A 72089-nucleotide genomic window follows, 5' to 3' on the forward strand; every position below is an offset into this window, starting at 1 on the left:
ATTGTTTTCTATTCTACATACCCTAGACACATGGAAGCACTACTTATTGGGGACTCATTTATTATAAAAACCGACCACCAAAGTCTCAAGTACTTCCTAACGCAAACCAAGCTTTCTAACAAACAAATGAGGTGGGAAAATTTTCTTTTGCAATTTAATTTCGATAATGCTTACATTGCTGGTAAGCACAATCAAGTGGCCGATGCACTTTCACGATGACCAAAAGTTAATGCGGGGTCTATAGCTACTCACAATGATCTATCTTCTATGATAGATGAGTATAGTATTGACCCTGACTTTTGGGACATAATGTCAGCCCTTGCTTTGGGGAACAAGGAGGAACCATTCACCTTGCTGGATGGTTATCTTCTCCATAGGAATAGGCTATGTGTTACCCAATTCCTTCGTGAGAAAGTTATGTATGAATCCCATGCTCCTACTTATGCGGGGCATAGAGGCATTCAACCTAGTCTTCGAGGAGTAGAGACTTATTCTCTTGGCCTACCATGAAAGTGGAAATACAAGAGTATGTTTCAAAATGTATACTATGTCAAAAGACCAAATATGATAGAGAGCAGCAACCTGGATTACTCCAGCCATTGCCTATCCCAACTTCACCATGGGAGAGTATATCCATTAATTTCATCTTTGGATTACCCAAGTCTATCCATGGGAATACGGGAATATGGACAACAGTCAACAGGTTTAGCAATCAAGCATACTTTATTCTTGTCAAAAGGACTATTAAGGCACACCAAATGGAAACTCTCTTCATATCTCAGATTTTCAAACACCATGGATTTACCAACATCCATCCTGTCAGATAGAGATCCTAGAATGACTAGTAATTTTTGGAAAGGTCTCTTTGAAAATATAGGAACAAGACTGAATTTCTCTTCGGCCTAGCACCCAAAAAAACGGATGGCCAAACTGAGATAGCCAACCTTACATTACTCGATCTACTCAAGACTTATGTTACCGAAGTAGATCAACGCTCACAATGGGAAAAGTACTTACCTCTTGTAGAGTATTCTTACAATAATATTGTACATAATTCTACGGGAAAAGCACCTTTTAAGATTATTGAGGGAAGACCTAAAAGTCCGTTGCTACTCAAAGTACATGGGAAGATCTTTGTTGTTGCCGATGAGTATAGCTGTGACCTACAAGAATCTTTTCAAAAGATTAAGGAGGCTATATCCATCTCTCAACAAAGGCAAAAAGTTGTTGCTGACAAGCACAGAAGGGCCTTAACATTCAAAGAAAATGATTGGATCTTACTTAAGTTTCTTAAGGCTCGATTAAGTCAAATGACGGGAAAAAATCCTATGGGCCATCAAAAGTATTATGCTAAGCTAGCAAAAAGTTCCTTTCCAAATCTTGAAGCCCATCAATGAGTGCCTTACCAACTCAAGTTTCCCAACCATTGGCTCATACACAATGATTTTCATGTGAGCCTACTCAAGCCCTACCAATTATTGAACGACCTCCCAAAGTGGAAGACTAAGAGAGGTGCTACAACCCAAAGCTATTCTTCGGCATCAAGACAAGGTACTATGACATGGTAAGATTATCTGACGGTATCTTATTAAGTTCAAAATTATATTCTTTTGAAGATGCTAGATGGATGCAAGGAATGTAGCTTAAGGATAGTATGAACCTTGTCAATGCTTACAATGCTATATTAGAGTAAGAAAATGTACAAATTTCTTTTAAATGACCCATGTTTCTGTCTTATAAGACTAGTTCTCTTTATAATTGTGCACAAATTTAAATAGTATGCATGCTTAGAACCATGTTTGTGATGATGTCATCTCTCAAACGCCAAATAGAATTTGTCACTCTACTTTAGGAGACTGAAGTGGGCTAAGGAGCAGACATGCTTGTGGCAGTGAAGTCTCCGAAGCATCAAATGGATTAGTCATCCATCTTGGAAAGATGTCGTAGGGTAAAAAGGGATCCTCTACCCGCTAAGTAAGATTGATGAATGACTCAGGTTTTATCTCTTCTACCTATAGTCAAGGACGACTATGATTTCAAGAGAGAGCTAATGTCATAAAATCTAATATCTAACCAACCCAAATGATTTTCTCATATTAAATTAATCATTTAATGTGGGAGAATAAACGAGAATCACTACAACAAAAAAAGGTGTCATCGACGTATATATTGATACTTAACGTCACTATCTGCGTCTCTTTAACACTGTCGAAATCTGCGTCGATATATGCGTGGAAATTCTTTATTTGTGACGCAGATATAGACGCAGTTATAGACGTAGATAGCGACGCAGATATAGACGCAGATTCTGACGGAAATATAAACGCATATATCGACGACCATAACAGAAAAAAAAATTATTGGGCAGAGGACAGGTAGCCTGGCCTGTGCTTAGTGAAAAGATGGGCACAACCACCACAGCCAGACTTTCTGCCCTCTGCCCAAGAAAGCGAGCAGCACCAAAATCAACCGTGCTCCCGCAAAAATTTCGACAGATTTTCCTTCGTTTTTACATAAACTTTTCAAAAAAAACCATATCATGTATACGCCTCCTACATGCTATCCATGTAGGATCTCACATGAGATTTAAGGGCAATAAAAGAAATGAAATGAACTTTGTGCAAAACCATAACTGTACCAACTTAAAACCATAACCATAATGAACTTAATTTGTGCAAAACCATAACCAAATTAAAACCATAACCGGCCATAACCATATTGATCAAAACCATAATGCAGATAACCATAACCATAAACAAAACAATAACCATAAGCATAACCCAAAAGTTAATCATAACCATAAACAAAACAATAACCATAACCATGTCTATACAAGAATAGGAGAAATAACCATGTCTATACAATGACAATGACAATAACCATAACCAATAAATGTCTGAACAATAACCATAACCATATATGTCTATACAAAAAAGAGACACAGAAGCGTGTCTGTGTCTCACAAAGCATATATATGAAATCCACTGATGACATTGCCTAAAGACTACCTAATCGACTACGGAAGGTTTCGGTAACCGTAGAATCAATTTCCGAAGTCCATTTGCGTTTTTTCGTAGAAAAACGTAATTGGATCTCACCTACGGCTTATGTATTTGGCGTTTCTTCTGTCCGTTTGACCGGCTCTGATTGTGCTTGCCCCAGCCCCAATTGAGCAGCACGGGAGCCTCCAAGGGTGTTTAGAGGTAGCTCTTTAAATTTCTTTAAGACTACCTAATGAACTACGGATGGTTTCAGTAGGCATAGAAGTCATTTCGGAAATCCGTTTGCGTTTTTCCGTTGAAAAACGCAACCGGATTTGACGTACGGCTTGTGTATTTGGTGTTAATTGACCTACGGCTTGCCATACACGCTCTTGATATTGCTTTAAGACTGCTTAATGGACTACGGATAGTTTCGGTAGGCATAGATGCCATTTTCGAAGTCCCTTTGCATTTTTCCGTAGAAAAACGCACGCAACTGGATTTGACCTACAACTTGTGTATTTGGCGTTTCTTCTATCCGTTTGACCTACGGCTTGCCATATGCGCTTTTGACATTGCTTAAAGACTACCTAATGGACTACGGATGGTTTTGATAACCGTAGGATCAGTTTCCGAAGTCCGTTTGTGTTTTATCGTAAAAAAATGCCGCATTTGGCGTTTCTTCTGTCCGTTTGATCTACAACTTACCATATACGCTCTTGATATTTCTTTAAAACTACTTAATGGACTACATATGGTTTCGGTAGGCGTAGAATTAGTTTCCGAAGTCCATTTGCGTTTTTCCAGTGAAAAACGCAACTGGATTTGACCTACGGCTTGTGTATTTGGCGTTTCTTCTGCTCGTTTGACCTACGGCTTGCCATACACGCTCTTGACATTGACTAAAGCCTACCTAATCATCTACGGATGGTTTCAGTAGGCATAGAATCCATTTCCGAAGTCCGTTTGCGTTTTTTCGTAGAAAACCGCAACCGGATTTGACCTACGGCTTGTGTATTTGACGTTTCTTCTGTCCGTTTAACCTACGGCTTGCCATACACGATCTTGACATTGCATTAAGACTATCTAATGGAGTACGGATGGTTTTGGTAGGCGTAGAATCAGTTTCCGAAGTCCGTCTACGTTTTTCCGTAGAAAAACGCAATCGGATTTGACCTACGGCTTGTGTATTTGGCGTTTCTTCTATACGTTTGACCTACGGCTTGACATACACGCTCTTGACATTTTCTAAAGACTATCTAATGGACTACGGATGGTTTTGGTAGGCATAGAATCAGTTTCCGAAGGCCGTCTGCGTTTTTCCATAGAAAAACGCAACCGGATTTGACCTATGGCTTGTGTATTTGATGTTTCTTCTATCCGTTTGACCTACGGCTTGCCATACACGCTCTTGAGATTAACTTAAGACTACCTAATGGACTACAGATGGTTTCCGTAGGCATAGAAACCATTTCCGAAGTCCATTTGCGTTTTTTCGTAGAAAAACACAACTGGATTTGACCTACGGCGTAGAAGCCGTTTATGAAGTCCGTTTGCGTTTTTTCGTAGAAAAACCCAACCGGTCTTTAAAAATGGCTTGTATTTTGGGCGTTTCTTCTATCTGTTTGACCTACAGCTTGTTATATGCCCCCGCCCAACCTTTTTTGAGTAGGAAGCTTGTCTCTAAGAGCAACGACGGCGCTGTTGTTGCTCCCTAGAGGACTTTCATGTGTAAAGGTGAGAGTTGAGCTTCGAATGTATTTTGAGCTGGTCAAATGAAGTCAAAGAAGCTCATGAGGAGTGCCACATGTCGGCCAGTAATTAAAAATGCTAGAGGAGAGTGAGAGAGAAGCTCTGTGGAGCGCTGTGATGGTTTTTTGAGTAAGCAATGAGCCACCATCTTTGCCTTTTGTGTTTTGTCGCTCCTCCCTTCCCTTTTTCTTCTTCTATTCTGCTCTCGTACTAGCCACGGTGCCGACGGAGCGTGTGTACGCCCGGGCCACTAGTTCTTTGTACACACACACACACACACACACACACACACACACACACACACAGAAGAGAGAGAGAGAGAGAGAGAGAGAGAGAGAGAGAGAGAGAGAGAGAGAGAGATTGTGTGTGCTTTACATGTTGTCACTAAGAATGCTGAATGATGACAGTAAGATGTAAACGTTTCTGTTGGTAATGCAGGGCAAGGCCAAAGTGTGGTTCGAAGCACTGGAAGGTGAGCCAAAGTAAATGTGGCGGGCATTACGCATGAGGTTTCTGCATGACTTTCGCAAGGAAGTGTCCCCGCTCGACATGGACACCAAGCTGAAGGCTTTGAAGCAGGATGTGGGCGAAGATTTCAATGTGTTCTTGGATCATTTCGAAGCTTGTCTTCCTTCTCTCTATTTCTCTTTCTTTCTCTCTTTTATCCTCACCCTTTTTTTATGTTTAATTTTGTTTCTACTCTATTTTTTTTACTACTTTTTGTTAATGTATTTAAAGCTTTTTTATTTTATTTTTGGATGTACAAAACCCTAAAACTAATTAACTTTAACCCTAAAATTAATTTCAAGAAACCCTAAAATACAATTAACAATAACAAATCTGAATATAAAATTAAATAACAATAACAAATTAAAATTAAACAGCAATAACAATTTGAATTTTAAAATTAAATAACAAATTTAAATATAAAATTAAACCAAAATTAAAATTAATTTGTGTGTGTGTGTGTGTGTGTGTGAGAGCAATGAGATTGTGTACTCACATACACTCGTATGTGTGCACAAAGCTTCCGGAGTAGCTTCCACATCTGCACAACACACACACACATTGCGTTGTACACAAACACACACACACACACAAATAACCAAAAAACAAGGACAATAGGCTTACCTGCAGCAAGTAGAGAAGATGTGATGGTGTTTGCCCAAGCCCGTAGTAGTCCAAAGGTGCAGATCTGGCCGCGAGTTGAGCAAAGAGAGAGAGAGAATTAGTTTCTGGAAATGCGCACAAAATAAGCTCGCGGTTTTGTTTTTACCAATCGACGTCGGTACACGCTGCTGGATACGCGTCAGTTTACACTGCTGGATACGCGTCGGTATCTGCGTCGGTATACACACTTCTCTCTCTCTATCTCTTTCCTACACACACACCGCTCTCTCTCTCTCTCTCTCTCTCTCTCTTTCCTACACACACGCACACCGCTCTCTCTCTCTCTCTCTATCTCTTTCCTACACACACACACACACACACGATGTAGAGAGAGAGAGAGAGAGGGGGGGGGGGGGGGGGAGAGAGTGACATAATACCTGCGCAGCAGGTTTCCGCCAAGATCTGAGCTCACGCGTTGCAGGCGAAAATGGCCCCTGCGCGCAGGTTTCCCCTTTCTTCCCCCAAATTTTTTTGCGTCGCAATGTGCGTCGATATACCCGTGGGAATTTCCGTCGATATACGTGTGGCAAACCATACCTTTCCACGCGTATATCGATGCACATTGCGACGCGTATATCCACGGATATATGGACGGGCTGCAATTACGTCGATATACACGTGGAAAGACATGGACGTCGATATATGATGCATCAATATCTTCATGTTATGTTGTAGTGAACAAGGGTTAAGATATAGACATGTGCTTATAGATCTATCTCAACACAGAGCCAATGGTAAAGGGGCCCAAATGAGAGATGGTATGTCAAAGAGCAAGGCTAACCAATGGAGCATAAGACCTTAGGGTTAGCTTCATTGAAGACCTCCAATAGTTAGTGTTAAAGTCCTTTGACCTTAGGTAAGCTAGGTATGTGTTTGAGGTGGGAGCCCGCGGCCCAAGCTTAAGGTGCTTGAGGTGCTCTTCGTGATTGCCAGCTAGGGGGCTTGAGGTGCTTGTGGGAACACACCCGAGATTGAGGTGCTTTGTCATGCTTGCTGACTAAGGTGCTTGAGATGAGGTGTGTCAAAAAGTCAAGATACAATCCCTACAAGGAGGGGGGGATCCGTACAAGAGGGGGGGTGAGAGAGAACACACACACATTCACACAAGGCATGCTTGGTACAAAGAAAGCAAAAGGGACACTTGTCAAGTTCCTCCTCAGGTTGCCCTCATGGTGTGCCTAAAGCCTATTGGTTGACCACCCACGGGGTCCAATGATAATGTAGGAGATTCAATTAATTGGATTTGCATTTATCAATTCCTCTCTCTCAAAGGGGAAAGGGGGACACTTGTTCCAAGCCTAGTATGACTGCTTGATATGACTCTTGCTTATTATTGGCTAGGCTTGAGGGGTCTATTGAGCTTTAAGCATGAGCTACAAGGGGGGGGTCGACCAAAGCAACTAGGGGGCATGCTTGAGGGGTAAACTCTCCCACACACATACACACACACACCCTCATTGTGTGAAGTGAAAAATGCAAGAGATACCTCTCCTTCTCCAAGCAAGTAGAGAGGTTGAGAGCCCACACAAATACTCTTGGCTATGGAGTGCAAATCCTACCAAGAGCGATGCTTCAATGCTTAAGCTTTCCATCTTCATTACTATGCGCTATTATGTATGATAGCAAAAAGAGTTATGATAAGTGAGGCACTAGTTCTTTCTCCTATGAAATGTTTCTTCTTCCTCTTCCCTACCCTCATTCCCTGCTAGCTCGCTCCACCTTCGAAGGTGTTTGAGGTCTTGGGACTGAGGCTTGGGATTGTTAATGCTTTCCAAAAAGTTTATGTTATGCTCGTGATGCATGAAGCTTTCTATCTTCATAGCATCACCTAGGTCACAAGGAACACAAAGATTTTAGTGTAACAAGTCTCTCTTGATGGGAGAAATCATAATACAAATGCCTATTGGAGGGGGGACGGGCTTCGCATAAATCCATTCCTCAACTCTTGTCATGTGCTCTAAATTCTCTCTCTTGCAAAAAGTATTGTTCATGCCAAGTTAACTAAATGTTATGTTTATGTTGCTACCATCAATTATGTTCATCCGTTATGCTCACAAAGTAATTTCACAAAATTACTCTCTTTAATTTCCACTACTCTCAAGTTAATAGACCAATTCCATTACATTCTCTTATAAAGAGAGACTTGGTACAATACAATCTTTGTGTTCCTTGTGACCTAGGTGATGCAATGAAGATGGAAATCTTCATGCTTCACAAGCATAACATAAATGTTTTTAAAAGCATTAACTATCCACGGCCTCAGTCCCAAAGCCTCAAACACCTTTTAAGGTGGAGAGAGCTAGCGGGAAATGAGGGTAGGGAAGAGGAAGAAGAAGTAACATACGAGAAAGGATAGTTCCTCACTTATTATCACTCTTTTTTCATAGCATAGCATAATAGCATAATAATGATGATGAAGAATATGGAAAGTTTAAGCATTGAAGCATGCCTCTTGGTTGTATTTGCATTCCATAGCCAAGAGTGTTGGTGTAGGCTCTAAAATTCTCAACAAGCTTGGAGAAGGAGATGGAGCTATTGCATTTTGCCAAGCTAGAATGAGAATGTCAGTGTGTCATGTGTGTGTGTGTGTGTGTGTGACACAAAGCTCGTGCATACCCCCCAAGCACACCCCCAGCTTGCTTTGGTTGACCCCCCCTTGTAGCTCATGCTAGAAGTGATTGGACCCCGACAAGCCTAGCCAATCACATACATAGTGTATATCAAGCAACCATGCTAGCCTTGGGACAAGTGTCCCCCTTTTTCCTTTGAGAGAGAGGACTTGATAAATGAATAAACAATCAATTCAATTAGCTAAACTATCATTGGACCCCTTGAGAGGCCAATGGCCAGATAGGCTTTAGGCACCTTATGAGGGTAACATGGAGAGACTCTTGACATGTGTCCTTGTTGCTTCTTTAGACAAGGCTTGACTTGTGTGAGGGTGTGTATGTTCTCTCTTATGCCCCGACTCACCCCCCCATAAGTAAGGATTGTGGTTGACTTTGGGAACACCTTAAGCCCCTCAAGCACCTTAATCATTAAGAACCTCAAGCACCTTAGTTCGCAAGCAAGACAAGCACCTCAAGCTTGGGACGGGTTTCCACCTCAAGCATAGCCCTATCTTGCCTACGGTCGAAGGACTTTGAAAACTAATATTTGGAGGTTGTTAATGAATCTAACCCTAAGGGATTTTATCTCCATTAGCTAGCATTGCTCTTTGACAAACCATCTCTCATTTGGACCCTTTAACCTTGGCCTCGTGTTGAGATCAATCCATAAGAACTTGTTTATATCCTAACCCTTGTTCCCGTTTATTCTCCCACATTAAATGATCAGTTTAATATGCAAAAATCATTTGGGTTGGTTAGATATTATATTTTATGACATTACCTTTCTCTTGAAATCATAGTCGTCCTCGACTATGAGGTGTAGAGGAGATAAAGTCTTAGTCATTAGTCAATATTTCTTATCGGGTAGAGGATCTCTTTTTACCCTACGACATCATTCCAAGATGCATGACTAATCCATTTGGGAGTTGGGAGACTTAGCTGCAGCAAGCATATTTGCTCTTGAGTCCATTTCATTCTCCCAAAGTAGAGTGACAAATTCTACTTGGTGTTTGAGAGACATCGTCATCACAAACATGATTCTAAGCATGTGTACTACTTAAATTTGTGCACGATAAAAAGAGAATTAGTCTTATAATACAAAACATTGATCATTTAAAAGAAATATTTACATTTTCTTACTCTAATGTACCATTGTAAGCATTGACAAGGTTCATACTATCCGTAAGCTGTATTCCTTGCATCCATCTAGCATCTTCAAAAGGATAATATTTGAACTTAATAAGATATAGTTGAATAATATTACCATGCCATAGCACCTTGTCCTCATGCCAAAGGATAGCTTTGGGTTGTAGCACCTCTTCTTGAGCTTCAATTTCGGGGGGGGGGGGGGGGGGGGGGGGGGGGTCTTCAATGATTGATTCACTTGGTGGCTCTCCTTTGTAAAGCTTAAGTAGGCTCATATGAAAAGCATTGTGTATGAGCCAATGGTTGCGCAACTTGAGTTGATAATCCATGTCATTGATTGGATTCAAGATTTGAAAAGGGACATAGTATCTTTTTGCTAGTTTTGTATAATACTTTAATGGCCTGTAGGATTTTTTCCCGTCGTTTGTCTTAATCGAGCCTTGGGAAATTTGAGTAAGACCCAATTATTTTCTTTGGAAATTAAGGCCCTTCTGTGATTATCGGATAGTAGCCTTTTGAGTTTGTTGAGAGATGGATATAGCCTCCTTAATCTTTTGGAAAGATTCTTGTAGGTAACGGCTATACTCATCAGCAGTGAAGATCTTCCCATGTACTTTAAGTAGCAAGAGACTTTTAATCCTTCCCTCTATGATCTCAAAAGCTGCCTTTCCCATAGTAGTATGGACAGTATTATTGTATGCATACTCTATAAGAGGTAAGTACTTCACCCATTGTGAGCGTTGATCTACTTCTATGACATAAAGTCTCTAGTAGATCGAGAATCGTAAGATTGGCTATCTCACTTTGGCCATCCATTTGTGGGTGATAGGCAAAAGAGAAATTCAATCTTGTACTGGTCATTCTAGCATCTCTATCTGAGACAATGGATGTTGGTAATCCATGGTGTTTGAAAATTTGTGATATGAAGAGAGTTGCCATTGGTGTGCCTTAATAGTCTTTTTGACATGAAAAAGTGTGCTTGTTTGCTAAACCTGTTGAAGATTGTCTTTATTCCTGTATTCCCATGGATAGACTTAGGTAATCCAAAGATAAAATCCATGGATATACTCTCCCATGGTGAACTAGAGATTGGCAAGGGTTGGAGTAGCCCAGGTTGCTTCCCTTTATCATATGTGGTCTTTTTGCATACCACACATTCTGAAACATACTCTTGTATGTCTAATTTCATGGTAGGCCAATGCAAGTATGTTTCTACCCCTCAAAGAGTAGGTTAAATTCCTCTATGCCCCGCATAGGGAGGAGCACGTGATTCATACATAACTTTCTCACGAAGGGAGTGAGTAGCACAAACCATGTTGCCATGGAGGAGATAACCATCTTGCAAGGTAAATGGTTCTATTTTCTTCCCTACGTAAAGGACTCACATTATGTCTTGAAATTCATGGTCAATAGCATACTTATCTATCATAGAAGATTGATCATTGTGAGTTGGTATAGACACCGCATTGACTCTCTTGGTTATCGTGAAAGTGTATCAGCCACTTGATTATGCTTACCAACAATGTGAGCAATATGAAAATTACAAAAGAAAATTTGCCCACCTCATTTGTTTGTCAGACCAAGGGAGGTGACCTAAGAAAAATGTAACCTATCACGTGAGTCAACGGAAGGGTATTTAAAGTTCTTGAAACTTACAGAAATATATATACAGAAGAACATTATTTCTTCAAATTTGAAAAAAACTTGCATATTTAAAAGAAAAGGGTACATTATATTCCTAACAAAATTGACAGATAAGGGGTTTTAGAAACATGTCTTGAATGCACGTGATATGGTAGTTTTACACATAGTGAACCCCCAAGTTGTCGGAAAGCTTGGTTTGCATCATGAAGTACTTGAGACTTTGGTGGTCTATTTGCGAAATAAATGGATGTTCGGGTAAATGCAGTGTGCCTCTTACCTTTGTCGGACAGGTCAGAGATGTCCAACTGCCCATTACTTGTACACACCTTATTCTTTATTAGATAGAAGAATAAGGGGATCTCTCACACACATTTTTTTGAGCTGCTCCACCCATATCCTGTGTACTCTCTCTCTCCCCCATTCTCACTCTCCACACACGCATTGCATTCGCACTCACATGTTGGTATCAGAGCTACGGCTTGGCGATGGTGGGGAGCACTACAGCTTTGACAGCTTCGAGGTGATAGCTTGTCCGTTCTCGATGGTGGAGAGATCAATGGGAGCTTATGAGGTCAGTTGAGAGTGATGTATGCTCTTGTGAAAGCTAAAAAAAAAGTATGGAAGATTGTGTGTAAGTGAAGGTGCTGTCCTAAAAACTGTGTGCGTAATAGCATTGTTTTCATATATAGTTTCTTCTTATAGAATGCAGATCTGAGAACTAAACCCATTTTTCCCATCCGTTTCAACATAATCTACAATTTTGCCAAAGAAACTTTTTGCAAATTTCTCACAGTTTTGTTGATATTCAGCTTAGACTCACTATATATAGAAATTACATGTTTTCTATTTTTGCATAGTGTGTGAGTTTGATGCACTTTTGGAAGAACGGTAAGTGCTCAAAGTTAGGTGCATAAATTTTGAGTTGAAGATGCAATTTCAACTTGTGTAGAGCTTGTGGTTTGAGGGTTTTTGGTAGATTTGGGCAAAGAGTCACGGAGATGTTTACACACCATCGAAGCAGTCTCTTGAGAGACACGATTTTTGAAGCACACAGGTGGGGCTTCTTTCACAGCTTTTTACAGGATACATAGGCAGTGATTTTGTGCTTGGATCCGTGGTCTTTGTGGATGGTTTGCATATGGTGATGGAACATGGTTGATGCCCATTGTACATGCATTTTGGCGAGCACTTTCAAGTTCTGGTGAGCTCTCTTGAGAGCATTGTTTTCGTATTGATTAAGTTTTTGGATTGCAACTCTTTTGGCGCTTGCTTATGTGTGGTCACTCCGTTGATGTACGCTGAGTCGGATTGCCATCGTATGTGAAAATGTGGAGCCATTTTGGCATTGCATATAGATAATTTGTGGATCTGTTTACTGAGACACTGAGTGTCTGTTCTTTAGGGTTATACAAATTGGCGAGCGCATATTTTCAAGCAAAAAAAATAATCGAAAAAGTCCCTTTAGACATTCTTTATTACTTAGAGCAAATTGCAAAAGTGCAAGCAAGTTTTCAAATGTTTTGCTCTCCCTCTCATCACCACAAAGATCATTGTCATCAAAGTCCTCTTGATGACTAACACAGAGCACACTTGATCTCACTTAGTAGAGTATCATCACTCGTCTTATTAACATTAATACTGGTTTCAAAAAAACTGATCTTCAATTGTATCTTCAAAGTAGCTTTGACTCATGTGCATATGACACCGGACCCTCTATTTTTGCAATCAGTCCCTTGCCCTGCATCTGCATTTTTTATAATTGAACACATTCATTCAAATATTGTTGCTTCAAATTTTTGGCACATTGACATGGGTCTTGCTTCTATTCGAGTAGTAGTTCTCAACTCCATTTCCTTCTAGATGTTTTGGATTCTATTAGTTTTTCTCGCATTCACGCTTTTCCCCATTGGGAGGAGTGCAGGTGCCCTTACTGAGGCTATTCTCACAGTTGTGTTTAAAGTGGAGACAATGAAAGAAGCATATGGGACCATTAAATACCTTGCCATATTGGACCTCCTCTTTGGCACCGTGATAGGGAGAGTATACGTATATTCAGTAAAAGTAGACATATTCACATTTTTGGCTCATGTTGTATCATAAGGTGGAAAGCACCTTCCCTGTAGAGTGTGCACAAACAACACATGCTGTTAATTAGTGTTAGTGTTTTTGTTGAAGCTTTGCATGCAGAAAAACTTACAGTCCAAGCCTCTTCTATTGACAACCAATGCAATATAGGTTCGAACTATTGTTGAAGCCCTTAAGTTTCTGCTCGCATTGGCAACTAGTGCAAGAAGTTTATGTTGCCGAAGCCGTTTCTTCTCGTAATGGCAACCACTACAGCAAGGTTATGTTGCCAAAGCCTTTTTTGCTCACTATCTTCCAGCCAGCTCCATTTCATTAGCTAGTCAAATACGCCATGCTGGCTGGAGTTCATTGGACGGATAGGCGGGCGAACAGGTTGCATGCTACTGTTTGGGGTTCATTGGGCGGACAGGTTGCGTGCCACTATCAACTCGAAGGGTGGCAAGGGCCACGCACCAGAGGGAGGGGAAGGGGATCAGCGTCTCTATGAGCTGATGCACGACCGTTGCGTCTCCAGGTCCATGCATCCTGCAAGATGCACCAAGAGTTGAAGGAGGAGCTAGAGGTCACCTGCATCAAAAGCTGGTTACAAACGAAGAGCCCGCTTATGTGAGGGCTGCCTCGCCTGGCTGTCTCCAGCATTTGCACGCAGGTCCCAAAGCTTAATGCCCTCCTCGGACTCTTTGCAAATCCGATGTTGTTGCTAATTCTCCCTCTTGCTCTTTCTCTTTGATCTTGCTCCCCTTCAACGACTCTACCTTTGTTGCCCTTGTCATAACTATACTCCTCCGTCTCTGACGCTGCCTTCAACCACTCCCTCTGCTTGCTGCCTTGCTTCGTGCATCCCTTCTTCTCTGTCTCTTGCTCCCCCTTTGACAGGCGACATATTTTCTTTGAAATAAGAGTACTGCTTGCCCAGCCTCATGCTGCCTCTGCCTCCTCGCGCTGCATGCTATTCATTATATAAGCACTGTGAATACAAGCCATACACTTGCTCTTCATCCTCAAAGTTAACGCAAGTGAGAAAAACCCTCTGTCCGGATACACAACACAGCTGCAGGTCTCTCTCTCTCTCTCTCTCTCTCTCTCACACACACACACACACACACGTGCACGCACACACACACAAACACTCGCATGTGTGCTGTCTGAGCTGCTAGTGACCCTACTGTCTTGGTGTAAATGTGTAGTGCTCGATCTGCCTCATGTAGAACGTAAGCTGAGGCATGGATTTCACAAACCCTAGTGCCGCTGCCATGAAAATCAAAGTAACACGTAAGAAATCACCCTACCCTCCCCCTCCTTGGTCTATTGCTGCAACCAGTCCGTGCCGGTGCGGACTGGTTACAGCAACAGGGGACGTAGGGTCGTCACTTTCTTCTTTAACGATTTCAACAAAAGAGTAGGGTCACGCAGACAGGCTCGAATTTGTGGAATTTCCCAAAATACCCTTCAAATTTCAAGAATTCCCAAAACACCCCCAATATTTTGTCATAAATTCCCAAATTGCCCTTCAAATTTTCCAAAATTCGTAAAAAACCCGTGTTTGCGAGAAAAGTTTTCCAAAGATAAAAACATTTGTAGCTTTTAATAAGAAGATTGATTTTCTATCAACACAAGATGCGAAAAACTAGAATTTGAGTTGGTTATGTAGGCCTTGGAGATGTATTGCTTCGTTGTTTTTAGACATAACTGCCTTTTTATACAAGGTAATTTGTGACAATGTACATGCTAACCAGCCAATTAAAACGGATCTCAATTGTCAAAACGGAATAAAGAGTAGAAAATTTGAAACAATCCAACCAAAATAGATATAATGGTATTTTGGGAAATTTTGAAATTTGAGGGGTATTTTGGGAATTTCCACAAATTAGACTCGGGGTCTTTTGAAAAAATTCCCTTAAAAAAATGTCAAGCACACCATGGATCTGTTGTAGCATCCAGTGCCACAACCCAAGAAAGTGGCACCACATGCATATAATTCAATTGTGCACCTCTTGGGCGAGGTGGCATGATGTTGAGGTGTTTACAGCAGATGACAGTACAATGACACCTGCAATGTGATGGCGAGCAATGGGAGTTTTTTTTTCTTCTATGGTTGAAGGGACTGAGGCATTGGATTTCCGCCACAGAAGCCAATGTCTAGGAGAAACAACTATGCTCATGTGTTGGTTGCTCTTGTCTACATACTGGTGCAAAGTTCTTGGCAAGCTTTGGAAGCTTTGAATTTCCATTATGTGAGTGAGGCAAGCCTCGATATCCTATGACCTTGGGTGTTTTCAGTAGTGAGAGCACGCACAATATAGGAGCTTTTACGAAATTTTTGCTTCATGACTTTACCTCTGCATCGTGCAGGCAAATGCACTCGAGACTTGGGCGTTTTCTGTGCAAAAGAACTTGCAATCGTCTCTAGGTCGTATCGCTTTTGTTTAATGATCACGATAGACTCATTAGGCAAAAATTTGTCGTCACGAAAAGTGGTTCTAGAAGCAAAATGATTAGATCAAGCAGTCTTATGGAGGTCCTTGCAAGGCACCTCTTCAAGCGTTATTTTATCCTTAGACTTGCAATTAGAAGGTCTCAAAGAATTAAGACACAAGTTATCAGGGAACTTAAGCGAATTGAGAACTTTTGGTAGCTAGTAAAAGTGGAGCTTTCCACAACTACCTGTTGTCAAAATACCTACCGCTTTTCTTTTATCTTGGACTCCTCCCTTAAAATACTCTCTAAGACCTCATGTATGTCAGCACCTATGTTCACAAATCCAAAAGACATTCATCAGATCCATGATAGCTAGACATGTTAACCTCTCAATTAGTTTAAATTGCTTGTACAAGCACCTGCTAAATTCTATGAAATGGTTTTCCGTTTTACTCAGATTTTTCAATATAACTATGACTCTATCAACTTCTCTCTCAAGCATAGAAACCCAGTTTTCTCAACAAGTATTAACTTCTAAAGGAGCACTCTCAATGTGATGCAACCATTTTGAAAAGAGCTAACAACCTTCTATGATTCCTTGGTTGATTTTTCCCCTTGCATGGTCTTGTCTATCTAGACAAGCCCCAATTTCCACTTGCAAGCTTCCATTAAAGAATGTCGTTGTTTGTAAATTTGTTTGAGTAAAGAAGACGTTTGAACTCAAATTTTATCACAAACTTAGCATTTAGAAACAACTAAACATCTATCTGTTTCACATGAACCTCATAGAATGGGCCCTTCTCTCATGTTCTTAGCAGATCTTAACATGGATTAACTGTTAGTCAAGTCTAGTAAAAAGCATTGGGCACATCACTTCATCATTGCCACTACATATGTCATCAATGTAGTTGCAATGGGTGCATCCACAACTTATTGCTCTCATTTCCTACACCATTTTAGTGTCAAGCTGGCAAGAGGAAAGGGGGGGCCACTCAAGGGTGCTGCACTACAAATCTATGTGTGTGTGTGTGTGTGTGTGTGTGTGTGTGTGTGTGTGTGTGTGTGTGTGTGTGTGTGTGTGTGTGTGTGTGTGTGTGTGAGAGAGAGAGAGAGAGAGTACACTTGTTATCACTTGCTTTAGCCACTGCTTAAAAAAGTGGAGTTGTTTCATGCTTTAGGAAGATCTTGGATGGCATTGTAGTCTTACAAGGTAGTGTACTGACTTTATTGCAAAATCTAAGTGCCAAATTTTTGGTGGGCTATTTTTGAGAGGAGGCTAGGTATGCCACATGGAATTGAATTATATATGTTTCGAGTATGAAGACATTGCTTGCTTGCCTTTCGAGTATTCAATTTTCATAATGGTTCTAAAATTTCATTTTTTGTCAATTAAGTGTGAGATTTGTGGTAGTGAAATTAATGTGCATGGCATAATTTTTTTATTTCACGATTATTGATCTTGTATCAATTTGCTCGAATTTATCTTTTCTCGGTGATTAGGAACCCCCAATCTTTATGCGATTTGGTGAGACTTTTTTTTTTCTTTTGCTCAGTTTTTAGGGGAAACTCTTTCAGATTTTTCCCAAATTCTCTCCATGGTTTATGCGTATTTGCAGTTTACTCTTTGATGATTTAGTGGTCGAGCTAGACTCCCATTTTGACAGTAATTGAGTGTTCACTCTCACTTTAGAGAGGTTTTGTTGGTTTGGACATAGCTTGGCGTTCTTGTACCCACTCTCGCAGGAGTGAGGAATACGGATGCTTGTGTGGCTACAGAATTTTCTAGTCACAGGTTTTTTGCAGATATTTGCAAGTAATTTCTCTTGTGGGATGCGTTTTAAGCTAGTTTTCTCTCTACTTGTATATGGTTATGCGCTTTACACTTAGTTGAACAATTTGTCCCAGATTGTTTTCTTGCAAAGTTTGCAGATTGTGGAGTTGCTTTTGGTATATGTCAGCATTAGTTTTGATGCATTTGATCATGATTTTTGATGATTGTGTAGTGGTCCAGTTACCTCCCACTTTGTTGTCATTTTTGCATGGTTTATGGTTGAGATTGTACTTGAGGTTTTTGTCAGTTTACAAGGAAGATTTTACCAAATTTTTCCTCGATTTCTCGCCATACATTGGTTCTTAGTCATTCACTTATGGTTGTAGATATGTGTGACAGTGTAGAGTCCATTACGGTGACTTTTGAGGGACAGCGGTCTCATTCTTGCTAATACTTGCGTTGTTGGCATTGCGGTCACACACGACACATTAGACGTCATTGTTTCATACGTATGAGATAGCAGTGGAGATCTATGCATGGTGCACATGAGGTTTTGACACATGCTAGAGCAGTGGATTCATATTCCAGTGATGGTGATGTCACTTTTGTCTTTAGCGTTTCTCTTGATTACATGTCTTTGAGCACTGACACTTCTCCATGTTGGTTGCTAGATGAGGATGCAATTCTCCATGTCACACTGCATCATGACTGGTTTAGCACCTCCTCTAGTGGGATTTTTGGTTGTCTACACTTGGCCGATGGTTCGGCATTCGCCATAGAGGGTGCATGAGACGTTTATTTGTCTTTCCCTAGTGGTGTATCATACACGCTATTTGATGTGCACTATGTTCCTCAGTTGAGATAGAGCATGACAGGGGAGGTGAGTACAACCAAGTTGCACAAATTTCGTTAGAGTTCAAGCGTTTCATGTTCGACTTGTTAGTATCGAGGCCCGATCTAGTAGCTGCACTGTGATCATTTACAGCAGGGGTTGTCAATTTTGCGATGAATGACACTAGCATGATGCATAATGGAGTTTTGTATACCATATAGAGTTACTACGGGATTTACATGCAGGCCTAGCATGGGTGTGCACTCTCGTCTACCACCAGAGCCGATACAACTGCATGTAAATTAACTGAGTGAGCCAATGGGTGTAGGTTGAGAGAGTCTCTCACCTAGTTTCTTGTACATACTAGTAGGTCTCACTTATCGGTAAATTGCCTTTAAGTGGGAGTTTGTTCGGGTAAAGGCGGTGTACCTCTTAAATCTCTCAAACACGTCAGAGACGTCTTTATTAGATAGAAGAATAAGGGGATCTCTCACACATATTGTGTTGAGCTACTCCACCCACATCCTATGTACTCTCTCTCTCTCTCCCCTTCTCACTCTCCGCACACGCACCGCATTTGCAAACTCATAATGGAGTCCCCATGATAGATAGTGCATCCATCTGTCTAGGGCATGAAGAATAGCTAAAGCACTTTTTTGTATATTCCCAAGACTCGTTCATCAGCATTGAGTCTTTGGCTCTCATATGATATGGCATGCCCTTCTTGAAGCAAGACTGCTCCAAGGCAATCACCACAAGCATCACATTGGACCTCACATGGATTTTAGAGATATGAAAGCATAAGTACTATGAAAAATTGTTTTGACTTTGTGAGGTGATGAGATTTCAGGGAGAGTTAGTTGTTGTGCCAAGTGTGTAGAATTGAAATGGTGGCTAGTACCATCATCTAACAGAATGGTGACACTTTCACCCTTAACAGGGCCTTGCACTTTAAACAAAGTGTGAGGAGATATAAGAGTACCTGAAGATGGATTGTCATTGTTATCATAATCAGGATCATATCCCTCACCATAATAGCTCCACTTCATTGTGTTCGGGAGAAGCATCTTTGATGAGGTTAAGAGTAGCTCCATTGGGGTGGTTGTTGTTGAAGGGTTTTTTACTTGAATTTTTGTTGACTCAATTGGAGTGTCCATTGGATTGACCATTGCCTTTAGCAAGACCATTTGGGCACTTATCTGCATAGTGACCATATCGAAAACATTTAAAACACTTCACCTTTTTGTCACCATTTTTGGAATAGGACGTTGGTTGAAAGAATTTTGGTTGCCTCATTGTTACGTGTTGTTGTTGTTGTTGTTGCTTGTATGAGGTTGAGGAGTTGTAGGAGAATTTTCAAATCTGCATCTCTTGAAAAAGGTACGGTTAATGTTAGCAGTTTGATCACTGTGTGAAGGTTGTCAACCTTTCTTCTTTTTTGCATTGAGAGCCAAATTCATAGGTTTTGACAGAGAATCTGGTTTGAACATAACTACCTCAACACCAATTTGTAGTGCCAAGCCTGATATGTATCTATGCTTCAATTTCCTGCGACTAACATGTTCAATAGCTTGTAATTGAATTAAACAGTTCCAAAAGCGATCAATGTAACCCTGTACATCTTCATTTCAACCATGTCGAATTAAATCCCATTGACATCGTTCTTTAGCTTTGTACTGTGTGGGAAAAAATTGAGGTAAAACACTTTTTTAAATGCATGCCAAGTATGTGGTCTTTTCCCATGTTGTTTGGTGGCGTTCCACCACAATGCAGCGCTGCAAGTGAGATGATTTGATGCACATTTTACCATTTCACGCTCGGAGAAGTCTTCATCATGAAAGTAGTCATCTAGCTGACTAACCCATGCTAGAACCATGCTAGCATCTTTAGTGCCATCAAAATCCTTGAAAGTGGAGGCTATTCTGCTAATTTTGTTTTTCTTGGGTGCAGGTGCAGATTCGATGCATACAGAATGCAATAATTTATCTTCAAGTTCTTGCCTTCGCATGCGTTCATATGTGAGTGATTGTTACAGATTTAGAAGTTGTTCAGCAATCGTGGGTGCCTGAGGAAGATGTACCATGATTGCGTGCCTTTTATATTTATTTATTTTTTCTCTTTTTTTTCTTTTTTTTTGCTTTTTAAATTTTTTTTTATAGATAATAATGTTTAAAAGGGCTATTTGATGATATTTATAGATGCATTATGCGGAATAAGTAAAAGATAGTAAAACAAATAACGGAAATGAAATGTACTTAGCTGAGAATTTGCGGCGGTGTCCAGTCTGGAATGGCGATTCCCTAGAAAATTGCCAAAAAAGTGAGCGGTCCGACAGTGCATCTTCAAGTCGGTCGAGGTTTGTGGCGTCCGATCTCCCGTATCCTCAAAAATAATGGTAATACAATTGGTAATTTTATGTTATGGTCATCGTCCAATTAAATTGAATGTTATTTCCAAGTTTTTTGTACCGCTAGGCCAATGGAGCAGGTTTTGTTCGTTTGTTTTTGATGCTCGGTTGCCCGCTTAGGGCGGAGTGACCACTTTTTTATTGTACTTCAACCCTTGAGGCTAGCTTAATAGCCAAACTTTTTAAAGACAACTTTTTAGGCTTAATGGCTACACCTTTTAATAGAAGGTGTGAATTGTTGAGAGAGAAGGAGAGAGCACAGAAGTAGAACCCCAAAGTATGTAGAATACACACATGAGATGATGTATATATAGAGGGGACCTGGGTGCCATATATAGAGAAGCCATATATTGAGTAGCTTCACATATAAGCTCAACACCCCCGCTCAAATAAGGGTCCCTAACTGTGGATGAAAAAACCCTTGGGGGATCAAGGGAAAAACCCACAGCTCTATATACACCCACCGTTATATTATAAAAATCATTGAATATACAAATGTTTACAAGGAGCTACATCACTCCTTTTACAATGAATGTTTTATGAGGAGTTACATTACTCCTATCCTATCAAATACAATAATGAATACAAAGGTTCAATAAAGAGGTGTAAAAGCTATCGATTAGCTTGTAATCAAAAGTCTCTCCGTGAATCTGCTGTGTAGCTTGTCATCAATATCGCATCACCAAACATGTCTTCATGTTGTCATCAATATGGCATCACCAAACATATCTTCATAAATCTTTTATTGTCACCAAGTTTGTCTTCATAAAATCAATTCTTTGATCAATCCTACATAGATCATAGACTCCAAAAAAAACATGTCATGAAAATTATTAGCATCGTTAATGAAATAATTACGTTCACAATGCCATAAGAGATGGTTCGCGATGCCACTCTTTTGACGACATATATACGCACGACAACATATAGTACATAAAGTATAAACGTAAAAGTACAAAATGTGTGATTACGTGATATAAATGATATGTGTATATACTACATAAAACAACATTTATCAATGTAGTGATCAATGAATACCATCAAAGTATTAACAAAATATCATCATTATATCAATAAAAATGAATAAATGATCATGGTATCAACGAAAAGCATCATGATATCAACGAGAATAATCATTGTATCAACGAAACAACATCATGGCATCACCGAGAATAGCCATGGTATCAACGAAACATCATCATGGCATCACCGAGAATAACCATGGTATCAACAAAACAACATCATGGTATCACCGAGAATAACCATGATATCAACAAAACATCATCATGGTATCAACAAAAATCACCATGGAATCAACGAAATATCATCATGGAATCACCGAGAATAACCATGGTATCAACGAAATATCATCATGGCACCACCGAGAATAACCATGGTATCAATGACATATCATCATGGTATCAACGAAAATCACCATGACCAAAGTATTAACAAAACATCATCATGGTACCATCAAAATCACTATGGTATCAATGAGAAATTATCAATAAAACGACGTAAACTATATCTCTAAAAGAATAATTATATGAGAATCAATGAACGAGTATATCATATAACAAAAGATCATGTACCAACAGTAGCTCGATAGAATTTGGACGATCATCAACGGCTCGACTGAATCGGAACGATGTGTAACTGGCTTCTGCAGCAAAGTTATGTCAGTAACAAATATATGATTGATGAAGAAAAATATAATTGAGAAGTTTTCAATTTATGAGAAAAATCAAAAGCAAAAAGTAAAATTTTGATTTTCAAACATATTCGCAGTCCGAGACGATAACCCAAAATTGGTGCAGAATTTAGAGAAACTTTCTTCTGCAAAGTTATAGACCACATCGATTCCAATCCCCATCGCGGGTAGTTTCTTCTGCAAATTTGTAGAACACATCGATTCCGGTCTCTCACGCGGGTAGTTTCTACAAAATCTTTTTCAATAAGCAAAAAAATAAAAAACAAAAAACGGAAATTGCTTTTTAGGTATGTACGCAGTCCGCGAACGATAACTCAAAATCGGTGAAGAATTTGAAAACACTTTCTTCTGCAAAGTTGTAGACCACATCGATTCCAGTCTTTTGCTTAGGTAGTTTCTGCAAAATCATTTTCTAATTAGCAGAAAAATCAAAAACAAAAAGCGGAAGTTGCTTTTCAAGTATGTACGCAGTCCGCGAACGATAACTCAAAATTGGTGCAGAATTTGAAAACACTTCCTTCTGCAAAGTTGTAGACCACATCGATTCCGGTCTGTCAAGTGCGTAGTTTCTGCAAAATCGTTTCTAATTAGCAGAAAAATCAAAAACAAAAAGCGGAAGTTGCTTTTCAGGTATGTACGCAGGCCGCGAACGATAATTCAAAATCGGTGCAGAATTTGAAAAAACTTCCTTTTGCAAAGTTGTAGACCACATCGATTCCGTTCCCCTTTCGACGGGTAGTTTCTGCAAAATCGATTTTGATCAGGAGAAAAATCGAAAACAAAAACGTACTTCTCTGATACCATGTTGAGAGAGAAGGAGAGAGCACAGAAGTAGAACCCCAAAGTAATGTAACTCCTCATAAAACATTCATTGTAAAAGGAGTGATGTAGCTCCTTGTAAACATTTGTATATTCAATGATTTTTATAATATAACGGTGGGTGTATATAGAGGGGACTTGGGTGCCATATATAGAGAAGCCATATATTGAGTAGCTTCACATATAAGCTCAACATGAATTGCAAATTGCATGGTAGAAAGATGGAGACAGCGAGCTTGCAGGCTAAGAATGACACCGCCAGGGAAAAAGTGAACATGGTGAGTTCAACGGGGAGTTTTGATCCGAGTGGAAGAAGGTTAAAGTACTCCCAACGCTAGGGCGAATCTTTCTGGCTTGACTGACCTCGGTTCTATAGTAGTCGGGGACATACATTTTTGTGTGTAAGGAAGGGTTCCCACAGCGTGTCAAGGAATTCAATCTGATGCATGAATTAAATTCTTATGAGCGACGGTGAAGCACCAAGTTCAGAAACGCATACCGTGTCAATCGTATCACCTCTTCGGCGATTGATTTTGACAATTTACTTCTTTATATTCATAACCAGATCAAGCTTTACCATTTTTTCCCGAAAGCCTATTTTCTTTTGCTCATTCAGAAATTCTTTATATCCTTATTATTAATCACCAACAAGATACTGTACATCTCTGTTCTTGACCATCCTGAAGCTGAAATTGAGATTCGATTGCTAATTAGTTGTTGATTAGGCTCTAATTAACGACCAAACAGAATTTGTTTCACAGTCTCAATCGATGAAACTTTGAATTTCCACGAATCCTTGAATCTTTGAATTGAAAAGTCAATGAATTCCAATTCCTTCTTGAGATTGAAATCTGGTGCCAATTTTTCGCGAACCTGAAGCTCTCATACCACTGTTGGGAAAAGAGATGGGGAGACCGATTGCTTAAATTATTCAACACATGCTCACAAACATCACTGTCAACCTGTCCACCTCTTTTCCCAATTTTCGAGCACACACACACACCTAGACTATGACACACACACACAGAGCGAGAACATAGAATTGACATTCACAAGCTTGCAAGAGTGTGTAAGAGAATTGTAAGAGATCGTGACTTGATTAGAGAGTACACAACAAATAGAACATAGCATAAGAGAGTAGAGAAGAGAATTTGTGAGAGAAAATCCTAAATCTGGCCCCAAACTCCACGGCACCTCTCTTGTGGAGTTCGTATTTAATATATTATTTGTGAGTTTAAGGTGCCAAAAATTGAGGCCCCTCTTTTTACAACCACTCCAGTTTTGTAAATGAGTGAAGCTCATTAGTTCTTGCATGACCCATAGGGGGAGCTCCCACTACAATTATTTATAGAGCCATATTGGCTTATTGGAATGTACATCCAAAATAATGTGCAAGTATAAAATGGCCAAGAGTAATTGTCGGCACCTCCTCATCAACTCCCCGCATTCCACTCTACAAAATCATCATCATCAACCAATTAGAAAAATAAATAGACAACACATAATTAACCATTACGCCAGCTATCCCAATTGCAGCTAACCACTACAACAAGAGGGTGTCCAGTCTGTTACACATGAAAATCATTGTGTACGAGCTAATGGTTGGGCAGCTTGAGTTGATAAGCCATCTCATTGATTGGATTCAATATTTGAAAAGGACCATAGTATCTTTTTGATAATTTAGCATAATACTTTTGATGGCCCGTAGGGATTTTGCCCATCGTTTGCCTCAATCAAGCACTGGGAAACTTAAGTAAAACCCAATAATTTTCTTTAAATCTTCAGGCCCTTTGTTGAGATATGGGTATAGCCTCCTTAATATTTTGGAAAGATTCTTGTAGGTCATGGCTATACTCATCGGTGGTGAGGATCTTCCCATGTACTTTAACTAGCAAGGGTGTTAACCCTCACGGCACACGGACACCCTATCACCTACGATGGACGCGTATTATGTATTTGGTAGAGTCAGGTACCGGGCTTGTCGGACCAATAGGGAAAGGTAGAGTGATCGCCGATGAGAGGCGCACTTTAACTTGGACATTCAAGGGATTAGTTGGTTAAGCATGGGCGCCCAAGTGTGAATGGGGTGAGCTCCTATAAAAGCCAACTAAACCTAATTTTTACTCATTCTCTCATTTGTGCAATTGAAGAGTGCTCTTGCTCCATCTCCATCTTCTTCTTCTTCTTCACCTCCTTGTGTGTGTGTGTGTGAGAGAGAGAGAGAGGGAGAGTGTGTGTGCGATCGAGCATTGCGAAGGCACGACGGCGGCGAAGCGGTTGAGCGCGGCACGACTGCAGCTTCTTCTTCATCGCGGCGAGGAATCCACCACGAAGGCGAGTGTAGAGCGGTGAGTGACACACCCTTTGTTTTCTTGAGCTTGCTAGTTTAGGCTTGTTGTGTGCTTGGAGCCGTTTGTGGCTCGCATACGGTGTATTGGCAAGTCCCTTGCTTCGACAGTGCGGCAAGGAGCGCACATTTTTGGCGCCGTTGCCGGGGATATGCCCTACACTAAGCTCGGTTAGCACTTTACGCTTCCTTGTGGTGCAATTTCTATCATAGGAAAGGCAGGGAAGGAGTGTGTGGAGATTTCTGTTTTTTGCGTTTTCTGCAATTGCTGTCAAGTTCCAATTTCTGCTATTGTCTGCGTTTTTCAATTTCCGCAATTTCTGCATTTTCAAGTTCGGCGTTTTCAAATTCTGCAATTTTCTGCAATTTCTGCGTTTTTGTTGCATTTTCTGCAATTTCTGCGTTTTTTCTGCATTTTCTGTCAATTTCTGTAGTTTTCTGCATTTCTGTCAATTTGCTGCAGTTTCTGCGTTTTTTCTGCATTTTCTGCGTTTTTTTCAATTTCTGCGTTTTTCTGCAGTTAAAAAAAAAATAAATATAATATAAAAAATTTTTGAACAAAAAGTTTTTTGAGAAAAAAAAAAATAATAATAATATTTTTGGGAAAAAAAAAAATTTTTTATTCGGGAAAAAAATCGGAAATTAAAAACGCGAGCGAGTGGGTGGCGAAATTTTTCGAAAATAAAAAACGTGACTCTTAAAACGGACGGGTTGGTTTGTATAAAAGATAGATCGGGATCGGGATCATTTTCCCAAGCCCAAGCCCAAGCCCAAGCCCAGGCCCAGGCCTCAGTCCTATGATATATACTAGACTCACTCTTATATATATACCCTACTCCCTCAAGAGAGAATGAGAGCATGTGGGACAAGTCCTCCACTCTCCTCCTTTCTCTTCCCACTTGCACCCTTAGACTTTCTAGTTTGGGCCTAGTTCCCTACTGGAAATTGACAGTTTTAGGGATTCCGAGGGCATAGAGTGACCAAACGGAGGGCTGTAAAGCACGGCACGACCCTCTGACCGATACGCTCGTTTTGAGCTATCACACGGCCCATTCCACGACACGCTCTAAAAAATCTAGCAAAAAAACAAACAAAAAACACGCTAAAAACTAGTCACAAGGCCTCCTAAAGCAGCTTTTTGACACCTTAGGGTATCAAAAGCACATGCACTTACGCTCTGGGCGGGTGCTAGAACACGAGCATATTGAGGGTGCCTCTGTTCATACGGACACCCATTACCCATCCACGATAAGCTCTAGACCCTCAGCGGGGACACAAGGTAGCACCACCCAAGACCCTAAAATAGCCGCTAGTGATTCCTCCTCCGACTCAGAAATCATGGAAGCATACCCTACCCAAAACACTGAGAGAGAAGGCCATGCACCTCCCGAAGCTCCACAGCCTAGTACTAGTATGTTTAGCCGTTTCATGGAAACATTAGGTAGAGCTACTCGCTCGGAACCTGATGCAAATGAAGCACACGAAGGGGGTGGGGAAGTGGACTCTCCTTTCACATCGCACGTGGACCCCACACCCCCAAAGAGTGTCCATGTGGATATCCTACCAACTTCTTACCAAGAAGGCCCTGTTGAGCTGCCTCCTTCAGAAGTTCCCTCTAGAGTACCGTTGGTGACAAGTAAAACCACGGGGAGCAACATTGCTTCTACCTCACAAGAAACCGTTAACACGTCGACTCTAGAAGGATTGTTCATTAATGATCATTGGACATACGACCTCCACACTGAGGTGTTGACGGATCTACACTCTGGCCACGCCTACCATGTAGGATGGATAGAGATTGTACAATCCACCTCTAGTGCCACGAGCATCGAAGATCAACAGAAAATGATCTGTAATGTTATCCATGGCATTATTCAATCAGAAAGGCAAAACCGAGGGGTAAATATACTCTCTAATGGCCCCATGAGATTTCTGGATACGAGCAAGGCTCAACAGCCTACTCTATCACAAATGGAGACTCCTCTAATGAGCCCCATGGACCCATCTTACGTCATTTCACCTGGGGTCTCTATGCAATCTGAGCCTCCGAGCGAAAACTTTAGCTTCCCTAACTTGGCTCAACCCTCTATCAAGGAAAACACAGTGCTCACTCCGGGATAAGCCTAACAGAGAATGTACCGATGACATCTACGGTTAGCGCAGTGCCACTACCTAGTGTTGTAGTACCTAATATGGGGCCTCGACCATATGTGCCTCTAGCCCCTTATGCACACATGGCCCCCACACCTCCAATTGTACCACTTGCTTATGCTCCTCGAGTGCCGCTCCCTAGCCCTTATCCGAGTGGACCTATGCCCGGTTATGTTCCATATCCTGCATCATCCACACATATGCCAAGACCGGTACCCGTTCCTCTCCCACATATGATTCCAAGAGTACCTCCACCAGCCCTGCCTCCTCACATAGGTGACTTGGCAGCGTTTGCTCAAACCATAGGTCGATCTATCGCGGAAAATATGCGTCATGCATCTGATAGAGAGCCTAGAAGTAAGGCAGTACAAATTGCCAAACTCACGCAAAAATTCAATGGGGACGAAGATGCTAGGAAACACATTGAAGTGTTTGAACAAGTATGTGATTCCTTAGGGGAACGCAACGAACTACATAAGTGCAATGCCTTAAGCTTGACATTAAGTGGGAAGGCTGGAGATTGGTATAGGACCCTAAGGGTGGACGAGAAAACAATCTACCCTACCCTTCGAAGGTTGTTTCTAAAGGAGTACATACGAGAAGGTGTGCTTTGGGGTGTAGCATCTCAGCTACAGAAGGCCGAACGGAAGGAAGGAGAGTCAGTAAGGGACTTCATTAGTCGTCTAAAGCACTTAAACTCTCGCTGCCCTGTAAATGAGCGCTTCAACAATAACCAACTGCTGGATCGATTCATTCGAGGGTTGAGGAATGAAGGAATCTATAATGGACTAGTGATTAGAGGTATCACAACCTGGGAAGATGTCACTGCCAATGCAATCCAATTAGAGGACAACTTGATGATAGCAGGCATGAGGGTGTCTACTGACACGAGATCCACTAGCTCACAAGCCATTGAGTATGAACCCATGACTGCAAAGCCCATTGCCAATGAGCCAAAGGTATTTGAGACATTCTTGACAGACCTCACCAAGGCAATCCAAGAGTCTCTTAAGGATAATCGACCCCCTCAAAATAGTCACATGTATCCAAGAAGGGAGCAACAATGGTGTTCCATTTGCTTAGGTCCACATAGCACTAGTGAGTGCCCTACGTTTAGAGTAAAATTTAATGGAACTTGCAACGCATGTGGTAGGTATGGTCACCAAGCTAAGGATTGTTTAATGATCAAACGTATGATGGCAAATAGACCACCTGTAGCCTGGACGGATGCGCCTCGAGCTCCTGTATTGATGCCTACTCCACCTGTTGAGCAACTACCGCAACACATGGTCCCTAGATCTCAAAATGTTGTACAAGCTACACCGCTACCACCTCCTGTGCTAGGACCGTAGCCCCCGCATCCAAGAGTCGCCCCTATGAACCAAGTGGGTTGCGAGCCATCAAATGCTTATGCAGATGGTTGTGAGGAGGAAATAGACACTAGTATTGCCTACGGACTTGATACATTGGAAGAGTGTCCTATATACTACATGGAAGATTGTTGGGGACAAGTCAAGCCGGTTTATCAAGCTGCTGCTCTCGCATCCAGAGGTCAAAATATCAACACCCAGGCTAGGAGGCCACCTCTTCAATGCTACGAGTGTGGTGGACCACATCGAGTAGCGGAGTGCCCTATTAGGCTGCAAAAGAATGCTGCACAGATGCAAGTGAATCAAGGGAGCACGTCTGCAATGCCAATACTCACATGTAATCGTTGTGGCATAGATCACTTGATTGCCCAATGCCCCTATAACCCAAATGCGCCTAAAATCACACCCCTGAATTTGGTCGAAATTGCTAGTGTGACATCGCCAATACCACCCGTCGCACCCGCTTATGCGATTACACGGTCCATGCTTCAAGGGCCAAGACATATCCTCGAAGAGAGAGATACCGCGTCAGTTATCCAAGCAAAGAAAAAGAAGACACGAAGGAAGAAGTCGCAGAATACGGAAAATTCAAAGCCAAGTTCCAAAACAAACATAGGAACAGGAGATGACCCCGTGTATATGAATGACCTCGAGGATGATTCAGATTCAGTCGAGACAATGGAGACTAGAACCAATACCACAAAGGGAAAGACCGACAAAGAAAACCGTAACATGGAACCAAATGAAAACCGAATGAGAGAAAACCATAAAGAGCCTCTGAAAACACCACAAGTGTTTCCAAATCCAATCCAAGACCCCCAAGAAAAACCGCAGGGGCAAAAAGGGAAGAATCGTAAAAAGAAGATTGGGACGTACCCAAACCCTGTAGACGAGATTAAGCAGGTGAAACATCTAAGAGGTTTAGTGGAGGAGACTCAAAGGAAACTAGAACCAGAACCCATGCATGTAAAAATTCATGACACAGTGTTTCCCACGCAAGTTCATCCACCCCACATGAACCATAGACCGTTAGCCATATCTAGTATCATCCAAGAAGGGAGTGAGGACAGGACATCAGAAAGTGAGCATACACCCTTCTTGTTGGAAAGGATGTTTAACGAAGGAATACCTGATCCCATTGAGGAATATGAGATTCCATCCTCACCAGTTCCTAGTCAAGGACCTACACCCTGCAAAACGCCAATGAATGTTGCCAAACTAGTGGACTTCATGTCTTCTGAGGTCCGAACCACGATCATAGCAAAGCTGTATGGAGATCCTGAGTTATTCCTTGCACTTCGAGCATTCCTTAACGGAGAGCTACGAACGGGATTACCGCAGTTTGCGCAACCAAATAGGCCTGACTCGATTATGATTGATGAGGAAAATCATGTGCAATCACTTGACTTAGATGGACACGAGTCTGTGATCGAGGTACCCATTAACGAATTAGGGCAGTATTTTGAAGGCGACGAGTCTAATGCGACCCTACCCATCACTACCAAGGGATTAACTATAAAGGGAATTCTTGATGGTGGTGCGGGAGTTAGCATCGTTACAAAAGATTGTTGGGAATCCATGGGAAAACCCCGCCTCAGTGTTACTAACATTGTGGTAAAGATGGCAAATGGTACCATAGCCAAACCTATGGGGATGCTCAAGGATCTTAAGATCAAAGTTCTAGGATACAAGGTGCGACATACGTTCATTGTAATGGATTTCTCTAAACACCTTATGTCATATGAAATGATTTTAGGACGACCATTCATGAGGGAAGCACAAATGGTTCACGATTGGTCTAAAAATCATGTCTATTTGCAATTCCAAGACTCTGTCCTTAGAGTGGATTTGGTGACTGGTAAGGTACACCCCTTAGGGAGTAAAACCATTATTGATCATCGCTCTGACACCACAGTTCACTCGGCCCCACTACAATATTGTTACACTTGTAAGAAGGATACAGACATTGGCCAAGATTCTCCTTATATGGATATCCTACCTGGGATGACTGAGTCGGACAATGTGGATTGGGTACACCTAGCTGCAACCATAGATACCTGGGGAAATAGAGGAACCACTTGGGTCACACCAGAGGGGGAAGAGGTACCACAAATTGCACCTCTGAACATGATAAGTGCCATACATGCATCTTCTAAGGGCAAGGCAATTGTGGACCAATCTGACAGTGACACTGATAGCTCAATAGAAGACTTTGACCAACACGACTTGGACACTGACTCCTAGAGTGAAACGGATTCTGAATCTCATGAATTAGAGAGTGGAGCAAGTTCACAGTCAAAACATTCGGAAGGATCGAGCACATCAACCGATGATAGCTCCTCTGAGAGTGAAGAGGACACCAACGAGGACTCCTTTAGTGAGCCAGATCTAAATGCAAATCAAAAACAGGTCTCAAATAAGAAAAAGAAAAACCTTAAGAGGCGTCGATATCGAGCCAATGTACGTGCTAGGATAAACAAGAAGAGATCCTCAGCAGAATGGCTCAGTTATATAGGAGCATGTGATGCTCATCGAAAATTGGTAGACAATTGGGGTGAATATCTCCAAAATGTTATGTGGTGTAGACCACGACCCCATGACATAGCCCAATTAGAGATCATAGACAAGCCAAAGTTGAGCCGCACTGCAAGGAGGCGTCAAAACCAAGAGTTAGCTCGACAACACAAGAAAGAAGAAATGGAAGCACAAACCAACGCACAACCCGAATCCACAGACTTGCATCCTGCACCAGAACATTTCAAATCTTACACCACAGGGGAAGCAAACGTTGTGTACACAAAAGCCCAAAGAATACCTATCGATGGGAATAATGGAATCTATGATGGTCCGGCAATAGTTAAAGAAATAGAATTAGCTGACCCCGGTGAAGAATCAAAACCTGTTTTTATTGCCCAAGACCTCACAGAAGTTGAAGAGGCGGTCCTCAAAGAGCTTCTCAAGGAATTCAAGGACGTATTCGCTTGGACATACCATGATATGAAAGGTGTTCCGCCTTCTGTGGTCCAACATACAATCCCTATGATTAGCACTGCGAAGCCCGTACAACAAAGACCCTACCCGATGAATCCTAAGTACGCAAAGATCATTCAAGAAGAACTAGAAAAGCTTATCAAATGTGGGTTCATATATCCTATTGAACACTCTGAATGGGTGTCGCCAATAGTTATCGTGCCAAAAAAGAATGGGAAACTCAGGGTGTGCGTGGACCTCAAAAAAGTTAATGCAGCTACTAGAAGAGACCATTACCCCCTACCATATTCCGAACATGTACTCGAAAGAGTTGCAGGCAAGGAAGCTTATAGCTTTCTAGATGGGTACTCAGGCTACAACCAAATCACGATAGCGCTAGAGGACCAAGCTAAAACTGCCTTCATCACAGAATTTGGCGTGTTTGCATTTCGTGTGATGGCTTTTGGCTTAACAAATGCCCCTGCTACATTCCAACGATTAATAAACACTGCTTTTAAAGAATATTTGAGAGAGTTTTGTGAAGCTTTCTTAGACGACCTTTGTGTTTACTCTTCTTGGAAAGAACATCTATCATGTTTGCGGAAGGTGTTTGAAAAATGTAGGTTATATCGTATCTCATTGAACCCGTTCAAATGCCAATTTTGGGTCAAGCATGGAGTTATTTTAGGGCATATAGTATCCAAGAATGGTATCTCAACCGATGAGAGCAAAATTAAAGTGATTCTAGAGTTACCACCACCAACCAATTACAAGGGAGTTCAAAGGTTCATGGGACACGTGGGTTATTATCGACGGTTTATTTTATTTTTCGCTGAGATAGCACGTCCTTTGTACAAGCTTCTCATTGAATTTAAATGGACTGAAGAGTGTGACCAGGCCTATGAACAATTGAAGAAAACACTAGCAAGTGCTCCAATTTTAAGGACACCTAACTGGGATGTCATTTTCCATGTGCATATTGATGCATCAAACTTTGCTATTGGGTGTGTTCTCACTCAACCAGGAGAACATAAATTGGACTATCCCATTAGCTTTGCAAGCCGTCAATTGAACGATGCTGAAAGGAACTACACCACTACAGAGCGAGAAGGTTTGGCAATGGTTTATGCAGTAAAGAAATTTCGCTACTACCTTCTGGCAAACAAGTTTGTATTTTATGTGGATCATCAAGCGTTGCTGTATCTGGTAAACAAGCCATGCTCCACAGGAAGAATCACACGATGGTTGTTAATTCTTCTTGAGTTTGATTTCACGATTGTAGTGAGACCCGGGAAAAGGCACGTCATGGCTGATCATTTGTCTCGCATACCCAATGGTGAAGCCCCTACAGGAGTTGATGATGAATTACCCGATACTTCCCTATTCATAGTTGAGACTATGCCTGAATGGAGTGAGAACATTGTTAACTTTTTAGTTAATGGTTTTCCACCCAAGGAACTTCGTAAGGATATCGCTCGAAGGCTAGTAAAAGAATGTGAACCCTATTGTTTGATTGCCGGAACCCTATATAGATTAGGCAAGGATGATATTCTTAGGCGTTGTGCCCGCGAGGATGAATATTTGTATATCTTGCAAGAAGCACATATGGGCATAGCAGGAGGACATTTTTCAGGGGACCTGACTGCTAGAAAGGTGCTGCAATCAGGCTATTGGTGGCCAACTTTATTTAAGGATGCATCACTTTTTACAAAAGGGTGTGATGAGTGCCAACGTTACAAGACCACACAGCGCAAGGACAGAATGCCCTTACATCCTATTAAAGTAACCCAACCATTTGAAAAATGGGGCTTAGACTTTGTAGGTCCAATTAGTCCCGCAGCTCGCAACACTCAATCTCGATATATTCTAGTTGCTACGGACTATGTAACAAAGTGGGCTGAAGCTAAGGCTTCACAAAAAGCTGACGCGAGGACAACAGCTAAGTTTCTTTTTGAGAACATTATCACAAGATTTGGTTGCCCTTTTGAAATTGTTAGTGATAATGGTACCCATTTTATAAATGAGGTAATAAGAGAGCTTACCACGACCTTTATGATATCCCACCATAAGTCTACACCTTATTACCCGCAAGCTAATGGACAAGCCGAGAGCACCAACAAGACTCTAATCTCTATTTTAACCAAGACGGTAGAAGCTCATCGCACTGATTGGGATTTGAAGTTGACATCTGCTCTATGGGCTTATCGTACTGCTTATAAAGTGGCTATTAATTGTACGCCATTCAAAATGGTATACGGCCAAGAAGCGGTTATGCCTTGGGAGTTTGTCATTCCTAGTCTTAGGGTAGCTTCGCAAGAAGGATGGAATGGTAACCCCTTAACCGAGCGTTTGTTTATCTTAGAAAAACTAGACGAAGAGAGACAGTTGGCTGTGCAAAATGCTCTTGTGGAAAAGGATAGGAGAAAGAAGTGGTTTGATCGCCATGTGAAGGACAAGGATATCAAAGTTGGTGATAAAGTCCTTATGTATGGAGTACGTAAAGAGAAGAAAAAGTTGAAATATGCTGGTAAAGGACCATATAGAGTATGTGAAATTACCCCACAAGGTACCCTTCGTGTGGAAACTCTTGATGGAGTTGAAACCATTGGATTCCTCAATGGGAGTAAATTCAAAAGATATTATGATCCTTTAAGCCAAGAAGAACTACGGGCCATTCATCAAAAGAAGGCCGCCAAAGCACAAACCGAGTTAAACAAGATACAAGCTCAAGCTGAGGCTAAGGAGCGACAACAACGTATAAGACAAAAACGAGAGGCTAACCTTGGGGTCACAAATGCATTCCACGTGGAAATCGAAGAGGATGGGTTGGACTCTGACACACCTCTACGATACCCCATTGAGTTAAATAGTGCCTATGGAAAAGTGCTATATAACGCCTTATTGGACACGGGTGCTAAATACAATCTGCTATCCTATGGGGTGTGGTGTCAGTTAGGGAAGCCACCTCTATCTGAGAGTATTATCCAAGTCAAGGGTGTCAACAAGAAAAAAATTGCGGTTTTTGGAATCTGGCACACTTCTGTCAGTTATGACAATGGGGTGGTAGCTCAAGACTTTTTGGTCATGCCTACTGGAACTATGGAGGGTAATATAAACCTAGGCCGCACGTGGATGATAGCCACCAAATGCACTATTGATTGGGGGACTGGGGGTGTTACAACGCAAAAACCAACTCTTAGCCCTACCACTCAAACCATAGTCCCTGAGATATTGCCCAAGGAAATAAAACCCAAGACATTGCATGTCCAGGAGGTTGAACCATACGTCCCCATAGCCCAACTCTCTAGAGCTTCAACTAATGTAGTTGAAAGAAAGCTTGAGACACACAAGAACTATCCTAATATAACAGAGAAAACATACAAGTGGGTCCCTAAAACCTCTGTAGTGAGCATGGTTGATGCAAAAAAACGGAAACCTAGTAAGAACCGTACCACTCACTCCAAGAAATGTAAAGAAACGCTGCGTTGGATTCCTAAACGACTATTGGAAGCCCAAGGATACTATGAAGGAAATGATCAAATCTGGGTGCCCAAACGTAAAGTGTACTCTTACCTGTCACCTGGCCCATGTAAACCCAATCCTGTGGCTCCAAAACAAATTGAAAATCGCGGAAAGGAAAAAATCATGGAATGTTACACACCCGTTCTAGAGCTAGTTTGGGTACCAAAGAAAGAACGATTTGTTCCACCTAGCTCAGGAACAGGGAAATCAAATGACGCTTCTTGCTCTTCATGTAGTTCCTATATGCAAATAGAAGCTTCGACACAACCTCCACCTACCACTGTACATATCCATCCAAGCACGAAAGAGTTTGCACCTTCCGGGGTAAGTTCACCACCTACAACAACGTTGCAAATAAAATCCTGGGAGAGTACCTTACCACCCTTACAACTTGACGAGGCACCTAGGGTAATAGAAAACTACTGGCAAAAATCCTCACCTATTACCAACTGGAACAATTGGTTTCACAGGGTGACAAGCTCATTTCAAACGGTATGATCTACCCAAGGAAGGGGGGAGTGTTTGTGGACATCCATCATTCACTTGCTTCCCTCTCAACCTTTTTCCCTGACCTCTTAATCTCCGATCTTAGGGAATGTATATATATAGCCTAATACTCACAAAAAAACAAAAATAGTAAAGAGCAAGAGCGCCTAGCAATGAGAGAGCACCCTATCAGATCTTACATATAAGTCCAAATTCACCGTGTCAAGTCAAGCAACACACAAAAACAACTCTTATGTTTTAAAGGCCTAACCAAATCTATCTGTCTTGTCAGAAATGGCTACTTCACCAGAGGCATGCACTTCTATTTTTGATGAAAGGTACCCCTTGTCTTTTCAACAAGTGTTCTACGTATGCTACCCTATACTTTCTTGCGAATGGGATTTGATAGAGAGCCTTGCATGTGAGAGAAATTTTGAGGAGTTAGAATGGCTGATACGTCTATGGCTAACTAGTGATCCCTACCCAGTGGCGAATGTGTCTCCAATGGCACATGCTTATTCTTTTGCACAAGATGAGTATCCACGCATCACGAGGTTCTTGATTAGCATGCTTGCACAAGAGGATGATGAAGAGGAACTAATAGAGACCGAGGAAGACTATGGCCTCACGGACAACGATTTTATTTATCTAGATGATGAGGATAGAGGCCTAGCCTTAGGGTGGCCACCCGGTTTATATAATATCCTCTTTCCTTGATTCTAAAAGGGGTGACAGATAGGTAGGTTAGGGGTCTAGATTGTGTTTTGAGTTTGTTTTTTAGGAGTTTTAATTTTTCCCACTGATGTGCCTCCTGGAGGTATTCCTTTTGTTTCCTAGTGTGTACAGGAGCGTGTTGCTATTGATAGGATTTGGACCTTCATGGAACCTTTCTCTCGTTCACACTTAAAATCAAGCGCGACCATCAACACAAACAGGTGTTTCTTGTCCATTAGCATTGCCCTTATCTTTTTTGCATCCATGTTTGTCTGCTTTGATTGTGATTGGTAGCATAATATTCAGTGCATTTGCTTAGTATCAAACATTTAATTCAATGCAATCTTTTGTCATAATCACTTGTTTAGGTGTAAAAATCAAGCAGTCCGACTAAGCTAGTTTGACCAAGCTAGGTACTAGAAATCTTCTCTTAATACCATGGGGAATGCCTTCCTAATAAGAATGGTTACTTAGGTTCTTAATCCGATTTAGGCAGCATTGTATGAAATGTACTAGGGCTTTCTAGTGGGCTTAACCCTATTGACCTTTAGCTTAAGTATTATAAAGGGAGTTTACTAATGTGATGAGCCTGGGGAGTGTAACAATGTTATATGACCCCCCAAAGTTACAAAATTTAAATGCTGAAAATGAACAAACAAAAAATCAAAGTGCCACAATGTAAAATTTTAAGCTGGAAGAGAAATCTCAGCTTGATTTGGTACTTCACTCACATGTATTGCCTATGGTACTAGAGCCCTAGAGGTTCCCAGTGTGGGCGCTTTTCCTTGAAAAGCAAAAAACCCAAGGCATACAAAATAAGCACACACATCATAATTGAATCATTGTGAAAAGACCTTGGGGGGTCAAAGAAAAAGTAATCAGTCAGGCGATGATTTCATGAGAAATTCCTTTTATGGTAGCTTAACTACAAGGTTTTCTAGATATAGCCTCTAGTCAGCCCTTGAACATGAATACTTGGCTCTCGCGATTAAACAACTTAATTGACCACTGAAAATTAAGAAGCTTACCCATGGTATTAATACTTGATCTCTAGTGCTTTTCGACCGTCAAATTAGTGACCCCAGACTTGTTTAATTTTTTGCCTTTACATCTGTTTATGCATTTGATTACATTGCAATTTAATGTTCATTGCTACCAAATTGTTTGAAATTCTTTTACCAATCAATGTGTCTACCTAAAACTGCATATGCTTTTTAAGAGAATGCAATTACTGTGCCAATGTTGTTTGATTTTGCAGTGACTGAAGAAGGCTAAGGACATTCATCTCAAATGCTCTTCCACCTCGACGAACCAGCTTCAACTCAATAGCTTCCGAGGACGGAATCTACATCAGGAAGGGGGGCATGTTAACCCTCACGGCACACGGACACCCTATCACCTACGATGGACGCGTATTATGTATTTGGTAGAGTCAGGTACCGGGCTTGTCGGACCAATAGGGAAAGGTAGAGTGATCGCCGATGAGAGGCGCACTTTAACTTGGACATTCAAGGGATTAGTTGGTTAAGCATGGGCGCCCAAGTGTGAATGGGGTGAGCTCCTATAAAAGCCAACTAAACCTAATTTTTACTCATTCTCTCATTTGTGCAATTGAAGAGTGCTCTTGCTCCATCTCCATCTTCTTCTTCTTCTTCACCTCCTTGTGTGTGTGTGTGTGAGAGAGAGAGAGAGGGAGAGTGTGTGTGCGATCGAGCATTGCGAAGGCACGACGGCGGCGAAGCGGTTGAGCGCGGCACGACTGCAGCTTCTTCTTCATCGCGGCGAGGAATCCACCACGAAGGCGAGCGTAGAGCGGTGAGTGACACACCCTTTGTTTTCTTGAGCTTGCTAGTTTAGGCTTGTTGTGTGCTTGGAGCCGTTTGTGGCTCGCATACGGTGTATTGGCAAGTCCCTTGCTTCGACAGTGCGGCAAGGAGCGCACAAAGGGACTTTTAGGTCTTCCCTCTATAATTTCAAAAGGTTCTTTTCTTGTAGAAGTATGGATAGTATTATCAAGAATCGTAAGATTGGATATCTCACTTTGACCATCCGTTTCTGGGTGATAGGCCGAAGAGAAATTCAATCTTGTACCTAGATTTTCAAAGAGACCTTTCCAAAAATTACTGGTCATTCTAGGATCTCTATTTGGTACGATGGATGTTGGCAATCCATGGTGTTTGAAAATCTGAGATATGAAGAGAGTTTCCATTTTGTATGCCTTAATTTTCTTTTTGATAGGAATAAAGTGTGCTTGCTTGCTAAACATGTCTACTATTGTCCATATTCCCGTATTCCCATGGATAGACTTGGGGAATCTGAAGATAAAATCCATGGATATACTCTCCCATGGTAAATTAGGGATTGGCAATGGCTCGAGTAACCTAGGTTTCTTCCCTCTATCATACTTAGTCTTTTGGCATGCCACACATTTTCAAACATACTCTTGTATGTCCACTTTCATAATAGGCCAATAGAAGTATGTCTCTACTCTGTGAAGAGTAGGTTGAATTCGTCTATGACCCGCCTCTTGCCATGGATAAGATAACCATCCTGCAAGGTGAATGGTTCTTCTTTCTTCCCCAAAGCAAGGGCTGACATTATGTCTTTAAAGTCAGGGTTACTAGCATACTCATCTATCATAGAAGATAGATTATTGTGAGTTGCTATAGACACCGCATTAACTTTTGGTTGTCATTAAAGTGCATTAGCCACTTAATTGTGCTTACCAGCAATGTGAGCAATATGAAAATTAAATTGCAAAAGAAAATTTGTCCACCTCATTTGTTTGTCAGAAAGCTTTTTTTGCATCATGAAGTACTTGAGACTTTGGTGGTCGATTCATAGAATAAATGGAGTCCCCAATAGATAGTTCTTCCATGTGTTTAGAGCATGTAGAATTGCTAAAATCACTTTCTTATAAATGCCTAAGACCCGTTCATCCGTATTGAACCTTCGACTCTCATGCTATGGCATGCCCTTCTTGAAGCAAGACTGCTCCAAGGCAATCACCACAAGCATCACATTGGACCTCAACTGACTTTGAAAGATCACGAAGCATAAGGACTAGTTGGGAGGTAAGCTTCTCTTTGAGCTTGTCAAAACCATTTTTCTCCTTAATAGTCCATGAATACTTAGCGTTCTTCTTTGTTAAGTCATGTAATGGTCTTGCTATTTCAGAGAATTTTTCTATGAAGCGTCTATAATATGCACACATACCAATAAAGCTTCTTCGCTCAAGTAGATTCCTTGGATTAGGCCATGCTTTTACTACCTCCAACTTTGATGGGTCCATACAGATACCATCTTGAGAGATAATATGACCTAAGTATTGAATCTCTTGAAGGAAATATTCTCTCTTCTTTTGATTGAGAAAAAACTTATTTTCCCTCAATGCTAGAAAAATAACTTGGAGATGTTGCTTGTGTTCCTCCAAGAACTTGGAGTAGATGATGATATTATCAAAGAACACTCCATTGAATTTGCGATAGGTTCTAAATTTTTTCTCCATTGAATGATTGAACATGGCTGGTGCATTATTCAAGTCAAAAGGCATGACTAGATATTCATGAAGACTAGATGTTGTACGAAACGCGATCTTTAGGATATCTTCATTCACTGTGCTTATTTGATGATAGCCACTTTTAAGGTCAATCCTATTGAATTAGGTAGATTCTTGTAGATTATCAAACATATATTCTACCCAAGGTACAAGAAATTTGTTTTTTGATAGTGATATGGTTTAGTGCTCGATAGTCCACACACATGCGGTATGTATCATGTTTCTTTTGCACTAAAAGCACTAGAAAACAAAAGGAAGAGGAGCTAGGCCTCACCATCTCTTTGTCTACCAATTCTTGTACTTCCCTCAAGATCTCCTCTTGTTGATATTGGGAAACTCGATAAGGAGGCTTGTTAGGCGGTGAGCTTCCTGGTAGGAGCTTAATTAAATGGTTATCATCCCCTAGTTTTGGAGGTAAGTCCATAGGGATATCATCAATGAACACATCCTGGAATCCTTTTAGAAAATTAGACAAGTCTAACTCTTCTTGATTGCTACCATCTACATATGATGAAACAATGAAACAATTAGCATCTTTGAGGGACTCTTTGACAAAAATCATATACGTAGAAACTGAGCTCTTCATTGATTTATCAAAAGCACGAGGATTTACAAGTGCCATAGTACGATCAGACTCACTAGCATCTATATGTATGATCTTTTTTCTGTAGGTGAAGTAGATTGTCCATTTAGGGAACTTCATGCTGGTAGCCATGTAGTTGAACTATGGTGCCCCTAGGATAGCATCCTCATGTTGGAGAAGAGAGATGAAAAAGTCTTCTTTGTTGACATAGGTTTGAACATGAAACCTCAATTTCCCAATTAAGGGAGTAACAGAGGCTTGCTGTCCCTTGAAAGAGGTATTCGTAGCTTTAGTATCTCCCATGTCAAAATGTTGAATGCCCAACTCGGTGGCTAGCTGCGTTAATATGAAGTTGTGAGTAGAGCCAAGGTCAAACAAGATGAAGGAATCATGTTCCCTTACCTTTCCCCAAGCATAGGAGAGAGGTGATCCTTTGCAATGAGCATCCTCTTTTGGAGATTCAATAGTGGAAGCTCTATGTCCTTGCTCCCCACACTTAAAACATTTATGGTCCTTGCGAAAAACTTCAAGCTCTTCAGGACATAGTTTATTTTAACCTTTATAAACTCCCTTCTCTTTGGACCAATTGCTGTTGTTTGGCAATAACAGCAGCAAAGGACGCGGTAGTGGTTTAACAACAATATACGTGGTAATATAGCCGCAATTATTACCACGAATATTATTGCGCATACTATCGTGCATATTACTATGTATATTACTACGCATATTACCTGGCATATTACCACATATATTACCTCACATATTACTGCTATATGGATTTTCAAAAATAAAGATGCTCATCTGATCTATCCAATTTGGATGATGATAACACTTTACTATGCGCAACGGCTACTGAATTCAATGCTGAATATCTCAATCTTCAACGTTTTTGAAATCTAAGCTTTGTTTCCTTGCCTCCTTTCCCCCTATTCCCTCCTGCATTCTCTCTTTCACGTGTGATATTCAAATTGCCATTCTTCTCTCGCGCGTGCAATATTTAAATTGCCATTCTTCTATCACCCCCGCCTCCCTCTGCACATAGTTTCTATCATTCATGTCTCAGTTGACACTTGTAGCTTCTCCACAAAAAACTTCTACAAGGAATAGGAGAGATGTGTATCACATGCAAATAGAGCTCTTACAAGAGTATGAACACCTCTGTAAGAAAAACAAACAACAGATGCGTTCTTAAGTTTTGAACGAGAGCTTAAGATCACAGGGTATGAAAAATGTGGACCTTTGGTTGGACAACAGAATGTATCCAAATACCCCGTCATAAACTACACTCCACCTTATAAGGATATTACATCCTTAGTGAAATATGTTTGAGATGACCACCATGGCTTGTATGGCAACAGTAAGCAGTTGACTGCAAGAAATGACGTTCTGCAACAAGAGAGAGATGTTGTATACAACGAGAATTTCCGCTTACACTAGAAAGTCGGGCAAAGTGCTAAACAGTTTGAAGGCAGTAAGGAGACCATCAAAGAGCTTACACAACAACTCAAAGAAAAAAAAAAAGCGCTAGGTCTTTGCCAAAGAGAAAGAAAACTAAGAGACATCAAGGACTTGAAAGTTGGCTCGAGAGGAATCAAAAAAAGAGTGCAAGCCATCAAGTGAGTGCATCTATCCTTCTTAAGCTTATATTCATAAACTCTCATATCTCTTACTGCAAACATGCTTGCACAGATCTTTGCTTCACCCTGACAAGGAAGTGGAGCGTAGCATAACCCCCTCCTCGGCCCATTAGAAGCTCATATTGAATTGCAAAAATGTAGCTAGACTCTTGGATGATAAATGCTATGGTAAGATCGTTGTTGAGCATCTTGACAGCCTTTTACAGAAGAACCAACTCTCTACACGAGATGTTCAATCAATCTTGGATGAAGTTAGTATATCCAATAAGGGATATGGTACCATTTTCAAGTATGTAGCATCATTTGCAATGTTGTTCCACTAGAAGAGGGTTTTGCATCATTTGCAGTGCTGTTCCACCACAAAAGGGTTTTGATTCCTAGCTCCTCTTACTCAGGTCTGTGAAAACACAAGTCAAAAAGTTCCGCATCAAGTACACACTACTTCCAAATCCTTTCTCTATTTAGAAACAAGATGGGTAGTCAACGAGGAGGTGCTTCAAAAGCTAGGAAGCCCTTTCCACATTGAATCGACATACAAATCACCAAAAGGAGAAGAAATGGTCTATGACAATTATAAAAATAGTTTTTATGATATGGTTGTGCTGCAGTCATACATTGTGCAGTTGTTCGATGTTACTCATGAAGAGTGCAACGGCGTCCTGAAGTTTGTCATCAAGCTAGATGAGTGCGAGCTTGTAAAGGAGACAAAGGTTGAGCGAGAGTCAACCACACTTATGAATAGATATCTGGATGCAAGCATTGGACCAGATGATCCATGAAACTTTAGTGTGCAATTTGAGCACAACATTTTCCTTCTTGCGATGTTCAAGGTGCGTAGAATTTATGTTTAAGATTATTTATCGTTATGTTTTAGTTGAATGATTTTTAATGTGAATCATAAAAAGTTCAAAATTATCCTTTTAGGTGCCTACTGAGAACTTCGATATATTAAATTGGGTTTTCATCAACCAAACATACTAGAAACAATAAGCGAACAGAGAAATGGAAATAAATTGGATGTGGAGGGCATGGGCTTCTACAATGTAGAGTGGCACATGGCTGTAGACCTAAAAACCTTGAAATGCATGTATAACATTTTCAAAGGATCAACAAGAAAAAGCCCTTGCTTGTACTTTATGGGAGGGGCTCACATCCTTGACAAACCAATTTGGAGAAGAGCTATGCTATATAGGCATCTGCGCGACCCTAACTTTCGACCCATTTTGGATATCCCACTATCTAGAGTACACATATGCACAATGCATGCACTTAGTAGAATAATAAGAAAACTAATGTTTCTCTACATCTATTTTGCGTGGACCACTCAACCTCTCTCCATGAATCAAAGGGAAATCTAAGCCTTAGAGACGGCCTTCTAAAAAATGGGTTTCCATGGAGGACATGTTAAGATAGAACAGGATGATAAGAGATCAAAAAATGGCCGGGATGTTCCAAAGAAGCTGTCCATTGGTGGTGCAAAAGCCAGAATATTCCTTTCAGTGCCCACAACTAAATGACAACATAAAATCCAAAGTGCACAAGAAAGACAAGAATTACGATACAACAGGTGGAAAAATCTACACAATGTTGTAGTTGACCATGCAGACAATGGTGCATCAAGGACTTGCAAAGTGAAGGTATGTAAAGCCTTGGATGCAATATTCAAGTTCTGCAAATTGAACTCATGGACTGATGGGGACTATACAAAATTTGAAGAAGTTGTGGGGGGAGACCTTCCACAAGACATTCATAAGTGCGTGGACAAATCAACATATTACTCACTACATGGTACTGTAATTGCTTTGATGACATGATAATCTTTTGAATTGAAAATATTCATCCTTATAATGTATGCATGCTATGTGTGCAGTACATTATCTATAACCACCTGCCTTGGTTTGGAAGGCAATATAGCAGCTTGGGTGTTTGGTCTACACCAGGCATGGAAAAAAACCCACTACCAAGCTCGTACTAGTTATTTCAGTCACACTCGACATGGAGGTGGTGCGGACAAAGAAAATAGCTTAGAGGATCTACACCAATGGACATATCGGAAACTAATGCACAGGTCACAACGCAAGAAACAAGTCAAACAAAGTCAGATTGGCCATGCGGTGAGAATAGCCAAAAAACGGCGAAGAAAGGAGATATGGGAATTATCATCTGTGACTAGACAACATACGGATTGGCAGCTACAAAAACAACATGTGGGAAGGGTTTGGACAACACTGTTGCAAGTTATGCCATAACTCTTAGCCATAGCAAGATCCAAACACCAAACTTAATGTATCTAGAAGAATCAATGTAATTTCAGCTTTTCATATTGTGAATGATGGTTGCAACAAAATTAAAAATGCGGCAAAACATTAATACTCTATCATTTCAACTTTTCATAATATAAATGATGGTTGCAACAAAAAAAAGTACATTGCAATACACTGTTACATAATCCATTTGATGCATAGAACAAATACACTCTATTTATTTCTAGTCATCTGGAAATGATACAAAATATTATGGCCTCTTGCCCTTATTTGAAGGACCCTCTTCCTCGTGCCTTGGTCTCTTTGGATGTTGTGTTTCATCATCATCATCTATCACAAGCACATTGAGGTTGAGCAATTAGATCTCCTCAGATGCCTCAACCTATAGGGCCTCTTCTATAAGTTGAATGATCGGTTTCTTTTATTTCAGTAGATCATGTTTTCCATATTATGGCAATTGGCGTGGGTCTATGACTCCACAAACTATACCATATGCAGCATGTGACAAAAAGTAGCGAATGTGTAGGCTATACATGTCAGGACCTACACCAAAAATTTGGAGTACTTCTTGCTTGTCTAGCAGCATCACCTTGTCTGCATTCCATTTGATGGCCGCGCCTCCTAGATATCTTGATAGTGTCTTCAATACAAAAAGAGGGAATTCAGCCTTGTCCTCGGAGAACCTAGAATGGAAGCAGAGGAAGTTTGGAGCGTTCAAATTCTCCAAGTACTGACCAAGGAAGGAATTCTTTTCAATGTCTCCTTTATCTTGTCCACGAGAACAAGGAATGAACTTATCATCGTAGACTAGGAGCAACGAGAAATAAAAGCCAAGTGCTAGTATATACACATGAAACTCTCATATAGGGAGGCAAAAAAATAATTACGCAGTAGTATAACTTCTGATTTTCATCTTCTTCGAGTAATGCACTATTCCATAAGTCAAGTGTACTCTCATTTGCAAAGGATGAGGAAGGTTTCAATGTCACTGATGGAGCAATTCTCCCCATCTCTATGATTCCAAGCCTTTCTTGTACCTCCCTGAACTTTGAATCCTTTGGAAGCGTCACAACACATGCGGTTGCATCCTTGTATATCATTGCTAGTGTCTCTGTTAGTTTGATAAACTCACCCGCTGCATTAGGAGGTTTTGGAGGTCTTTTGGAGGGCCTTTTAGAAGAGAGAGGAAAAAGCACTCCTCCAATGGAAGAAGAGCTTATGTTATGTAGAAAAATAGATTGATATTAAGAAAATATAAAAAGGGTGTCAGTGGTCCTTGAAAACGGGCGCCTTTTCATTCAATGTGAATGTCTTTCTCATGAGGTAGGTGACGCTCATTTAAAATGGATTTCGTCATCATTGAAATTTAAAAAAATCCCAAAACTATCAATTAGTGTTGGAATTTGAAGCTTTTGACACCGCCAATGCATCCGGGACGTCCAAAAACCTAAAAAATGCCTATCTAGTTGCCTCAATCTGACACCCGGAGAGGGAGAAATTGCCAGAAAACCCCTAAAAAGGGGATTTTGGATCATGGCGTGCGAGGGACCGTTTGGAGAATTCTAGATGACCCTCTGTGTGCCGTGATCTACTTTTTTTTTATGTTTGCCTCACGATGCGGGAGGGCCATTTGGAATTTTCCAGATGGTTCCTCGCGCTCCGTGAGACAAAATCTCCTTTTTAAGGGTATTTTGACAATTTCCCTCTCTCTGGCTGTGAGATTGAGGCAAGTAGATAGACATTTTTTAAGTTTTTGGTCCTTTTGGATGCATTGGCGGTATCAAAAACTTTATATTATAACACCAACTAGTAATTTTGTGATTTTTTTAATTCCAATGATGACGAAAGCTATATTGAATGAGCGTCGTGTACTTCATGAAAACGACACAGGCATTGAATGGAAACATGACCGTTTTCAAGGATTTTTGAAAAGTTAGGTTCACTTTTTAAAGTGTTCAATTGTCCTTTTGGAAGTACGCAACAAGTGCAAGTATATTTTAAGAACATTTTCTAGAGAGAGAAATAGAATCTCTTAGAAGGCCTTCCAAATGACCTCCTAAATCTCCTAACGTTACATGAGTATCCATGACAGAATACTTGTCATCTGTAGGGTCAATTATACTGTCATCCTCTTGTATATTTTCAACAGCTATAGCAAGGCAGTAGTCCTCTCTCAAGTCAAACATTTTCATGATATCATTAGGCATTACATAATGATGATCACTGATGGGGACGATAGGGAGCACATTTGTTGGCAAATCTCCCTCTGGAAATTGAACACCTTCTTAAACACACAAAGCACCACTTGGTGGTTGCACCAACTCGTCACCATTGACTAAATGGTGATTGCTCTTGGCCTCCTTTGTTGTGTCCTGTCGATCTTTCAGATTAACATTACAAAAGAGTATAAACCCAATATAGTATTCTGTAACTTGACGTTCTCGATTATGTATGGGAAATCTAATGTCATTCCTGCGAGACTACAGTGGCAACTTGTGGCTCCTTTTTAAAAAAAATTCTTTCTTTAAAGGATCCAAACTGATATCCTTCATATGAACATATTGACAACCTTCAAGCTTAAATGTGCCGGGCTGATTGTCTGTTGCTTGTATGTCTGATGAAACTTTGCAAGGAAATGTGACGCAAAAGCCAAAAACTCTTACAATGAGAAGGTAGGGTTGAAAATAGGCTTGAATTCTTGTTCCCGCTACTATGAAGCCTAATTCTATAGAGAAATTGGTACAACTTGTTTTTGGGTGCCTCGTTAGAGCAAGGTATCTCCTCCTCTATCTTGATTTGAAAGGGATCCATTTGTGGAGAGAGGTAAGAAAACTTGGGTTGTTGGTTAGGGTAAAGGTAGGAATGCACTAGCTTACATTAGGGAGTACAAGGGGGGGACTAACGGGCCTTCTATATATAGACTCCTCAGGACTTTGACCATGTCATTACATCCACCCTTATGATTGCATTAGTAACAGTGCAATGAATACAACACAAAGACCGAGGCAAGCTCAACCATCCCTATGACACGTGTCCTAGTTGGGTGAGTACCCTAGCTATATAAAGCACCTTGACTGCACACTCCAAAACTTGCTCACATCTACACAATGCAGGTATGGAGGACAAGAAGAGAGGAAAGGTGAAGCTTTTCCAAAAGATGATGGCCGAAATGAAGGAGGTCAAGAAAACGCTAGCTGAGGCAAAAGCTCTTCGAAAGGAGCTTAAGAAGAAAAAAAAAGGAAACCAGAAGGCAAAGGCTGGGGAAACCAGCACAGCAAAGACCGAGGATAAGAAACCACCAATGATAAAGTAGGAAGAAGAATAATGGTAATGGACAAACAAGATAGTGCATCAATCACCTCTTAGTCTTGTTTAATGGAGTCCTTGAACGATGTAAATCCTAAAACTTGTCCACATATTTGTGGATAGACTCATGGGAGAGAAGCTTCAAACTCCGCCATTCGATAAGCACTTTGTCCTTTGCATCACTTGCAAGGAATTGCTTCATGATGGAAACTCGTAGATTTTTCCTTGTCCTTTGCTCTTTGACATTGCTACAAAGTCTAGCCCACCATTGCCTACCAGATTTCTAGAAGTGCATAGCTACATGGCATAGCTTGGAGGATGAGCCGTGAAGCCCTTGTCTCCAAAGGCCGCATCAAATTGCTGGATAAAGGCCAGTACTTTGCCGGTAGAATAAAAGGTGCCATCATAGGTGAGAAAAGAGATACTCTTTCCTCCCTCTTTGAACTTCTTGAGCTTTTGGGCCCCTTTTCCATGCACGATAAGATTTGCAATGTCCTCCCCTCTTGTATTGTCTAGGAAAATAGCTATTGCATTCATCGAAGAGGAGGAAGGTGAAGAAGAAGGAGAAGAGGGTGACCTCTTCTTACCCTTTTCTTCCTTTGTTTCCTATCTTCCCTTTTGGAGTGACAAGGGGAAGGACTGTGGGTTGACCGTTTCCTCTTGGGAGGAGTTGGCGATCATCTAGACCGCCATCTTTGTGGAGCCACGTCTTCAAAGGAACTTAAGGATTTTCTTATTTCTCATTATTTGGATTCGACCTCTCTTATGGGAGAGAGTCTTCTTTTGGGGGTCTCATAAGGAGGCCTCCTAAGCTCTCTCTCCTTTTGGAGAGGAAAGAAAATTCATAAGCACAAAGTTGTTTCATCCTAGTAACAAAGATAGTTGACAAACATGGGGGCATCATCATTAGCACCTTCATGTGCAAAATCAAAGTTATCCATGTTCATTCTTCTCTCTTGGTTATTTTCAGCCATGCTAATTAAACGTATGTATAGATTACATTGTGCTTTGGTACCCTCAAAAACTTTAGCTGCTACTCTTCCTTACCTTTGAAAATTAGTCCTCAAGTAGCCACACTCGTGGTTTAGACACTATTGATTGTAAAGATTACTAAAGAGGGTCTAACATTGCTCCATTGATTATGGTTCCTGTGGAGCTTGCTCATAGCTCAACAATGGTTAAGGCAAAGGCAAGCCTTGATAGGCTCCATTATTAAAACTATAGTTCCCAACAGTGTACCTCGAACTAAGGCCTTCTCAACCAAGATAATAGATCCCTTCCCAACTACCCTATTGCAATAAACTGGCCCAACATTTCATGGACAACTTAAGGACCTCTCTTCTTAAGCAAGAAAAGAGAAACCAGTAGCTCTGATACCATTGTAATGGAAACGGCCTATGAACTTTGAGAATAGCGGAATTAGGAGAATTGGAGTGAGCTTTTTTGTGAGACTACTTTGAGAACAAACAGGGTGAACTTAATTAGCGGTAGCATCATAACCATAGTATTTAATTAACTTGGCATGAACAATACTTTTGCAAGAGAGAGAGTTTAGAGAACTTTACAAGAAATTGAGGACTGGATTAATGTGGAGCTGGTCTCCCCTACAATAGGCATTTGTGTTATATATACTTGCATCAAGAGAGACTTGGTACAATACAATCTTTTTGTTCCTTGTGACCTAGGTGATGCAATGAATATGGAAAGATTCATGCATCATGAGCATAACATAGACTTTGTAAAAATAATTAACCAGAATGAGGACATGGAAGAGGAAGAAGAAACATTCATAGGAGAAATAAATAGTTTCTTACTTATCTTCACTCTTCTTGCGTAGTATACATAATAGCATAGTAAAATGAAGATGAAGAAGATGAAAAGCTTAAGCATAGAGTGTTGGTGTAGGCTCTCAACTTCTCTACAAGCTTGGAGAAGGAGATGGAGCTCTTGCACTTTGCAACTCACACAATGAGAGAGAGTGTGTGGGTGTGTGTGTGGGGAGGAGAGTATACCCCCCCAAGATAGCCCCTCCTTGCTTTGCTCAACCCCCTCTTTCAGCACTAGCTTGCACTCGATTGGACCTCCTCTAGCTTGGCCAATCACATGCTTAGTACATATCAAGCAACAAGAGTAGCATTGGGACAAGTGGCCCCGTTTCCCCTTTGGGAGAGAGGACTTAATAAATACAAAACAATTAAATAAATTATTATTGGACCCCTTGGGAGGCCAGCCAATAGGCTTTAGGCAGACTATGAGGGAAACATGAAGAGGAGCGTTAAAAGGGTCCTAGTTACTTTCTTTGTACCAATCTTGCCTTGTGTGAGGGTTTGTGTGTTCTCTCTCTAGATCCTACAAAGAGGGATCACCCCCTCATGAGTAGGGATATGCTTTGACTTGTTGAACACCTTAACCCCTCAAGCACCTTCGTCATTAAGCACCTCAAGAATCTCCAGAACCTTAAGCACCTTACTTAGCAAGAATGACAAGTACCTCATGTACCTTAGTTAGCAATCATGACAAGCACCTCCAAGCACCTTGGTCAGCAAGCAGCACAAGCACCTCAAGCAGCTTAGTCAGCAAGCATGACAAGCACCTCAAGCCTGGGTCAGGTTCGCATGTGAAGCACAACCCTAGCTTACCTAAGGTCAATGGATTTTTAACACTAACCTTTGGAGTTCTTTAATGAAGCTAACCCTAAGGTCTTTAATATTCATTAGATAGCCTTGCTCTTTGACAAACCATCTCTCATTTGGTCCAATTTACCATTGGGCTCGTGTAGAGGTAGATATGTAAGCACATGTCTATATTCTAACCCTTGTTCCAGTTTCTTCTCCCACATTAAATGATTAGTTAATATAAGAAAATCATTTGGCTAGATTAGATATTAGATTGTATGACATATGTAGCATCACATGCTCACCGATTCTAAATTTAGGAGAGTGCAGACGTGATTTAGAAGGTTTATGCCCACATAGAAACTCAACGATAGAGGGGATGGTATGCAAGATCTTCACCAAGCCATGGAGGAGAATTAGGAGATCCACTTACATGGCATGCCTAGTGTACATATTGGTATAGTTAATCAATTCCTTATACCCAGTGCATGCTACATGACATTTAGTCATGAAAAGTTTTGTAATAATGCAATTAAAGAACCTAATTCTATAAGAAAGGTGAGGGTGGTGTATTTTTTAATTGATGTTTTCTCCATGATTAATACGTTATTCATTTGCCTAAACTAATGGTACATAATGGTATGTTCTCTATTATACTCATTTAGTGGCTAGATTCCTTCAGCTGAATAACGACTTCCTCCATGGGTTGCGATATTTTGTATCAACCAAAATATCCTCTATTCAATTTGAATCAATTCCACACCCTTTAGGGGTTTAATCTTGCAATCAAAGATCTATACCAAGAGAGCTTGTAATGGAAATGGCCTATGACCTTTGAGAATAGCGGCATTTGGAGAATTAGAGTGAGCATTTTTGTGAGGCTACTTTGAGAACATAGAGGGTGAACTTAATTAGCAGTAGCAACATAACCATGATACTTAATTAACTTGGCATGAAGAATACTTTTGCAAGAGAGACACTTTAGAGAACTTGACGACCGGATTTATGTGGAGCGGGTCCCCCCTCCAATAGGCTTTTGTATAATAGATTATCCCATCAAGAGAGACTTGGTACAATACAATCTTTGTGTTCCTTGTGACCTACGTGAGGAAAGCTTCATGCATCAGAAGCATAACATAGAATTTGTAGAAAGCATTAACCATGCTTGGTCTCAATCCCAAGGCTTCAAATACCTTCAAAGGTGGAGAGAGCTAGCAGGGAATGAGGGTAGGGAAGAGGAAGAAAAAACATTCATAGCAAAAAGAAGTAATTTATCACTTATATTCAATCTTCTTGCTTAGCATACATAATAGCATAGTAATGAAGATGGAGAATATGGAAAGCTTAAGCATTGGAGCATGGCTCTTGGTTGGATTTGCATTCCATAGCCAAGAGTGTTGGTGTAGGCTCTCAAGTTCTCTACAAGCTAGGAGAAGGAGATGGAGTTCTTGCACTATAACTCACACAATGAGAGTGAGTGTGTGTGTGTGGGAGAGTATACACCCCAAGCTAGCCCCCTCCGTGCTTTGACCGACCCCCTCTTCTAGCACTATCTTGCTTTTGATTGGACTTCCTCTAGCTTGGCCAATCACATGCTTAGTTCATATTGGTTGGACCCCTTGGGAGGCCAACCAATAGGCTTTAGGCACACTATGAGGGTAACACAAAGAGGAGCTTGACAAGTGTCCTAGTTGCTTTCTTTGTACCAATCTTGCCTTGTGTGAGGGTGTGTGTGTTCTCTCTCTAGCTCCTACAAACAGGGATCGCCCCCTCATGAGTAGGAATATGCTTTGACTTGTTGAACACCTTAGCCCCTCAGGTACCTTAATCATGGAGCACCTTATCACCTTAGTCATTAAGCACCTCAAGCACCTTAATCACCTTAGTCCGCAAAACCGACAAGCACCTTAGTCAGCACGCACGACAAGCACCTCAAGCTTGGGTGGGTTCCCACCTCAAGCATAGCCCTAGCTTGACTAACATCAAAGGAATTTTAACACTAACCTTTGGAGGTCTTTAATGAAGCTAACCCTAAGGTCTTTTAGCTCCATTAGCTAGCCTTTCTCTTTGACAAACCATCTCTCACTTGGACCCCTTTAGCATTGGCCCCGTGTCGAGATAGATCTGTAAGCACATGTTTATGTTCTAACCCTTGTTCCCATTTATTCTCTCACATTAAATGATAATTTTCATATTAGAAAATCATTTGGGTAGATTAGATACTAGATTTAATAACATTAACTCTCTCTTGAAATCATAGTCGTCCTTGACTATCAGGTAGAAGAGATAAAGCCTTAGTCATTAGACAATGTTTCTTAGCAGATAGAGGAACCCTTTTTACCCTACGACATCATTCCAATATGGATGACTAACCTTTTGGTGCTTGTGAGACATATCTGCTCTTTAGTCCATTTCATTCTCGCAAGTAGAGTGACAAATTCTACTTGGTGTTTGAGAGACGTTGTCATCGCAAACATGATTCTAAGCATGCATACTACTTAAATTTGTGCACAATAAAAAGAGAATTAGTCTTATAAGACAAAAACATTGGTCATTTAAAAGAAACATGTACATTTGCTTACTCTAATGTAGCATTGTAAGGATTGACAAGGTTCATATTATCTTTAAGTTGTATTCCTTACATCCATATAGCATCTTCAAAAGGATGATTTTTGAACTAAATAAGATACCGTCAGATAATCTTACCATGTCATAGTACCTTATCTTCATGCCAAACGATAGCTTTGGGTTGTAGAACCTCTTCTTGGTCTTTGATTTTGGGAGGGTCTTTGCTAATTGGTTCACTTGGTGGCTCTCCTTTGTAGGGCTTAAGTAGGCTCACATGAAAAGCATCGTCTATGAGCCAATGGCTGGGTAGCTTAAGTTGATAAGTCATCTCATTGATTGGCTTCGAGATTTGAAATGGACCATGGTATCTTTTTGCTAGTTTGGCATAATACTTTTGATAGCCCGTAGGATTTTTTCCCGTTGTTTGTCTCAATCAAGCCTTGGGAAACTTAAGTAAGGCCCAATCATTTTCTTTGAACATTAAGGCCCTTCTGTACTTATTAGCACCAACTTTTTTCCTTTTTTTGAGAGATGGATATATCCTCCTTAATCTTTTGAAAAGATACTTGTAGGTCACGGTGTGAGCGGGATGAAAACACACACAGTGCCTCTATAACGACCCGACACACACTCTTGGGAAGATACACACACACATACTATGGGGCACCACTGGCCGAGACAGGGAACACACCTCTGGAGTGAGACGAGAGAGACTATCCACTTGCCCACTCCACACAGACACACACACACACACACACACACACACCCAAAAAACTAAGCTCAAAAGAAGATAATTTCTGATGTTTAGATACAATTGAGCTTGGGCCAACACCAATGGGGCAAATAGCTCACACAATATGGGTAAAATAAGCCAGATACAATCACAAACTAGAGCAGAAACTTCGCTCATAAAAGAAACTTACACAGAAAAACAACAGGAAAAGAGTAAGGAATTTGGCAAAATGGACAGCACCATCGCATTCGGAACGGCCCAAAACCCCAGTCTACAATGTTAAAGTGCTCAAATCGGACCTCGGATGAGCAGTTACGGCCAAAACAAGCTCCAAAATGAGCAAAAACACACCTGCGGCTGTTCCTCCTCTCTTCTCCACGTTTTTTCTGGTCTTATCTCTTTTTTTTCAGTTCCCACACTTAGCTTTATTAGTTGGGCACCCTTTGCCTTTTAGATGACCTCAAACGGACCCCGAATAGGCCAAAAACTGACCTCGCAGTGCATAGTTGTCACCTTTTTGCATCATCCGCACACCTGGCACTCATTTCTTTTCAATAATGTGTCTCGCAACCACGTGAAGTGGCCCCAAAAAGTGGTCCTAATGATGACCTTTCTGCATAACTCTCACAAGAAAACACCCACGTTGTGTCCGTCCTCATCCGCGTGCAAATATTGACCCCGTTCGCCCTCATGACGCCACTAGATGCCATCTGATGCACCTACTTACCTCATGTCATCGGCCCGCGGATAGCTTCCTCGAGAAGTTTTACGCGCTATAAACTCCTCATTACTGTAGAAAAAACATACTGGTACTGATGATAGTGAAAATCGATGCACTATGTACATGCTGTCCTACCTGTACACATGTGGGCCCCACGTAACCACCTGGCTCTGGAAAATGGGCAATTATTTATTTGATGCACCATGCATGTGTATGTACATATGCGCAATCCCTTGCTCCAAAAAACTCCTGACATAATTTGCCCCTCCCCTAGCCTGCTAGATCATTCATGATCAGCAGCAGCAAAGAGAGATATGAGACTCGCCGCATCACAGGTCTCCTCATCCCTCACCAACACTGCTTTATCCACAGACAGCTCATCTTGCTCCACCATCATCAATCTAGCATGATACAATTTAAGACGCAATCCATTTACCCTTGACTTATGTAGAACACCATCTAGGTTAGCCAGCTGATATGTGCCATTTGGAAAACACTCCACTACCTTGAAAGGGCCTTCCCACTTAATTTGAAACTTCTTTTGGAAGGTGTTGTCCAGCTTACTGTTGTAGCGCAAAACCAAGTCATGTTTCTTGATACCCTTACTTTTGACCTTTTCATTTATCTTTGCCAAAGCCTTATCCTGCATCTGCCCATAATGCTCCAATCCGCTCATCCTATCCAACTGGACCTCTTGTAACTTCAAGAGCCTCTCTTTGAATGCATCACTAGGTGGCCCAAGAAACTTCTCTAACATCTTGACCGCAGGCAACTCTACCTCCACAGGCAATAGTGCTTCCTTTCTATACACCAAATGAAATGGAGTAAACCCTGTACCTGTCTTCACCGAGGTACGGTAAGCCCATAATGCACTAGGAAATTCCAAATCCCAATTCTTTCCTTGGTGCTCTGTCACTTTAGAAAGAATTTGTACCAACTCACCATTGAATCTTTCATTTAAGCTATTACACTGCGGGTAATAAGGAGTGGTATGCTGGGGCCTAATTTTCATCTTTGTGCATAAGAAGTCTAGCAGTTTAGCTCTAAATCCTGGCCCCTTATCTGAAAGTAGCTCTAATGGCACCCCAAACTTGCAACATATTTCATCATACACAAATTTTGCCACATCCTTTGCAATGATCTGTTTTACTGCTATAGCCTCTGCCCATCTAGAGAGATAGTCCACTGCCGTCAAGATATAGCTTTTTCCCCTGCTTGTGATAGGTAACGGGCCTATTGCATCAATCCCCCACTTTTCAAACACATCAAACGCCATAATGGTTTTTCGTAGCTCTGGCTTCAACACTCTCTTCCCAAATGCTTGACACCTATTGCAAGACCTACACCAATGGTGAACATCCTTGTGCAAACTAGGCAATACATACCCCTCTTGCAAAATCTTATGCAAGGTGATCTTTAGAGCAAAATGGCCAATCATGCCTTGAGCTGCTTCATGTGCCTCTCCATTTAGAGCACGTTCAATGTGTCTGATGCTCCATGCTTCGAACTTTTTAACAGGCCTTTAATTCTGAAGCACATTTCCTTCAATGAGGTGTTCTTGCTCTTCCACACACCCAGCACTTGCTTCACCACTAACAAGGCATGCTCTTTTATGCTCAACCTTCGAACCCCATGCTTCAAACAAATGTGTAATCCGTCTTCTAGAGTAGCATATTCAGCCTCATTGTTACTATGAGCATCCAATTTGAACCCTCTCTTGCATGCTAGCTTCCCCTCTCGATCATAAAGTGCTATACCCCTTGAAGTTGCATCATGGCTCTTTCTGTATGAACCATCAAAGAACAACACATGTGCATTGCTGATCTGTGGCACTTCTTCAACTACCTTTCTCACCACCTCTTTCTTAACAATAAGGGGATTCTCCTTGTAGGTCAACAAATCAGCTAGGGTAGCCCTTGTACTATCTTCCACTAGAAAAGAGAACTCAAACTCTTGCAGCTCAATTACCCATTTCTTCACCACATTTGACATGTTAGTACCATTAATTAACCGTGGTAAAAAGGCATAACTGGTCAAGAAAACAAAAGGCCGTGGTAGCAAGTAATGACGAAATTGTCGACAAGCAAATATTACATTGCCCATCACTAGCTCTACTTCCGAGAACTTTCTCTCCGCTACCAACTTCACTCGGCTTGCACAATACACTAGCCTCATATAATGGCCATACTGAAGATGATTGTTGGGCACGTCAATATGATGAAGAACACAATATTACCACAAAACAACCGCGTTTATCTAGAGACTCTTCTTCTTCTTCTTGTGAATATTGTGGACGATCTCATCATCCCACTCATATGTGCTATAAGCGTCCATTCGACACAGATCAGAATAGATCATATGCTACTAAACATCGAAACAACATTGTACCAGAAACAAGTTGGGTCCTATGTTCAGTTGCTCCAGACAGAATACTTCATGTACGCGATGGATCACTTTTTATTGTCGATTCTGGTGCTATAGGAAATATGACATATCAGTCTAAGTGGCTCCATAACTATCATCCACTGCCATTGCTGATGATACTACTTGTCAAGTAAAGGGTATTGGAGACTTATATCTTGGTACCTTATCTTCTTCCACTCGAATTTTGCGAGAAGTATTACATGTACCAGATCTTCAACGTAATCTTCTTTCAGTTTCTAGACTTGTTGATCTTGGTCTATTTGTTAGATTTGATCATACCAAATTCCGAATTGAGAAAGATGGATAGACTATAGCTATTGCTCCTCAAAATGGTAATTTGTTTGAAATCTCTCTCAACGATGTTGTAGCAAATGTTGTCATTGCTCCAGGTGATCATGATTGCAAAGTATGGCATCACCTTTTTGTTCATGCTAATTTCTCAAAACTCCTTGATCTTCAACGTCGTGATCTTGTTCATGGAATGGATCTTAAAGCCCATCCCCATATGGGAATTTGTGAATTTTGTGCTCTTGGGAAACACAATCGCAAACCATTTCCTCTTTCAAATACAACTCATTCTCATGAAATATTGGATCTTGTTCATACTGATATATGTGGACCTCTACCTTCTTCGAGATCACAATATCGCTACTTCATTACTTTCATTGATGATTTCTCAAGGTATACGACTGTATTTCTACTTAGAAAAAAATCTGAAGCCTTATCTGTTTTCAAACAATTCCACAAGGCTGCGGAACTTCAAACTGGTCGTCGTCTTAAGAAGCTTCGTAGTGACAATGGAGGGGAATATGTTTCTCGAGATTTTGTGAGTTACTGTGCTGACAGTGGAATTCATCATGAACACACTATTCCATATTTGACTCAACAAAACAGTGTTGCTGGATGAAAGAATCGCACTATTCTCAATGTTGTAAGATGTATGCTGATTCATTCTGGCTTATCTCGTGTTTTCTGGGCTGAAGCTTCTTTGACAGCAGTATTTATTGAGAATCATCTTCCTACTACTGCACCCTCTGGTAAGATACCCATCATAGCATGGACAGGTGACATTCCTTCTGTATCTCATTTTCAAACCTTTGGATGTATTGCTTATATTCATGTTCCCAAAGAAACACGAACAAAGCTTGATGCTCCTGGTCTTAAAGTTATTTTTATTGGATATTCTAACACTTCCAAAGGCTACAAATTTTATGACCCTTCCTCCAAGAAAGTAATTGTGAATCGTGATGCTGCTTTTAACGAACAGCTTATGGGAGGCTCATGGTCCATGGATGATTCTGATGATACTAAATCATTGCTTCAGGCTTTTCCATTTCTTTTAGAAGATGAAACTCTTCCTATAGAGCAACTTTCTTCTTCACAACCATCCATTCCGAATGTTTCCAATGATGATATTGACATTTTTGTTGATCTGCCTATTGATTTTGAACATGGTTCATGTCATGTTTATGATGACGATATTTCTGATAATGCTTTTTCTACTTCCGAAGATCCCATTACTTATGATGAAGCTATCTCTTCACCACAAAAGGATCAATGGCAAGAGGCTATGGAAGCAGAGTACGATTCTCTTATCTCTAAAGGTACATGGATACTAACTGAATTACCTCCTAGTCGTACATTTATTAAATGTAAGTGGGTGTATAAGACAAAAGTAAAAGCAGATGGATCTTTTGACAAGTTCAAGGCGCGTTTAGTTGCAAAAGTTTACTCCCAAGTAGATGGTGTTGATTATCAAGAGACTTTTTCACCAGTTGTTCGCATTACAAGTGTTCGAGTTTTATTGGCATTTGCTGTTCAATTTGATTTAGAAGCTCATCAAATGGATGTGCGAACTGCTTTTCTTAATGGTGACTTGGAAGAGGAAATTTATATGGAACAACCAGAATGGTTTGTTATTCCGGGTAAAGAATTAGACCTTGTTGCTTAACTCCATAAGGCACTATATGGTCTCAAACAAGCTTCGCGAGCCTGGTATACAAAATTTGATCTTTTTCTCACCTCTAAAGGATTCATTTCTTGCTCGTCAAACCCCAACTTATATATAAAACGCCAAGGTAGCAGTTTTGTGATTCTTGCTCTTTATGTGGATGATACCATCCTTGTTTCCAATGATTTGGGATTTCTTCAGCAAGTGAAAAAGTTATTGTCTTCTGCATTTGATATGGTGGATCTTGGAGAGATTCGCTCGTGTCTTGGCATTCAAATCCAAGGGAACCGTACAAAAGGTATTTTATTCCTTCGACAGTCAAAGTTTATTGCAGATACTATTCAAAAATTTGGTATGGAATCTGCACATTTAGCCAACACACCTTGTCTTGCGACCTCTACGAAGAACACTTCTGACAATGGCGGTCAACTTGTCACAAATCAACCTTATGCTAACTTGATTGGATGTCTTCAGTTTGTTGGCATGAACACTCGTCCTGATATTCTGTTTGTTGCTAATTATCTTGGACAACATCTTGCATGTCCTTCTCTTAAGCATTGGTCTGCTGCAAAGCGTGTGTTGAAATACTTGAAAGGCACTACATATTTTGGTTTAGTCTATCGACGACAACTCACATCGGATTCTATGCAATCTCTTTCTCTTTTGGGTTACACAGATGCAGACAGGGCAAGCTCACATTTATCTATGCGATCTCCTAGTGGAAATTGCTTCTTTATAAATGGTTGTCTTGTTTCTTGGACTAGCAAGAAACAACGTTGTGTTGCAGTTTCTACGATTGAGTCAGAATATGTTGCGGCATCACTTGCAGCTCGTGAGTTGATTTGTCTTCGACAAATGTTGGTTGATATTGATCACTCTCCTCTTTCTAGCACACCCTTGCGGTGTGACAACCAAAGTGCTATTAGTCTTGCAAAAGACTATGTTCAACATAATAAGTCAAAGCACATTGCTGTCCATTATCATTATGTCAGGTATGAAGTACGCAAAGGAACCATTATGGTTGAACATTTTCCAAGTGACCAGATGATTGCAGACATTTTTACCAAAGGCTTCAACGAGTCACGTTTCATCCTCTTGCGCTCGGAGCTTGGAGTTGCTTCGACCTCACTCTGTCTAGATTAGCTTCTTTGCTATTGTAATAGCTTTGTACATATGACATTGTAATCTTTTAAGTACCATGCACTATGCACACTCCACATTTGCACATTGTGATCTCTAAGTCACTTGAATATTTGTACATAGATGCACAATTCACTTTCACATCATCATCGTTGGTTCATATTTTCACATTGTATAGGGGCTTGGGTTTTTCCCTTGAACTCCCCAAGGGTTTTTTCATCCAAAGCTAAAGACCTTTATTTGAGTGGGGGTGTTGGAGCTATATATGGCTCACTCTACTCAACTTGGTCTCACCTATATATTTGTATCTTTTCCTCAATATGAATCAGTCTTTGGGAGCGTATATGGTGTGTATCTTGTCTCATCTCTCTCTCTTTCTCTCTGCATCTCAATAGTCGGAAAGCTTGGTTTGCGTCATGAAGTACTTGAGAATTTGGTGGTCTGTTCGTAAAATAAATGGAGTCCTCAATAGATAGTGCTTCTATGTGTCTAGGGCATGGAAGTACTTGAGAGTTTGGTGGTCTGTTCGTAAAATAAATGGAGTCCCCAATAGATAATGCTTCCATGTGTCTAGGGCATATAGAATAGCTAGAATCTCTTTTTCATATATGTCCAAGACTCGTTCATCGTCATTGAGCCTTCAGCTCTCATATGCTATGGCATGTCCTTCTTGAATCAAGACTGCTCCAAGGCAATCACCACAAGCATCACATTGGACTGGTTGGGGGATAAGCTTCTCCTTGAGCTTGTCAAAAGCATTTTGATCCTTAGCAGTCCATGAGTACTTGACATTATTTTTTTTAAAAGTCATGTAATGGTCCTACTATTTGAGATAATTTTTCTATGAAGCATCTATAGTATGCACACATACCAATAAAGCTTCTTAGCTCAAGTAGATTCCTTGAGTTAGGCCATGCTTTTATTACCTCCAAATTTGATGGTTGGATCCATATGGATACCATCTTGAGAGATAATATGACCTTAGTATTGAATATCTTGAAGGAAAAATTCACTTTTCTTTTGATTGATAAAAAGATTGTTTTCCATCAATGCTTGAAAAATCACCTACAGATGTTGCTTGTGTTCCTCCAAGGAATTGGGCTAGATATTCATAAAGACTAACCGTTGTACGAAACGTGGTCTTTAGGATATCTTCATTCATTATCCTTATTTGATGATAGACACTTTTAAGCTCAATCCTACTGAAGTAGGTATAGCCTTGTAGCTTATCAAATAGATATTCTACGTTTTTGATAGTGATATGGTTTAGTGCTCGATAGTCACACACATGCGGTATGTACCATCTTTCTTTTGCACTAAAAGGGCTGAAGAACAAAAGGGGGAGGATCTTGGGAAACTCAACAAGGAGGCTTGTTAGGCGGTGATATTCCTGGAAGGATCTCAATTTGATGGTCATCATCCCCTCGTTTTGGAGGTAAGTCCTGTGAGGTCCCCACTCCGCCGTTTCCAATGGCGGATCTGATGGTGAACCCAGTGGCCACTAGATCTATTGCGGAAGCAAACAAAAATGGTTCAAGGTTTGACTAGCGGACGATCTCTCATCACAAAGTGAGTCGAGTTCGAGCCTACTAGCAGGGAGATCTAGCTCCACCTCGCAGGGGAAGCGTACTCGAACTATCTAGCGATCCTAAGACCCACCTTCCAAGAGGAGAGAAACCCCGAGCGCCTTTTTTCCCATGTTTCAGAGGCACGTACACTCTAGATTTCACCGCTCTAGGGGCAATGAGTATTACTAATATCGAAGTAAGCACAATGGGGAGAGAGAGTTCCCGACCAATCGGGACCACCCATCTCGTAGGCATTGGCAACCTGAGCCAAGCCCCCACTTTCCACCCCCACACTCACACTTCCTTGTGTGACCTAATTACTACCACAAAGGTTGTTCAACATAGATATTCCTTGTTTAATTCCGAATCACATTGTTCGTTAATATAGCCCTTCAACCAGTATTGCAAACAGCACCAAGACAGAATTCTAGTAAAAATTCTACTCAAACTTATTCATAAAAGTTCCAATGTTCTGGAGGTACAACATCTCCCCTCCAGCGAGAGTTCACTCCTCCCGTTGTCGCCTAGCTGCCCATACAACTAGGTATGTCCACCGCATAGAAAGCACGTCATGGACACTCCCACCGCATAGAAAGCAAGACGTGGGTTCCCACCGCATAGAAAGCAAGTCGTGGGTATCCACTGCATAGAAAGCAAGACGTGGGTTCCCACCGCATAGAAAGCAAGTCGTGGGTATCCACCGCATAGAAAGCAAGTCGTGGATTCAAGAGCCCTTAACGAGGAACTCTGCCCCCTGTGATCAGTAGGGGGGTCATGACTGATTCAACAATATTGGAAATAAAATGAACATGTCGAGCTAAATTTTCCCTAGCAGACATTCTTTCCTAATTGCATCCAGTATACCCATCAATCATTTCCTTCCTACTTTAGAACTTAATGTACAATGAATTCAATGCCGAGGTTTCCGTCGGATTTCTCCAACATGTTTGGGGATATTTTCATTCCTAACTAAACGTGTGCAATGTTAAATTAAACAACTTGAATGAAATTATGATCTACCTCTTCCATTTATTCGTCGATGACCCGTGAGATGGCCGGTATTTGTTCCTCCATGGGAGCTTTTCCCTTCCCGTTCACCTTGCTCGTTCCTGCCTCGTGGTCGTGGGCTCCACCAAAGCAAGTCCTCTTAACCGGGGCCATTTTAAACTCATTACTTTAAATAATTAACTTGGGGAAAAGAGCTAATGTCCGTAAGCGTCATAACAAGCCAAATGATAGATTAGCAACATCAAACAATGCCTGCTACATGAGAGGTTTAGATTTTTCCATATAGCAATCATTATGGATGACACATAATCCTATGGGAACCGGCTTTAAAGATAATTACTCGGCTTACATGATTGAGAATAATAGGATTTCACTAATGGAATTACCAGAGAGATGAATTAAGCACGATTAATCTCTTTCCTAGCAATTCGATGGAGCAGAATCACCGCATGCATAGGTGTGAGAAAAACCACCTCTTAGAGACTTAATGACAGATTAATCTTACCTTAATTATATCTTAATGCATAACAGAGATGAATCTAAATCGTCTACAATATTAATGCATGATAGAAAGAGTGATTCTCATCAATCTACACAATTACCAGCTTACCGATTAATTTCTATGGTACCTAGAGAGACAAAATTCTAATAATCGTGCACTAATCATTAATTAAGAGTGATGAATGGCTGATAATTCAGCTATGGGAGGATAATTACATAATAGAATATGGTTAAGGAGAATTTAGAGAGTAATTATAGAGAATTACGACTAGGAATAAGCATAATAGACGAGAAATTTAGATGGTAATGAAAAGGATTTGCAGAAAGCATTCATTAAACCGTGGTTGCTGTGATTAAGGGCTAATAATCCTCTCAATTATCTGATCTAATCGAGCTTCTTGAGGAGATAATTCGACAACACCTCCCTCCTTGCTTCTCCTTCAAAAGGTGTGTGTTCCGGCAGCACCTTCCCAGAGTTTGTGTAGGTGTGTGTGTGTGTGAGAGAGCATAAGTGTGTGTGTGTGTGTGTGTGTGTGTGTGTGTGCAGGTCTTTAAATAGGCTCCTACAGGCTGAAAACCGATCTAGGTTGCTAAATGCATCTAGGAGCTTCTCCAGTTAAGCATGGCAAGTCCATTTCCCTGCCCACCAAGTGTCAGGTTGGCTTGGTTAACTGGTTCTGAGACTGAGTTGCTGGCTTGGCAGCTTTCCCAGGACTCCCACAAGGCAAGAGGGCGCCCCCTAGCTGCTAAAGATGATCTGGAGTGGGCTGGAACCTGTTCCCACACAGTCCCGGGCCCCCGGTACCTCCACGGGCAATTTTGAGAAAATTTGATTCTAGGCTAAAACGGGTCATACGAGTCGGATTTTGATGCCGAAAATTGCTATAGCAAGCTCTAACTAAGGCATACTGGCCTGAGTACCTGGCATATTTAGCAGCCCCCGGGGTCCGAAAATGCATTTTTTTGAAATTCGGGATACGGGTGCAGTTTTTCGAGACGATCATAACTGGACGGGCCGGGTGACCAAAAACTTACTATTTTTGGAATTTTTTACCAAAAATTATTTTTATTCACATTTCGGAGCTTTAAAACATTCTAAACATCATGGCACTGATAGAATCTGGAAAACTGCTAAAAATAGTAACTTATTCCATTATATTCAATTCATGGTACAAGGGTGCTCTTTTTGATGGGGGTCAGAGACCTTACAACCTCCCCAACGTGAAAAATTGAGATGTCCTCATCTCAAGAATGTGTTTGGGTAATCCTTTATGAGCAATGGTTCGTCCTCCCAAGTTGCATCTTCTTCAGGATAATCCTTCCACTTTACCAGATGCTCCGTGATGGTTCTGTTGCGTAATTTCCTTTCCCTTGTTTCAAGTACATAGTCAGGTTGGAGTTCGAGAACTCCTTGTGCTGGCATGACTATTTGATCTGAGTCCAAAAATTGATCAGGGCTAGGAATATAGGGTTTGAGTAAGCTGACGTGGAACACATCATGAACCTTCAAGTTTGCAGGTAACTTTAGCTTATAGGCTTGGTCACTTACAACCTTAACGATCTCGAATGGTCCACAATACCTTGGGCTTAGCTTCTTATATCTGCCTAGTGATAAGTTGCTTTTCTTTGGTCGGACTCGCAGAAAAACCTTATCTCCTTCTTTGAAAGTTCTTTCCGAACGGTTCTTATCTGCATAGTGCTTTTGTATACACTGAGCGGCCTGAATGTCCTGGCGAATAGCTCTAGTCTGTGCTTCCATATCTTCTAACATCTTTCTAGAGGCTTCTACCCTGATGGTTGGATCTGAGAAGTTCAGTGGTGTTAAGCAGTCCTGTCCATAAAGAGCTTTGAAAGGTGACATTCCAATGCTTCTGTGTTCGGAAGAATTATAAGCATACTCCACCAAAGGTAGATATTGTAACCACTTCTTTGGCTCTTTTGAACAATAGGCTCTGAGAATGTCCTCGATGACTTGATTAACTCTCTCAGTTTGCCCATCTGTCTGTGGATGATACGCTGTACTGAAGGCTAATTGTGACCCAATAGATTGGAAAAGAGAAGTCCAAAATTTTGATGTAAACTTGGCATCTCTATCACTGACGATACGCTTGGGCAGACCATGTAACCTAAAAATATCCTTGATGAATACCCGACTAACATTTGAAGCAGTAAAGGTTGTCTTTATGGGTATTAGATAAGCCACTTTTGTGTTCATATCAACAACCACGAAAACAGAATCATAACCTCCTGTAGAAGGTAATCCTGTAACAAAATCGATACTGATGCATTCCCATTTCATCTGGGGTATGTCAAGAGGTTGAAGTTGCCCTGGTAACTTGATTCTTTCGGCCTTTATCCGCTGACAAGAAAGACATTGCTTCACATAGCGAAGTATGTCCCCTTTCATTCTAGACCAAAAATAACTCCTCCTAACAGCATGAAGAGTCTTAGCATAGCCTCGATGTCCGGATGTAGGGCTATCGTGTGCTTCATACAAAATGGCCTTCTTTAAAGCTGGATCTCTGGGTACACAGAGTCTATGTCTGTAGTAAAGACATCCTCCCATAAGAGAGTAATATTTAGCTTCAGGCATCTTATTCTGCTGGACTAGAGATACTATACGTTGGTACTCTGGATCTACCAAAGATGCTTCTTTGATTCTATCCCAGATAGGGTTATTTGGAATAGAGATAGCTCCGAGAAAGGATTTTCGGCTAAGACCATATGCAACTGCATTTTCCTTTCCTGGTCTATACTTTATGTCAATTTCATATTCCTGTAATAGCTCTATCCATCGCCGTTGTCACATAATGAGAATAGGTTGAGTAAAAATCCATTTTAAGCTCTTGTGGTCTGTAACCAGCTGAAACTTGCGCCCAAGAAGATAATGTCTCCATAACTTCAGCGCATGAATAACTGCTAAAAGTTCCAAATCATGAGTAGGATAATTCTTCTCATGATCCCTCAGCTTTCGCGAAGTATACGCCACTTGTCTTCCTTCTTGAGTAAGAACTCCGCCTAGAGCAAATTTGCTAGCAGCGGTCGCTACTTCAAATTCCTTGCTGAAATCTGGAAGCTTTAAAATAGGAGCCGAGACCAAGAAATCTTTTAGCTTAGCAAAGCTAGACTCGTGCTCGGTCTTCCATTCGATGCTCATCCCTTTCTTCAGGAGTTCCGTCAAAGGTGCAGCAATATGAGCATAATCCTTGACAAAAATCCTGTACCATCCCGTTATTCCAAGAAATCCTCTTACTTCGCTGATGGTGGATGGTTGAGGCCAATCAACGATGTCCTTGACCTTGTATGGGTCCATTGAAATCCCTTAAGCCAATATGACAAATCCAAGATAGTTGACTTTTGGTGAGCAAAAAGTGCACTTGCTCTCTTTAGCATTGTCAAGAGTTTTTTGGAGCAAGGGATTGCGCATATGTACATATACATGCATGGTGCATCAAATAAAGGATTGCCCATTTTCCTTAGCCAGGTGGTTATGTGGGGCCCACATGTGTACAGGTAGGACAGTATGTACATAGTGCATCGATTTTCACTATCACCAGTACCAGTATGTTTTTTCTACAATAATGAGGAGTTTCTAGCGCGTAAAAATTCTCGAGGAAGCTATCCGCGGGCCGACGACATGAGGTAAGCAGGTGCGTCAGATGGCATCTAGTGGCGTCAGGAGGGCGAACGAGGTCAATATTTGCACGCGGATGAGGACGGACACAACGTGGGTGTTTTCTTGTGAGAGTTATGTAGAAAGTTCATCATTAGGACCACTTTTTGGGACCACTTCACGTGGTGGTGAGATGCATTATTGGAAAAAGCTGAGTGCCAGGTGTGCAAATGATGCAAAAAGGTGACAACTATGCATTTGAGGTCCGTTTGAGGTCATCTAAAAGGCCAAGGGTGCCCAACTAAAAAAGATTAGTGTGGGAACTGAAAAAACAGAGAGAAGACCAGAAAAAAAGTGGAGAAGCGAGGAGGAACAGCCGAAGTTGTGTTTTTGCTCATTTTGGAGCCTGTTTTGGCCGTAAACTGCTCATCTGAGGTCGGATTTGAGCACTTTGACATTGTAGACTGGGGTTTTGGGCCGTTCCGGACGCGATGGCGCTGTCCATTTTACGAAATTCCTCACTCTTTTCCTGCTGTTTTTCTGTGTAAGTTTCTCCTATGAGCGAAGTTTCTGCTCTAGTTTGTGATTGTATCTAGCTTATTTTACCCATATTGTGTGAGCTATTTGCCCCATTGGTGTTGGCCCAAGCTCATTTGTATCTAAAAATCATAAATTCTCCTCTTTTGAGCTGAGTTTTTTGGGTGTGTGTGTGTGTGTGTGTGTCTGTGTGGAGTGGGCAAGTGGATAGTCTCTCTCCTCTCACTCCATAGGTGTGTTCCCTGTCTCGGCCAGGTGTGTTGTGTAAGCTGAGTGGTGCCCCATAGTGTGTGTGTGTATCATCCCAAGAGTGTGTGTCGGGTCGATATAGAGGCGCTGTGTGTATTTTCATCCCGCTCACATTCTTTTGGCGCCCCCATTGAGGATCTTCTTCGAGTACCTTCTGCTTCGAGCTTCGAGCTTCGAGCTTCGAGATTCGGGATTACAGGGTGCAGATTACAGGTTACAGATTACAGGTTACAGGTTACAGGTACAGGTACAGGTGATTCACAAAGGTAGAGGTAGGTGGAGTACAGTGATATACTAGCAGTGATGTCACTTGCAGTTGTTGTGGGAATGCATCACTTGGCGCCTATTTGAGCGCATTGTCTGCTGGATTGTACGTTATTTGTGGAAATTGCCATTGTATGCATTTGTGGAGCCATACTTGGTTATATTTGGCAGTCCCAGCCATTTCTGAGACTTGGTCTGGAAGATAGTCATTTCTGAGACTTGACTATATGTGATTTGCATTAGCCTTCATGTGAGGGTCGATAGCGTGAGGTTTTTATTGAGCTGGGGGATTCTCAAATGTGGAGATCCTTTCGGTGATACAGGTAGCTGGAGCACCCTTTTTGTGACCTCGCCATAGGCTATGTACTAGTGAGTCCTACTTGATGCTCGGGTTCTATTGTTGACAGTTTATGCATACATAGACAGTCTATATTTTGGGTTCCTACTGCTCTACTTCTGGGGAAACTCTGTCGAAATTTTCCCAAGTTATGATGGCTGGTTTTTTGGTATTTTGAGCCATTTATGCTGTTATGCTGCTGAAATTTTGTCAAAATCAGAGGTTGAGTCAGGTGTGCCTTCTTGGGAGCTTCATGGTTGGCTTTAATGGATGATCAAAATGGCCCTCAGTTCACTCCTTTTCATTTAACTCAAAGAATTCAGATTAATGTTCATGTGTCCAGGAAGATCTTTTTCCAACAGCGCATAGTCTTTATGTTTGGGCCAAGAAGATTGAGAGAGATCCTGGAATGTCCTTTGCCTGTTGTCATTCCGATGATTAACTATGAAAACTCATTTGATGTGCATGTGTTTGTCCTTATCTAAAGCTGAGCTCCATTGAAGTTTCTGGGGATTGGGTAGTGAAAGGTTTTGGGTTCTTGCACGTGTGTTTGAAGGGGTTCTCTAGCCATGGCTTTCTCTTATCCGGAGTTTCATGGAAGAAGTGATGAAGATGTGGAAGAATTTTTGGAAAAGATGGAGGTTGCTTGCATTAGCAACCAGATTCATGACCCTGCACAGATGTTACGCCTTCTCCAAATTTGTTTGAAGAGTGACGCACGAGTTTGGTCTAAAGCATTTGAAGAGGAGTTGCGTGTGGCTGATCCACCTATAAGATTGAGTTGGGACAATCTAAGGCATGGATTGGAAGTGGAGTTTGTGAAGATAGAAGACCCTGACAAAGTGTGGCAAGAAGTACAGGCTTTAGTGCAAAAGAAAGGTGAGCCAGTAGATGCGTATATACGAAAGTTTTCATTGGCATGGGAGCGGATGTGCAAGGCTTTAGCACCAGAGGTACCCCCGCCTGACATGATGAAGAAGGACAGGTTCTTGGATGGTCTTTGGGAGAATATACGTTGGAGAGTGGAGCTAAAGAAGCCTAGGACATATGAGGATGCACTAGAGGTAGCAAGGAACAAAGAGTGGAAGCTGAGGAAAATGAGCCAGTTAGGGGTGGAGTCTTTGCCAATGAGGTCTGAATTTCAGCCTATAGAGTCTTTACAAGGTCGCATGTCAGGGGTTCATCACGAACCAGTGGTTCCTGTTACTACTCAGGTTATGCCAGCAGTGGTCACGCAAGATGATGGCCTAAGGCAAGACATGAGGCAGCTGGTTGATTTGATGAAGAATCTCAGCCTAAACATGCTAGGTCAAGTGGGAAATAATCGAGGTCGAGGGCGGTTTGCAAATCAGCCAGGAGGTGAAGAAAGACCTAGGAATGGTGTTGGACAAAGTAATAGTAGGTTTTGGAGGCAGACGCCCACATGTTATAATTGCGGAGAGTTGGGCCACATCAGCCCGCAATGTGATAAGCCACCAAAGATGGGGGGAGACATGTATCCATTGCCAAAACAGGTGCTAACTAGGTCGCATGATTATGGCATCGAAATTAAGGGAGACGAAGGAGCCACTGGATTGACCCAGGAGGAAAAAGGGAAGACAAAAGTGCTAAGTGTAGTCACCTTGGAGAAGGCATCAAAGCTAGAGGATACATTAGTGATGCCTATTGGGAAGAGGACCACAGAGGAAAAGGAAGGAAGAAGTGCCCCAGGTCCTAGTAAGAAGAAAGGAAAGAGCCATGAAGGCGAGGATGTCAAGGCCAAGAGGAAAAGGAGAGCTCGTCGAAAGTTTCATGTTTCAGATTTTCCACTAGGGGATGGGCAATTAAGCTATGACTTGAAGGAGGATCTGACGAGCAGGAAGGCAGATGTTACTTTTGGGCAGCTTATAGAGATGGTGCCTAAGCTAAAGTGACAGTGGAAGAGGATGGTTAACCCAATGGAGAAAGAGCCAGAGAGAGGTTCAGTGAAGGTGTTGGCAATGGACGAGCAATCAAACATTTGTCCAATAGTAGATGTGTGGCATAAAAGGAAAAATTTGGGACAAGGTTATGTGGATGGTGGAGCCCAAATATGCGTCATAACACACTCATGCGTTGAGAAGATGGGTCTCATAGTGGCTGGGGTGTCAGGGTTTCGGATCAGATTGGCAAACCATCAAAAAGTAAAATGCTTGGGTGTTGTAAAGAGCTTAGAAGTGGAGGCATATGATGCAAAGGTAGTGGTTGATTTTCATGTGATGCCAGCAGGGTTGGGAGCATATCCTATTATACTGGGCAGACCATGGTTACGTGCAGTGGGAGCTGTTCAAGATTGGCGACATGGTACGATTAGCCTCTATGGAAAGACAGGTACCAAGAAGCTTTATAATATGGACACAAGGAAACGATTAGAGGAGCTTTATGAAGATGAGGATGAGTCTAGTGATGAAGACTCTTCGACGGTGACAGATGAGGACAGTGATAGCACTACCAGCAGTGATGAGGATGCTGATGTTGCATTTCTTTTCATGGACAAAGAAATCCAGGAGATTGGTTTAGTTGCATTTGCGAATGAGGTTGAAGATGAAAGTGAAGGGCCTTATGAAATGATTGAAGGGCTAATGCAAACCAAGGTTGAGTTGTCAAAGAAGCAGGAATTAATGATGCAAATGATTAGTGGAGACCTCTCAGCTATGGAGAAGGATATATTTTTGCATATGCTAGCTAGTTTTCCTGATTTGTTCATTACTTCATATGAAGAGATCAGAGGGTTCAAGGGTGAAGAGATGCATATAGAGCTGAAAGAAGGTGCTAAGCAAGTGCGGCAAAGGCTAAGAAGGATGGGTCAAGAGAAAATGGAAGCCTTGCGGGTAGAGGTGGACAAGTTATTGAAGGCAGGGTTCATAGTTCCAGTGGAGACCACAGAATGGGTGAGTCCAGTTGTAGTCAGTCCAAAGAAGGATGGGAAGTGGAGAATTTGTGTGGATTTTAAACCCTTAAACGCAGCCACTAAGAAGAACCCATATACTCTTCCATTCATCGATCAGATCTTGGATTCAGTGGCAGGTTATGAGAGGTACAGTGTGTGTGATGGTTTTTCAGGCTATTTTCAATTGAAGATTGCTCTTAAAGACCGCACAAAGACAACTTTTATTACGCCATGGGGCTGCTATTGCTACACAGTATTGCCATTTGGGTTGTCAAATGGACCTTCCTTCTATCAAGAGAGAGCGAATTGGGTGTTGTAACCATTCATTGGTAGTTGTGTTAAAGCTTTTATGGATGACTTCTGTGTTTATAGCAGTAGGGCTGAACACCATGAGAAGCTGCAGATGGTATTGGCTCGATATGATGAATGTGGAGGACAACTAAATCCAAAGAAATGTCATCTAGCACAGCCAAGGGTGAAGTTATTGGTCCACATGGTGTCAGAAAATGGCATTGAGGCTGATCCAGACAAGGTTAAGTTTATTATTCTTCTTCCATCACCTACGAGTACGAAGCAATTGGCAACCTTTATACACAAAGTGAATTACATGGCAAGGTTTATTCCATTGTCTTCTCAGATTCTTTATCCATTACAGCAAGTGGCAAAGCATGATCCATTGCAATGGGATGACAAGTGTG

This window comes from Adiantum capillus-veneris, chromosome 11 (assembly GCF_014529385.1).
Source record: "Adiantum capillus-veneris isolate H3 chromosome 11, ASM1452938v2, whole genome shotgun sequence".
Lineage (NCBI taxonomy): Eukaryota > Viridiplantae > Streptophyta > Polypodiopsida > Polypodiales > Pteridaceae > Adiantum > Adiantum capillus-veneris.